Genomic DNA, 66,045 nt, shown 5'->3' with positions numbered 1-66,045 from the left:
AGCACGAAGCGGAGCGACTCAGGCGGCTCCTCAGGAGAACCTGCCCGAGGAGGCGACCGAGCGGCAGGGAGAACGTGTCTTTCCTGTTTGCAGCAGGCGCCCCCTGGTGGCCGGAGGGTGGACTCACATTACTTCAGTCCTCGGCAGCTCTGTCATCGCTCCTGGATTCACGGTGTCCTATCAGTGTTTCACTCATCCTGAAGGGTGTGCATGTGTGTGTGTGTGTGTGTGTGTGTGTGTGTGTGTGTGTGAGCACAAAAAAAGCTTGGCACGACTTTGACCGTCTTAATGGAAGCGATGCACGATCTGCTGTTCCGTGGATTTCAAGCTGGCGTTCTCCGTGCAGGTCTGGGACCTGGACTCCAGCTGCGGTGGTGGACCTTCATCCGTGGACCCTCTACACTCACTCATAATTTGAGGAATCCTGTGGTCAGAGTGAGAAGAACCTGCCTTCTCTCTGCATTTACTGTCGCTATAAAAAACAATCCGAGCGATTGTAAAGTCAGACTTTTATATCGTGGCTGAAATCATTCATAGCAGAGGAACAAAACCACAAATTCAAGAGTCCAAGCACGTTCCCCGCGAGGTTCTTCACCGCTCCGTCCTCGGCCTTCTGTCCATCCGGACCTTCTGCCCTTCGGGCTCCTGTCCGAGGATCACGTGGCGAGCGAGGGGATCAGCAGGCCGGCGATGAGTCCGGTGGCCAGGATGCAGAGCATCCCGGTCAGAACCAGACCCCGGCGCAGCAGCAGGCTCCCGAGAGAAGGCTTCTCCACCACCACCACGCTCGACGCCAGCTCGTCCTCCTCAGAATCCGGGTAGTCGGCGGCTTCGGTGAGGCCCCGGCACGTTTCGGGGTCGTCTGCTTGGAAACAAGACTCTTACGGTCAAAAAGGGCAGCTTTCAACTTCCACGTGCGACGCACGTACGTACATATAGATTGTACAGGACGGGGCGCGTCCGTCATTCCTTAAGGCGGGGCTCCCCGGAGCGCCATTCGGTACCGGTCCGCAAAGAAAACCTTCCTCGGTACAAATGAGTTTTTTTTTCATTCGACCTTTTGGATCTTATTCGGAAAAAACGCCGTTTCCACCTTCGCCTTCCAGCCGTCTTTAACTCTGTCAGGCCATTTCACACAAGCTCGCCCCTGAAAAAAAATGAGCCGGAAACAAAGAGCTTTTCCGGAAACAAAGAGCTTAAGTGTCGCGCGCTGCCGGCGAAAAAATGGGTGCATTTCAAAGTTATTTCAAATATTCCGACTCCTACCCGAGGTTATGGGTTCATGGCAACAGGTGATACAGAAGCGCCCGCTGCACGTTATTTGCAGTAACCGGTCCGCGGGAACATTTTCATGCGTAACACTGGTGTCTGGAACAAGAAAGGCTGGGGGCTGCGGCCCGAGGGTCGGCGCCCGCCGCCGACAGAAATCCATCGGTGGATCCATGTTTCTGCAACACTTCTGGGAAGCGTCGGCGTGGGATCGTTCAAACGCGAGGACCTCCTGCCGCTCGACTGAACGAACGAGCGCGAGGTCCGACCTCTCGGGCCGCCGAAACACTTGAAATTGAAAAGCGAGTCACGTGGCTGCGAGAGATAATGAAAAGAGTCCAGGTCTTCTGCTCTTATAACATCTCAACCCCCCCCAGGCCTGTGTGGGATCAACAGTCATGTACATAACCTGTTGCAAATGTCAACAGGGCGCAAGTGACACCGGCAGGGCGTCGCTTTACAGAAACTTTCGCAAAAGCTGCTAAAAGACCGACGTTTGGGACGGAGGTGGCCGAGGACGGGCGTGTTTCTTAGATGGTGACGTAACTGAATCCCCGGGATACGAGCGCTACGTGAGCTCTCCTTTGGAGGACCAAGCGCTCGGGATTCCACCCGGCCCGCCTTACTTGTGTCTGTGGGGCGTCGGCACACTCCTGCTCTGCTCTGGGCCTGGAGGAGGAGGAGGAAGAGGAGGAGGAGGAGGAAGAGGAGGAGGAGGAGGAGGAGGAGGAGGAAGAGGAGGAGGAGGAGGAGGAGGAGGAGGAAGAGGAGGAAGAGGAGGACAGTGTTGGTGGGTTTGTGAGAAGGTCGGGTCCGAGGCGAGGAGTCAACCGAGACTGGATGAGTGGTTACCTCCGCCGTGGCTTTTTTCCAGTCCATTCTGATCAAGTAGATGATGAAGAACAAGGCCTCCAGCGCCACACAGGAGAACAGGCCCACCCACATACCTGGAACAAAGAGTCGTCGAGGGGGATCTCAAACATGGCTGCTGCGCGTCGGACGCTAACGTGACCCGGACGAGGCGACGGGACCGAACGGCCGAGGTCCGGACGCGCCTCCGCGGCAGATCTTACCCCGGATTCCCAATTTGCTGGCAAACATCAGCGAGATCCCGACAGGAATGCCCACGCCATAGTAACCCAGAAGGTTGCACACAGCTCCCACCCTCTGCTTGCCCGCTCCTCTGATGATCCCCCCGGTGGCACACTGTGAAGAGGCGGTTAGACAAGAGCTCCTACCTTCTGGGCTCCTGAGCGGCCGAGGGGGCGGGACGTCCTTACCGCCAGGGCGTCCAGGAGCACGAACGGGACGAAGAAAGGAACGACTTCCGAGACGCTCTTTCCGATTCGTCTGTCGGCGGAGAAGGCGAAGGTCACCTCGGCGTGCACGGCAAACATGGAGCCCCGGGTCACGCCTGTCAGAGAACCCGGGCGCCGAAGCACAGTGTTCACAGGTCCACGCGCTCGCTATCGCAGGTCCACCGGGGAATACCTACTCGTCGTATGTAAACACGTAGGAGATGTTGTTCCTCAGGGCCCCGATGGGAACCATCAGCACCAAAGAGACCAACCCTGTTTGAGGCAGGAGGCCAGCAGAGTCAGAGGAAGGCCGACGGGTGCCGGACAGGATCTAGAATGCGCGGCGGCTCCGGTTTCTGAGAAGAGACGCCTCGCAAAGCAAATGAAAACGGACGCGCCGGTTCGGGTCGGCGTGTTCGCTAACCTGCGCGGCGCCTTCCTGACGAGAGGAGGCCGAAGCCGAGCGAGCGGGTTGGCTGACCTGCACAGAACACGGAGACCTCGGCTGAGAGCTTGGCCTGCTGAGTGTCGCCGGCTCCCAGGGCGTTTCCCACTCGGACGTTCCCGGCCACGCTGAAGCCCAGAGGAAACTGCGGAGGACACCGCATCCATCTGCTGTTACTGCCGCACCTTTCGGATCGGACCCGTCGGCGTGAGCGAGCCCGTGGAGGACGGCTCGTCCGAGGGGAGCGTATTCACCATGTTCGCAAAATTCGCCATTTCAAATAAGATGGACTGGGCTCCGAGTTCCACTTCATTTATTAGACCTGCCGACAGAATGTACGTTTATCCGCAGACGTTCTGACCGGCATTGACCCGCAACTTGGCCGTGAATCCACGGAGCCACGTGGAACGTCACCTGCGAGAAAGTCCCCGATCTCAAACGTCCACCACTCCACGCACATCATGACCATGCCGGGAATGGCCAGGTTGACGTACGAGCCCCAGTCCTTCAGGCACTCTCTGGACCAGCCTGCGTTCGAGGATGAGCACAGTTCAAAACAACGTTAGCGTCATTCTGGATTCAAGATTCAAAGCGTTTACCGTCCGCGGCGGAGCTAAGTAGGTTTCCACAGCTGACTAATAATGAAGCTGCTGTTGGAAGCGGAGGTAAACAGAAATGCAAACAGTAAACAGAAATGTAGACCGGTGAGAGTTGTGCCAGCTCAAGTCGAGCGCGAGGCGGCGAGCCGTCCTGAGGTGCAAGCCGCTTCCACACTCCTGACAGCCGTTTGGGAGTCTGACGGCCGACGGTCGAGTCGTTCTACATTTCACCGGACCTCCGGCAGAGGGTCGGAGTGCCAGGAGTGCCGGTCTGCGTCGGTGGCGGCTCCTGGTCCACAGCTCTCCTGTGGACCTACGGTGGGAGAAGCTCTGCAGATAAGGCAGCAGGGCTCCGGTGATCTTCTCTGCAGGCGCTGCTGCTGTAGCTATGCAGCTGTCGGAGTTGCTGCGACGCTCAGGCGACATGCCAAAGCTCCTCAGCCTCCTCAGAAGGTACGGCCGCTGCCGAGCCCTCCTGACTGTCTGGTGGTGTTGAGGGACCAGCGGAGGTCCTCGCTGAGGTGGAGACCCTGATATTTAAAACGGCTGGCCGATGAGGTCTCCTCTCCTTCCTCGTGTCCTTCGTCTTGTCCGCGTTGAGGGTGAGGCCGTGGTCCTCGGGACGGCTCGCCTCCACCGGTCCCTTTCATCGACCACCGGTGACGCCTCCAATGGCTGCAGAGTTGTCTGCAAACCGCAAGACGACGTTCTCCTCGCGGGAGGCGGCGGATTCCTGGGTGACCAGGGTGTAGAGGACGGTGCTGAGGACACGTCCTGAGGAGCGCCGTGTCGTGACCGCGCTGGCTGAAGTCCTGCCTATCCCACCAGGCCGGGTCTGCTAGGCAGGGGGTCTAGGAGCCGTCACAGAGTTTGTGGGGGAAGACCGCGCTGAAGGTGGCGCTGCGGTTTTTGTTTTCCGTGTAGGAGAGTGAGCCGTGGAGGGACGGACCTGCGCGCAAACTCCGGACGGTCGAGGTTGTCGGTAATGTTCCTCTGAATGTGGACCGGCAGCACTCTCTCCAAACGCTTCATCGGGATCGAAGGCGTGCTACCGGCCTGACGGCATTCAGGCAGGTGGACGGGCTCTTCTTGGGAAGTGGTCCATGGTCGTGCTCTGAGGGAGAGGTGGAAGATGGAGGTGAGAACATCAGCCGGCTTTGTAACCCACGCTCTGAGAAGAGTGGACTGAACATCCGTGACATCACCCCCGCGTTCACTTGGCCGCAAAGCAGAAGATCTTCTGATCTTCGGGCCAGAATCCGCCAGCGCCGTCGGTCAGACTTTCCATCAAACCACAAGTGTGGCGATGACAGTGTCACGTGTGCAGATCTATGAGGGGAAATCAAGCCATCCAGCTTCCTCTGGGTTCTTCTCAGCACTCCATGCTCCGAACATCTTCTCTGATAACGCTGCCGTGTCCCAACTAAATCCTGCATCTGCTGGACCGAGGCCCAGAGCGAGCTCTAGCTTCGGGTACTACGAGCCAACATGTCACTAGAGGTTGCTCTCCACGGTGTCCGGAGCTTCGTATCTTCTCGGTTCTTCATTCATCATCAAGTTCAAGATACAAATGTGGTCCGAGACGATCGCCAGAAAGCCCCTCTGCCGGACAGCCCCGGCAGTGATTATGGAGCATGATGGTCCTCCATGCGGTCCACCCGCGGACCCCCAGCGGGTGCCGGCGCTATGACAGTATGGTCGCTGCGTTATCGTGCTTGAGGGAGTCAGAGAGGATGCAGATACATCCGCGGCGTGAAGCAGGCCGAGAGCGATGGATGCTGCCGGCCAGAGACGCCCCTCGCAGCTCCGACAAAGTTCAATCTCTTCAGCGGCCTGACGCGAGCTCCCGGCTCGGAGGCGTCCGCGGCCCACGATTGGATCGGAAACCGGATCGGCCCCATCTGGTACACAAAGGGAGGCGTCCACGTGTGCACGGTGTGCCCTCCGGGACCTTCTGATCTATCATGACGTCCCAGAGCAGTTCCAGATCTGGACCGGACAGAACTCTGCGCAGCTCCTACTGATAGCGGCAATGAGGAGTAAGAGCGCGGCGTGGGGACGGACGGGACGGACGTGACGGCGCTTTTCAACGAAATGACCCGAAGGAGGTTCTGAACGCGCCTCAGAGCCAGACTCTGAACGGTGAAGACAGCGTTGCACTCACCCGCCCAGGTGGCTTTGTGAATACCTGTCCACCGGATGTAGGCGAAGAGAATCCCAGCCATGAGAATCTGGGAACCGGCGTTGGCCATCGCGGAGCCTCTGTGAAGGACAAGGCTTGACATCTGTGATCTGAAGGACGGGAGAGAGCGGACCAACCCCGGCACTCACGCCACTCCCAGGTCCAGCGCGAAGAGGACGGTGTAGTTGATGAGGGCGTTGAAGATGTTGACCGCGAATCCCGTGACCACCTGCGGCCAAACGATGCCCTGGAAGAAGCGTCAGCGAGAGACACCATCGAGCCGCCGTCTCAGACGGCGTCCGGCGGTGCGACCAGAGTCCAAAAGCAGATACTTTGGATTCACTCCGTCGCAGGGCTTTCTGCTCATCTCTGCTCGTCTCTGCTCATCTGAGCCTTACCTGGTTTTGGAGATATCTCGCCTCCAAAGAATACATGAATGTGGCCTTCCAAGACAGAAAAGCAAGTCGAATATCAGCGCTCGGTTTTAAAGAATCTCACCGTGCGTTTGGAAAACGGCGGGCGAAAGGTTGCGGTTCGGGCGTTCCTCAGAGGGAACATTTCGATCGAGCGATCGCACGGTTCAAACACTCACGGGAAGAGCCGGCATGAAGATCCTGACATACAACTGCGACACCCTGGGGAGACATCGAAGGCCGGTGAGCGATCGATTCCGGCAAAGGAGAGGAAGAAGAAGAAGAGGAAGGAGCTGCACGAGGGCGGACCTGGCCACCTCCGGGTCCTGTCCGGCCGCCAGCAGGATGGACTCGGTGTTGATGAGGACGGCCCAGCAGGGGAAACACGCCAGCAGCAGAATCAGGATGGCCCTCTGCAGGATCACCCCGACCTTCAGGAGGTTGCGGCTCCCGTATATCTGCGCGGACGACAGAGTCGGTCCTCCGTCCCGTCCGTCACGGAGACGGCGTTCTGCCGGCGAACCTCCGTACCTGAGAGACCAGGGTGTCGCAGGCCGACGACAAGCCGTTGCCGACGGATATGCCGGTGATGTTGATGACCTGAGGAGCGGGAGGAGGATCAGGCTCGCCGGCTCTCACCGACGCGTCGGAGGAGCCGAAGCTTCACTCACCGCGAAGGCGAGAGACACTCCTGCCAGCTCCGTCCCTCCCAGGTGGCCGCAGAAGATGGTGCTGACCAGACTCACCGCGTAAACCATCAGCTGGTTGGTCATCTGTCAACACCACAGAAGGTCATCTGATCGCCGCCGCTCAGCGTGCGGGAGCTTCGCCGGGCAACATGTACGTTCTGATGTTTCCGCAGAAACTCTTTAGGGTCCCGTTGGCTTTCTGGCCGAGGACGTGTTTGGACCGGCGGCGCCGCCTCCACCTTCAGCCGCGGCGGGTGGAGAAACACCTCCATGGCTGGAGGTGGAAGAAAACACCAGCCTGGCTGGAGGTGCATTTAATGCAAATATAGGTTGTTCTTAAGAGAACAGGAGTCACAAATAGACAAATATTTATTTAGCGGGTGATTTGAATTTCAACGGAAGGACGGGGTGAGGGGGGGGGTGGGGGGGGGGGGGGGGGGCAGGAGGACTGGAAGGAGATCTGACAGAAAACCGGAAAGCGAACCGTGACTCTGTAGAATCCGGGACGGAGGAAATCCAAAGACAGAAACATCTTTCTGCTGTTCTTTTCAACTCTTTCAACTCTTTTCCGTTGTTTTTTATTTCATTCTCCTCCAATGAACGCGCGCCCTCATTCACGCGCACCGCCCGAACCGGACCGGAACCGGAAGACGTGGAGCGGGTCGGAGACTCACCACCGGTAGGGCCAGGCAGGTCAACTCCCTGATCTCTGACCGGATCTCCTCCGTGGGCAACATCCGGCCGCGGGACTCAGCGGGGACCTGCGTCCTCGCCACCGATCCACCCGTGGGGCTCCAGGTGGGGCAGCAGGTGGAAGTCCCGGGTGCTCTTCAAGTGGGTCTGCCGTGGGTCTGCCGTGGGTCTCTGGGTGGGTCTGCCGTGGGTCTGGCGTGGGTCTGCCGTGGGTCTGCCGTGGGTCTGCCGTGGGTCCGCCGTGGGTCTGCCGTGAGTGTGCAGGTGTCCTCTCCACTGGGACGCCTCTGACAGTTGTGCGGCGGATGCGCCGCCAGCTGACGTCACGCTGCCGTGACGTAACGGGGCCGTGCCGGTCCCAGCCGGTTGAGCCTGGGGCCGGGAGGTTGTCGGTTCGACCCCCCCCCCCCCCCCACACACACACACACACACACACACACGCACAAATGTGTGTGTGATCTAGTGGGAAGCAGTGGTAGAAGAAGAAGAAGAAGAAGAAGAAGAAGATGAAGAAGATGAAGAAGCTGTGAGCTGAAGGCGGCCTGAGCAGCCCCATGTTTCAGGGTTTTATGGGATGGCAGGAGCTGCTCGGGGCCGCAGGAGTTGTACTTCTCCTTCTTCACCGGCAGAGGGAGCCAAAGCTGATTTCTACGCAGAGTCCAGCGTGATCTTCTGCAAGGTGTCCAACATGGCGCTGCAGGAAAACCCTCGACATCAAACCTCTGGACCACAATTCACAAAGACTTCAGGAGATGGAGAGGATCAGGATGGAATAAAGTCACTTGGACGGAGAAGATCTGGATAGAAGACCAGAGAGGAGGTTTGTGGTTGGAGAGAAAGTTTGTTGGTGTGAGAAGAGAGGGCGAGATGGAGATCGGCTGGGCGGCAGTAGAAAGAGAAGGTAGAGCTGTCGGTAGGTTCGCAGTTTGATTCCAGTTTGATGAATGGAAAAGTCTAGAATGCTGGCTGCACTTTATGATGATCTAAAGTCATATGATATCCATCCATCCATCCAACATCCGTCCATCCATTCTGGCCGGAGGGCCGTAGCCTCAGGCTAAAGGCCGGGCTCACGGTCAGGACATCCTTTGCCGTCACTGCCAGACACCTTGACATTGGAGGCTCCGCAGTGGAGAGGCTGCTGCACTCCAGCTCGCCGCCGTCTTCGGTCGCAGAAGTGTAGAAACACGTTCACCCGGTGGTTCTTCTCCGGCCGGCGCCCGGGTCCGAGCTCACCGGAGGACGGCAAAGTAAGAATGTCTGTCGTCGTGCACGGAGACGTTTGCAGAGCGCACGCACTCCGGAATCCTTCCCCCCGTCGCCCTGACAAACAGCGGCGTGGTCACCGCAGGCTCGCAGCAGACACCCAAACATCTCGCTCCGCTTGTTAATAAACCCGTCACCATGTTTTCCACGACCCGAGCTTCGGGCGTTATATTTTTAGGCTTTGGCTCCTCCGCCGCCAACATCTGCGCGGCTTCGTCTGGCCACGCGGAGGGAACGCATGCGGCCAATCAGCTGATGGGAAATGTCACCGCTCAATCGACCCGGCGCTTCCATCCAAACAGCGCGGTGGGAGCGACACAATAGCAGGGTTGCGGTGCCTCAGCCTCTTATTACACCTAAAAATGCCCTTTTTCTGAGCAAAGCGGCGAAACAAACAGGGACCGCGGAGCTGCCAGCAGATGAGTCACGGCCCTGTTTTCCAGTCGGCGTGCGGGACTCGCCGGGCCAGAGCGTCCGAAGGCGCCGGCCCCCAAGGTGAGGGCTTGCGGGGACGATGGCGGGCGCCAGTAAACAGGACGGGACCGTGGGAAGTGACTCGCCATCTTCCTGTAGACGTCGCACGGCGCCGCGGCTCCGATTTAATTTGCAAGGTGGAATGAAGGGTGTATCTGTTCGGCCCGCTCAAAGAACGCGGATACTTTTCCGCGCCCCCCCCCCTCGGGCCCGGACCCGGCCCGCCGCCCGGCCCGGTGCTCAGATCGCCCACCGAAGCCCCCCTGGTCCGCGGCGAACAGGAGCGCCCTTGTCCTCGCCTGCAACCGATACGGCGGAGGTGAAAGGCCGGCAGCCAAAGGGAAAACCGTCTCCTCCGACCAGAAGCTTTTCATGGGAGAGTTTATTGGGGGTTTTATGTAATAACTGGCGATAAGTAATCTGGGGGGAGTCACTCATTAACCCGCGTCCTCCACCATATTTTTTAATGACGGTTTTATTGTAAGCGGACGATGGTCAGCTCTTTGGGAACGACCCGGTCCGCTCGCTTCTGAAGCGGCGTCCACTCCGGCCCGGCCAATCGCAATCACGTCCCGTACGACCCTGCCCGGAGCGCCGCGGCGCCGGTGCTCCTCAGGCGTCCTGGACCACGCGTCTCCTAGATGAAGTTTTCAAGCGGCATACGTGACAGTATAGTTGTGCTGTGTGTATATATTTATATACAGAGAGAGAGAAGGTCGTGGAGGCTGTGACGGATGAGGAAGTGCTAGAGTTGGATAATGAGTGGGTGGCTGAGAGGCAGTCAGGGCACAGAAAGCCACAGTAATTACACCAGGGTTTCCCCCTGCGAGAACCCACACGGCCGTGAGTCCGGCCGGCCTGAGCACGTGAAGCCCGCCTCCGACCGGCCAACGAACCGCCGTCCGACGGCACCGACCAGCGACTGGCCCCCGTCCTGGCTTCTCGGCTCCTGGCTTTATGGGTCGCGGTGAAGTATCTGAGCGTCCGTCGCTCGTCGGGCCGGCGGCGCTCCTTCTAACCTGCACGGGAGCTTTGACCGGCGGCCCGGCAGCCGCGACACATCCACCGTCTGCAAATGCTAGGCGGGGCCTCCAATTTAGGACGGCTGTGGATTTCTACACTGTGTTTACAGGATTATATTGGCGTTATGCAGAGGACTGGAGGTCAGTGAGCAAGAGGTGTGTGTGTGTGCGTGTGTGCGTGTGTGCGTGTGTGTGTGTGTGTGTGTGAGCGTGCTTAGAAACAGGTAAGAGCCATAGGAAGTTGAGAAAGAGCTGACGGGTGGAAAGCGGGATCATTTTGTTTTTGGTCGTCTCTCTGGTTGAAGCCTCACCCTGTTTGAAAAGCCTCCTTTATTGTGATTATACTTGATGAGTTTATTGTTCTTTACGACACGGCCTCTATTAGCGGTCGTCGCTCATGAGTGCGTCCGACCTTCACGCCGCCCTCCGTCTCGATCGCTCGTCTGCCTTCTCCCTCTCCGGCGGAGGCAGAAGGCGTCAGGATCTCTGCGGCGTCTCTCCAGGCGCTCCTTCCTGGGGGGGGGGCGCGTCGGGTTTGTGAAGTGATTTTATTTTTATTGTTTCTTTTAAATGAAATTTATTTAATGTGCCGTATAGGTTTGTCCGGCGTCGACCAAGGATCCTGAGATGGTCTCATTGTGGTCTTCAAGGGTGCCGTCCGGTCCGGACCGGGAAGCGGTTCCACCGCCGCACCGTCCCATCGACTTCGCAAAGCCCTGAGAAACATCACGCCCAGCGTTCTGAAAATCATCTTTATTGTTTTGAAGACCGGCCGAGCCACCTTCTATAAATTCTTTAAATAAGTATTTGCTCTGCGGAGTCACGGGGTCAAAAGTACACCGGGGTTTTCGTCACCTCTCCGATGGAGTAGAAACGAGCCGACCGTCGAGGCCTCGGTGGGAAACGAAACGTGGACGTACTTAACTCCAGGTGTTAGCACAATAACCATCATATTAAATACATCTTACAGGTTAATAAAAACAACAAATACAAAGACAAACTGGGGGAAACGTCCGGGGCGGTGACTCAACACGGGTCACTGGTATTTTACATGTTACCTCCTAGTCATTTATTACTACCGTATTAGTCTTTAAGAAGCATTTTGGCGTGGAACTGTGTTTTCAGTGTTCGTGATCATTTTATAAGTCCTCGTATTTGACACGTCGCCGCCTGGCGTGAACAAAATAAATATCGGCGTGTGATAAAAGTCCTCTGAGATGCAAAGGAGTGAAAGTTGATATGTCGCACAACGTCGACGGCTCCGCAGAAGTCCTCGGAGTGCCCTTCGCTGAGGAGGCGGGATTTTTTGCGTCTGGCTTATTGCTCTTTGTATGACTTACAGGATGATAATAATAAGACTAAGAATGAGGAAGAAGAAGAAGAAGAATAACTTAAACTTTATAAAAAGCATTTCCTTTGATCAGACTTGACTGGCCTGGGAGGACAACTGGCTCCATCCCAGAAGCGCAGATTGGATTTGCGTCACGAAGCTTCATCGGTATAAAAGACTTGTTCCAAAGTGCAACTTAATTGCGTTTCAACATGAATAGAAAATAAAGTCATTTCAGTCGGACCGCTTCTCGGACTCCTCGCGACTTCCTCGGCTTGTTGTCCGCCGGCGAGCCTCGGGCGACTCGTCCTCGCGCAGCCTTCGCCGGGTGTCCGCCAGGGTTGTTCTTCTGACGTGCGCGCGAGGAGGCCGGGATGCACGGAGGATCTACTGAAGGCGGAAGCGGCTCATATGGCGGTGGCGTTGGCCCAGGGGGGGAAGGAGTCCAGGTGAAACATGGCTTTGCCCCAGCTGTTGATGGCCAGGGTGATGCAAATGATGCCGATGATGTTCATGACGATCCCCGTCTTGGCCTGGAGGGAGAGGACACACGCCGGGGGTCAGACGCCGACCCGGGTAGATCCGTCCGCGACGCTTTCGTATCGGTCGACCGGATGGAGCACTTTCAGCCGATCGGACGGCCGAGAGCGACATCTGTATCTTAATGCCGTCGTCTGCCGAACACGAGCCACGAGCGGCGAAACAGCGATGAGAGGCTGAGCCGACGGCTCGGCGGGCGCCGCCCCGAGTGGCTTCCCGTCGTCGGCTTGATTTATACCTCCAACCTCCTTACGACTTCACTCTGTGACTGCCTGCGACGGCGGTCATAAATCTGTTCGGCCCGCACTTGTCCGGCAGCGGCCCGAAAGCAACGGCTTCTTCTGTCCAACGTATAATTTGCAGAGCAAACAAAGCGAGCGGTACTCACCATGTCAGAAACCCGGAGGTATCCGTAGGAGAAGACGATGGCGTTGGGAGGCGTGGCGACGGGCAGCATGAAGGCGAAGGAGGCGCTCAGGGTGCAGGGCACCATCACGTACAGCGGGTTGATTCTGATGGACTGGGACTGCAGGAGGTCACACGAGGCATCGACAGTCTGTCTGCGGCTCCGCCACAAAACCCTTCCCTCCCTCGGCCGGACGCTTTTCCGCGACTATAATCGCGGAGACGAAACGCGACGCGGATCGAGACGTGCGCGAGACTTTCATTTGGGGGGGCGTAATTAAAACGTCACTTCTGCAAACTGGCATGAGTCACGGTATCCCAAAAGGGAAAAGCCGTTGAAATGCCGGGCTCCGAGGATCCTCCGAAGCGCCGCGCTGCTTCTGAATTACACGCCGCAGCAGCGTGGCCTGCGTGCGCATAGTAATTTATTCTTCTTTAAATAAACATTGGGTGAATAGAGTGGGACCGCGTCGTTAGTCGTACTTCAAAACTCCGTCAGGTCACCGGAGAGTCCGGCTGGAAAGAGAGCCCGGTGATTGTCCGAGAATGTGGCGCTCGCCCGACCGTCACGCGTCCGCTTTCCCGGCGTCCCCTTCCCGCTCGCCAGATGAATGTCCGCGCTCCCCCCCGACCAATATTTCCCCCCCACGCCCCGGCTTGGCACGTCGTCCCGGCCCGGTGTTCTCCTGAATGCCCCGCCAGAGCCCACAGAATGGCCATTCTTCCCCTGCGGCGAGGCGGTCTTCTTTACAAGGCTCTGGGATGAATTGGCGTGTTTGGCAGGTTACTAATGGGAGGAGGGGCCCGGGCCGGGGGAACGGCAGCTCCGGCCTCAGCGCCCGGCGGCCCGACCAGGAGAGTAGGGAGCGCTTCCGGGGTCGCATTTCTATCCGGGAAATCGGATCCAAAAACAAAAGTAAAAACCGGTTGACCCCGTGGAGGAACTCCTCTGAGACGTCTTACCATGGAGGCTAAGATGGGCAGGAACAGCGTCGCTGTGGCAACGTTGCTGGTGCACTCCGTGAAGGTGGCGATCAGCAAGCACAGGACAATGGCAATGGCCCAGGGAGGGATATTTTCCAGGGGCGTCATTTGATCTCCCATCCACTTGGAGAGTCCCGATTTCTGAGGAGACACCGGACAGAAGACGAAGTCGCTCGTGAGCCTTTGCCCACGTCCCCCCGTTAGCGATCGGAGCTGAAACATGGACGGCGACCAAAAGCCGTCCGGCGGAACGGGTTCGACGGGAAAGGGAAAGGGAGAACGGCGGCTCGGAAACAACCAGGTGCCGTCAGGGGTGAAGATCCGGAAGGCGCTCGGCACTGAATAGCCTCTAGTGTCCTTCTTTCACTGCTGCTGAGGAACAGCTTGTTTGAAATGTGCTGCATGAGCTGCCTGACAATTACAGCTTTTGTTGTCCTCTGGTTGTGACCCCCCCCCCCCACCCCACCCCTCCAACTCACCCCATCCCGCCCCCCCTGTTCTGGCCCGCTCTTGCTCTCCTGCCCCAAGCCCCCCCCCCCCCCACATCCATCGTTTGCTTTCAGGGATCTTTTTACTCTCATCCGTTGAGCTGGAGCACGTTTGGATGCAGATACAGCTCCTCCACCACCTCCACCCCCGTGTTGGAGCTCTGTTCTTAGACGTAGGTAGGATCCTCGTCTCCTTGTCCGGGAGAAACGTCCCCGTGTGGCATCAACGTATCACGGCGGCTCGTCCCTTACCTCACTGCCCTTGGCCAGAGCGAAGCCTCCTCCCAGGAGAAGCACGATGGACCACGGTAGCTTCTTTTGGGCGATTTTCCATGTCAGCAAAGCTGAGGACTGGCCAGCGTTCTGATGAGGTACTGGGGAGGTGAAAGGTACGTACCAGAGACGTCATATCAACGCACACGCTCATCAAAACTCCGGAGTCATTGGACTAGAAGTCTTTCGGAGCGATGACTGACCGGCGTCGACACTTTGAGTCCTGCTGCAGAAACGCGGCGGTTTGGACGGGAGAACGAAGAGAAGGATGGCGACGAAGACGGCCACGGTTGCGTCCGTCACATACCTGGGCGACGGACAGAAGAGGAAGCAAACTCAAAGCGCGGAAGCGGACGACGACGAGCGAACCACGAGGAGCGAAAGGAATTGTACTTTTCTTTGAAGAGATGTGTGGCCCAGCCGGCCACAAAGCCTGGATCCCTGGAGAACCACAGCACCACCAGCAGCGTGAAGAGGCCGAGGATGCTGATCTCTCCAAAGGACATGGGTCCCAGCAGACGGTGCTGCTCGCGGATCACGTTGTACGCGGCGATCTCCTTCTCCGTCTTCATGGCCCCGCATCCCCACGTCTTCTTAAAGCTAGAGGCATCGCAGGGGGAGAAGACGCTCAGCGGAGGCTCGGCATCGAGCCGAGGCGCCTCGATAGCCGAAGTCGGGCTCGGAGTCTCCTCGCACTTACTCGAATCCCATGAAGACAAACTGCAGCCAAAGCCAGGCCAGAGCCAGCATGAGGATCATGTTGGGGAACGCAAATCCAAACCAGGAGGCGAAATTGATCACGTCTCCGTTATCGGGAAAGAGTCTGAGGAAAAAGGAGACAGAAGGGGTGACGAGAGCTCGGCGAACGGAGCGGGACGGCGAAAGAAGGGAGATGCTCACTGGCCCATTTGGCCCTTCAGCACCAGGTTGGGGCCGGTGCCCGTCAGCGTGGCCGTGCCTCCGATGCTGGCGGCGTAGCAGACGCACAGGGTCATCCCTTTGCACATCCGCAGCCTCTCGGCCGCCGCCTTCAGCCCGGCCACTTCGGAGGAGGCGTCTATGAACGTCGCCGCCGCCGAACCTTCGGCCGGGAACAAGAACAAGACGCGTGAGTGTCGGAGCTCCGCCGGATCGCCGGGCGCCTCCGGCCGGCGGGTGACCTCGGCCCACCTCGCCCCTCGCTCTGCTTATCGGTCGCCGCCGCCGGCTTGCCGCCCGTCTCCGACATTTGGACCTGCTCCTCCGAGCCGAGAATCTGAGGCATCTCGGCGTCGCTGTCGTTGAGCTGCTCCAGCACGGCCTGGACGATGGGCACCATCATGGCGGTGGTGGCGGTGTTGCTGATCCACATGGACAGGAAGGCCGTCACCGTCATGAAGCCGAGCATCAAACTGTGGGGGGGGGGGGGACACGGAGCCAATTCATTTCCGGTTTTCTCCTCCGCGTGACCAATGGAAAGGCGGCGCGTCTCCGGCGAGCGGTCCACTCACAGCGCCGGACGGACTCCGACCAGCAGCAGCACCCTCAGCGCGATGCGTTTGTGCAGGTTCCAGTGCTCCACGGCCACGGCCACCAGCAGCCCCCCCACGAACAGCATGTTGGTGTCCTTCAGGTACTGCATGCACACCTGCCGGGGAAAAGACGACTGAAGGCGCGTCCGCGGGCGCGGGCGCGGGCTCGGGCCGGGCCGGCGCCGCCGAGCCAGCGGGGTCACTTACTTCTCCGGACTCCATGATGCCCAGCAGGGGGAAAAGCAGGGCCGGGAGCAGAGCGGTCACGGCCAGCGGCAGCACCTCGGAGCACCAGTACACCGCCATCAGGGCGATCACGTACGCGCACTCCGCCTGCTGGGGGGTCAGAGAGCCGAGCGGAGGGTTAGGACGGCCGCGTGTTCCGCTCAGATGGCAAACAGCGCTTACGTAACACGGCCAGGAGGAAGCTTGACGGTTCAAAGGGCGCAGATAAGAGTCGGGGGGGGGGGGGGGGGGGGGGCGAGGCCGGGGTCAGGAGCGTCCCGGGCCTCCGGAGCCCCCGCCAGCTGACGGACCACTCCTCATATTTGCCTTTATTTCCGTGAAATGCTTTGAGCAGGTCTGGACAAACAGTGAACCTGATCTCCGTGCGGGAGGGAGGGGACACCCCCCCCCCCCCCGGGAGCCCCCCCCCCCCCCCCAAGCTTTTCAGCGTCTATCATAACAACACGTCTCCGCGTCACATGTGAGCAGCAGCGGCGCGTTCCCACGCCGACCGCGGCTCTTCATGTGAACTTCGAGGGGTTAAAACAACAGGGACCCCCCCCCCACCACCACCACCACCCCCCCATCCAGCCCCGGGCAACCCGCGGACCCCGCAGCACCCCGCACCCGCCCCCACCCCCACGCCCGCACCCCGCGCCCCGCCCGCACGTTCCCATGCGTGTGCGCCGCGCATCAGCAGGTGCATGAGGTCGGACCCTCGGAGAGACCCCGGACCTGGAACGGGACCGAACCAAGACCGGACCGGGGGCTTCTCGGGACCGGTTTAACACTTTAAAGAGAGGAGCGGGTTCGATTTGGAGTCGGTTGTTCAGAATCCGGAGTTCTGCACGGCTTTGGTCGGACAGAAGGGGAACCCCGGAGGAACCCCGGAGGAACCCCGGAGGAACCCAGGAGGAACCCCGGAGGAACCCAGGAGGAACCCCGAAGGAACCCCGGGGGAACCCCGGAGGAACCCCGGAGGAACCGAGTACGTACCGGCGTCCCGATCACCAGCGGCAGCGGGAGGAGGAGGAGGGGCGTCAGGAAGAGGATCAGCTCGCTCCTCACGGAGCGCAGATACGTGAAGAAGGTCATCCTCGGGGAGAAGAAGAAAGGATCTGCCCGCTCTTTGGGTCGCGCTTTTTGAGGCGCACTGGGGAGGAGGAGGAGGAGGAGGAGGAGGAGGAGGAGGAGGAGGAGGAGGGAGGAGGAGGAGGAGGAGGAGGAAGAGGGGGGAGGGAGGCCGGGCCGACGGCAAATAAAGGAGAAGGGGAGTGAGAAAGGCAGGGAGGGAGCGGGGCTTTGTTTGGGAACTCCAATGCCAGGACAAAACCGGGATCACTCGTGATCCAGGGAAAAGGCTCTTTACAAGCCTCCTATCTTCTGTGTCACGTTATGTAATGACGTGTCATAAACATGCAATTACATGTAAGGTAGTCGATGTTTAATCCGGCCAGACTTTTGCTAAAGTGACAATTATTGACCGTCTGCGCACGACTCTTCTGTCCTCAACCTCTGGAGGACAGAAGTTCTCATCGGAGGAGCTTGGAATCCATTGGAAGAGTCTGCGCCTCCGGCCGAGGACGAACGTCTCACTTCGTCTTGGTGTCACTCTTCCTTTGTATTTGTTTCACTCTTCCCTTGTATTTGTTTCACTCTTCCTTTGTATTTGTTTCACTCGTTTGAAGAATACAGAATAAAAAGAGGTGCTCTTCGATGCCACTTGAGTGAACTGGATCCACGAAGCCGGTTACCCTTTGAGTCCCCGCGGCCGTCCTGGTTTGATGGTCAACCAGCGAGGAGGCCGGACTCCAAGTCCAGAAGAAATGATTAGCCCTCAAGAACAGAGTCGCTCATTAACGTCCCGGGACCTCCGGGACCTCCGGGACTAACGGGACCTCCGGGGCTCCGCGCCTTCTGGCCCGTCCTCTCGGAGCAACGTCATATTATCAGGAGCCGAGGTATCTCCTCTGTCTCTCTCCTCTGTCTCTCTCCTCTGTCTCTCTCCTCTGTCTCTCTCCTCTGTCTCTCTCCGGCGTTCACGTTTTCACCCCGCCTGCTCCCGTCCCGAGGAAAACCCCGGCCTCGTGATGGATTCACACGTCCGAGTCCAGTCGGGTGATATTCGCGAAACTCCAAATCCCGACCCCGGTGTCTGAAGGTCCCGCTCGGAGGGATTCAAAGAGTAACCGGCTTCGCGGGCCAGACGCGGAGCGGGTCCGGACCTCGCTCTTTGAGACGACCCCTTCCCACCGGCAGCGAGCGCTTGGACACAACGGTGGGGAACGACGGCCTTTCACGGCGCAAGAACCTTGGAGAGATCCCAGCTCAGAGCGGCCCGCCTTCTGCCTCCACCCATTGTTTGTGTTTCTCGCCACAGAAGTCAGCACTTCTGACTCACGGCCAGAAGGTCCTCGCTTGGATTGCCTCTCTGTGCGGAGTCTCCTTGATCTCCATGTGTCTATGTGGGGTTCCTTAGGGTTCCTCAGGGTTCCTCCCACAATCCAAAGGCATGCCGGAGGTTCAAGGAGACCCTACATTGGTGAGGAGAAGGTTATCCCGGGTCAGGATAGTGGTAGATGATGACTGGATGAATGGATGGATGTTCACCGAGTGATGCTTCAATGAGGTCCCCGGAGGTGGACTCAATCTTTGAAGGGAATGGACTTGTATGTCCCGACCCCTCACCACCTCGCATCCGCCGCTTTCGGCACGCTTTGTCTTGTCTGGGGTTTGTCTGAGCGGACGGCGGTGAAAACCGTTGTGCCGAACTGGTGCATTCTCCTGGGCGGAAGTGAAAAGGCGTTTCCCCCGAACGTGATGGGTTCGGGTCGATCGCGAACGTTCCGCAGCAAGCATGTGATGCGGGGCTGGATTTCCCGACAGAGGCGGGAGCTCCGCTTGGCTCAGGCGGTCCACCTGTCGGCTCACGACATCGCTTGCGGAGTTGTGTCGTCGGAGCCGCCGATCGTTTCCGGCATCGAGGGAGGTTCGCTCCGACCGTCCCGGGAGGCTCGCCCAATCAGAGGCCAGGATTGGCTTCTCGCGGCCCTTCCATCAAGGCGGTGGCGTGGAGTCACGGTCGGCGATGTCACACGGGAGGAGGACGGCGCCCGAGGAGCCTTATGACATCACATCAGGCGCGGTCAGACACTGGGATAGCGCCCGGGAAGGCGGCGACGCGTGACGGTGTTTATTAAAGCTGCGGGGAGTGCGTCGGCCGTTCCACTGGATGTTTGGTTTTCCAGTGTGTGTGTGTACGCACCGGACTTGTTTGCCGTGCCGATTGCGTCAGAATGGAGTGAATGGTCGGAAGCTGTCCTCGTAAAGCGTAGAGTTCCTTGTCCACATCAACAAGTATTGGGCAACGGGCAGGTTGGAGAGGCATCCGGAGCCCGTCGCCAGATCAGATAAGCGGGTCATCGGGGGAGATGGTCACTGACTCGGACCGTCGCCCTCTCAGGCAACGGCGGATATGCCGGAGTGAGCCAAGAGGCCGAGAAGCTAATGAGAGGAATCCCCATGACAGCAGAGGTTCAGCACAGGAAGCGGCGGTGAAAGTCTAATAAATAACGGCAGGGAGGACCTTTGGCAAAGCGTGCGGGCGCACGGGGCTCGCGGGTGGAGAGCGGGTGATCGCACTCGGCGATCTTGATAGGACGCCGGTCACGACAAGACCATGTGACCGGCCGCTGATACGAGTGAGCCGACGTTGAACCGGCGGCGCGGATTCCCCGAACAAAGCGGAACATTCCTGGGCAAAAGACGCGGCACGTTTGCTCAGCTGCCGGGGCCGCGCAGGTAGAAGAAACATTTCCAAACATCTCAGCGTGTGCGGAACACGCAGACCCAGGAGAGGACAAGGAGGACACAGGCCGAGGGCGGCCAGGCCTGAGGGAGAGCAGCCACGCCAATGCCAAAGGCTATAAACCTCACAGAGGAAGAAGAAGAAGACGAAGCGCGCTGGGTGCCAGCCGCCGCAAAACCTCACCAAAGAGGAACAAGCAGTACACAGATTTCTGGAATTACAGTGAAGTTAAAAGTCATTAACATTGTTGAACGGGGCCTCTCAGGCCACGCAGGATTAGTGAACGCCGCGACTTCAAGGCGGTGCGAGCGCTCGTCGGCAGGAGCGTTCCAGAAGCGCGGCTCCAGGAGGTCTACTCCTACGGTACGTGGAGTGAAACCAGCGGCCGGCGTCCGGGGCGGCTCACCTGGCGCCGCCCTGCGGCTCCGTCACCAGATACGGTGAGGAGTCCGACGGGAAGGGCAACGTCCCGTCTCCTTCACCTTGAACGGACTCCGAGGCCATCCGGGTCGGGGGCGGATGCTGCCCGGACGGGTTTCGGGGAGACCCCGCCGTCGACCCGGAGCCCCGTCATGTGACGACACACTCCCGCCTTCTCCGGGACTCAAGGGAGAGGCTAACGCGCCGCCGCCTAGCTTGGTTCGATGGAATGCATGGATGGAAGGAAGACCGAATCCCAGCAGAGGACGCCTGCAAACCGGCGCCGAGGAGCGACCCGCGGACCATCTATGCGTCTTCTCTGATGGATCGGCGGCACGAACCGCCGGCGATCAGAGGCCGGGAGCGAAGCGAAAGGCCAGCATTTTAAATAGAAACGAGAGGAGGACCGGAAGCCGAAAAGAACGCGGAGAGCTCAACCGTCCGACCGATGAAATCTAAGAAATTTGGGAGCCGATTCCTGCCAGTGGGAGAGAAGCAGCGGGTCAAAACGCTGGGTAAACACAGAGGGAACAAACACTCTGAAAACACATGCACGCCGCTGGAACACACCAGCGTGATGTGGCAGGCGAGGGGAGGAGCCCCATCAACCAGAACACACACCTCGGACGCGGTGCAGGCCGGGGAGCGGGACGGGGCGACGGCGGCGGCGACGCCAGTAGTCGTCGCTGTTGTTGCGGTAATGTGTGTCAAAGGTCGTTTTTGGACTTCACGTGGAAAACAGGAAGGTCCGCCCCCCCCCCGTCGGAGCGGAGACCGGGTCCTACGAGCCGGTTCCGCCGACCCTCCGTCCCCCCGCCGGCTCCTGGACCTTCCCTTCGTCAGGGAAGGTCCAGGAGCCGAGAGACTCGCATTTGTGAAGCTGCAGCTAAATAAAACGGCCAGAAGAAGCGTGAAAGAACACAATGTGCGGAGCCAAGAAATGTCGCGTTCCTCGGCCGAATCTCTCTGTAAAAATTGCTGACAGTAATTATGATGCAATGGTGGTATGTCGACATGAGAGAGGCTTTTAATTTGAGTCCCTGTAATTGCGAGTCTGCAGCCCAGCGCTGCCTCTCAGCGCCCGTGGCTCCTCAGCCGTTTCACCTATTTTTACCTCCAGGGACGACCAGAGAAATGTGTCAAAGCCGTTTCATCCGCGCCCGGCCGGTGGTCGGCCCTCGCCTCACCTTTCAACTGCGCGTCCGTGTGTGTGTGCGTCTGTGTGTGTGTGTGTATGTGCGTGTGGGCATCTGTGTTTGTGTGTGCGTGCATGCGCGTGTGTAAAGATAATGATCTTTTTTGGTATCGGTGCAGTTAACCTCTGAAACGACGGCGTCAGTCGTGGTCAAAAGAAGCAGACGGCCAGTCCTCATTGAGCCGCCTTCATTCGTCGATGTTCTCAGTCCGGGTCGCAGGGGGCGGAGCCTGTCCCACCCGACCTCGGGCGAAAGGTGGGCTTCACCCTGACCGCTCCATCAGCGGGACACCTATGGAGACACGCAACCGCTCACTCGCTCATTCACACGTCTGGACAATGTCGGGGCTCCAATGAAGCGCCGTCTTGTTTGGAGCGCGGGAGGAACCCGGGGAACCCTGAGGAAGAACATGGAGACTCCACGCAGGAAGGAACCCTGTGGGGATCCAACCCAGGACCTCCTGGCTGTGAGGAGGCACCTCCAACCTCTGCAGCCGTCATCAATTCAGGAAATCAGAGCTGTTATGCCACCTTGTGGAGTTTATTTTCACTGCATACATACAAACAAGCGCTAGCACACACGTACTCACACGTACACACACACACACACACACACACACACACACAGACACTGTGAAAAATGTCTTTCGGGTGCTGTAGTTTTAAACAAGTTGATATATAAAAGCAACAGGAAGAACGTTGGCAGGTATTTTTCGTGTCATAATCTGACAAGCGTTCCTCTCTGGATTAGGCTGGATTTTAAACATTCACATTAATCACAGCAGGTCAGGAAAGACTTCAGCACTCTGTGAACAATGTTTGGCTCTGAGTTTCTGTTGAAAAATAAAAGAAATAATAGTAATAACACGTTCTACTTGTGGAGCGGCCGTACGAAGCGCCCGGGACGGGCGTGGAGGCACTTCTAAGTGGAGGAGCAACGTCTTGAAGGTCAAGCCTGGGATCTGCTGCCGGCCCGGGGAGGCGGCTCCTCCAGATCTCTGCCGCAGAGATCTGGAGGAGCCGGAGTTTGCGGGGGAGTCGCTTTCAGGGAAAAAAGGGGCCAAGGGCTCGCGGTGAGCGTGACCTTTGCAGCGCACATTCATTTTGTTCCATTCCCGAGGGAGGCCTGAGGAGGATTCAAACGGCGGCGTCCAGTTCACGCCACCGAGCGAATGACAACACCAGGGGTTTTGTCCTGTGGCGGGACAAAGTTGATCAGAAGAAAACATGATTCTCCATTAGAAACAGAGGATTAAAATACATTCAGCTTGGTCGCTGAATGTATTAACTCCTTTGTTTTGTCACACTTGCGTCCCGACCTTCAGTCGATCTTCTTCTTCCTCTTCTCTTGTCTTTTCCCCTCAGGGGTCGCTACAGCGAGTCAACTTTCTCCATCTAACCCTATTCTCTGGATCCTCCTCTCTCACACCAACTACCTTCATATCTTCTCTCACGACGTCCATAAATCTTCTCTTTGGTCTTCCTCCAGACCTCCTGCCTGGCAGCTCCACCTTCAGCAACCTTCTACCCAGATCTTCACCATGAACACTCCTTTGTTCATGTCCAAACCATCTCAATCATCACTTTGTCTCGGTCATACGTGTCCTGCACCCCTGTGACAAATTTTTCTTTTCCTTTGGTCTTTTCCCTTCAGGTGTCGCCACAGCGAATCCACTTTCTCCATCTAACCCTATTCTCTGGATCCTCCTCTCTCACACCAACTACCTTCATATCTTCTCTCACTACGTCCATAAATCTTCTCTTTGGTCTTCCTCCAGACCTCCAATTCCAGCATCCGTCTACCAATATATTCTCTATCCCTCCTCTGTCCATGACCCAACCATCTCAGTCTGGCTTCTCTGACCTTCTCTCCAAAACATCTAACATGTGCTGTTCCTCTGATAGACTCATTCCTGATCCTCTCCATCCTGGTCACTCCCAAAGAGAACCTCAACATCTTCATCTCTGCAACCTCTAGTTCTGCCTGCTGTCTTTTTGGTCATTGGAACAGTTTCTAGTCCAAGTGACCTTTGCAAAGTCAGCGGAGCTGTCAGTCATAGAAAGGCCCGGAAACACGAGACCGGCGCCGCGAAGGGTGGTTTGACCCCAAAGTTAGCGTGCAGCTCCGGTCACATCTGGTTTGAGTGTGTGGAAGCCTTTATAACCCCAGTGTCTCTCTCTCTCTCTCTCTCTCTCTATCCCTCTATCCCTCCATCCCTCCGTTGTCCTGGGGGAGCAGGACTTGTATCCTTGTGGAAGCGGTCCACGGTGACCATGAATCCTCTCCTCCCGAACCTGTCCTCCTTCCGCACCCTGTCCGAGGCCGGGAGTATAAATAAGTGAACTAATAAGTGAAATAAGTGGACGGGAGTATAAATAAGTGAACGTCTCCACCACTCATCCTTCAAAGTGGAGGTGAAGGGAGTTTCGCCTTGCACCGCATACGGTGCTTTATTTGCGCCTCACGATTTCTGTCGGTGGAGCTCTGCGGGAGCACGCGGGAGGAGAAGGCCGCCGAAGACGCGCCTTTGTTTTCGTGGGCTTAATGTTTCATGAGTGAAAGATTTATGATATATTTGGTTAAAACGGGGTCTTCCAAGAAAGAAGATGCTTTGTTTTCAGTGCCACCATGCCATGGACTCTTGTTCTTCTCTTCTTACTCTGTCTTTTTTAAATCATGACCCGTCTGCAGGAACCTCTCCTGATCTCGCCGAGTATCTTTGGTTATGAAGAGTTGGCGTTTTGCTGTAGGACCCAACGTTCTATCTGTCCAGAGGTGGAGGTGGAATGGATTCCAGAAGGAAGGTGTCTCGCCGTGCGATGAGAGGAAAGGAGGAGAAGACGGAGCAGAGTTTGGTCGGCTGCCACCGAGGAGAAGACGAGGAGTCCGTCACGTGGTACGTGTTCTGGAGATCGAGTCACAGCGAGATGGTTCGGCGTGGACAGAGGAGGGATGGAGAAGATCCGTGGAGCTCCTGGGCGGGAGGTGAGGAGGAAGACCGGAGAGAAGGTTTATGGATGGAGGGCAGGAGGTGGTGGAGGACCTGGAGGCAACAACTCAAAGAAGACAACAAGACACATCTATGGCTTTCAATCTTTCAGTCAAAGTTGCAGCGACGTGGAGGCGGAGCAGCAGCAGCAGTGGCCTCCTCATCTCCTCCTCCTCTCCTCTCCTCTCCTCTTCCTCTTCCTCTTTCTCTCCTCCTCATCTCCTTCTCCTCCCCTCCTCTCCTCTTCCTCTTCCTCTCCTCCTCATCTCCTTCTCCTCTCCTCCTCCTCTCCTCCTATTCCTCCTCCCCTCCTCTTCTCCCCTCCTCTCCTCCTCTCCTCTCCTCTTTTTTCTCCTCCTCTCCTCCTCCTCCTCTCTTCTCCTCCTTCTTCTCCTCTCCTTCTTCTCCTCCTCCTCTTCCTCCTCCTCTCTTCTCCTCCTTCTTCTCCTCTCCTTCTTCTCCTCCTCATCTTCCTGTCCTCCTCTCTTCTCCTCCTTCTTCTCCTCTCCTTCTTGTCCTCTCCTCTCCTCTACTCCTGCTGCTCTCTTATCCTCCTCCTCTCGTCCTCCTTCTCGTCCTTCTTCTCTTCTCCTCCTCTTCCTCTCCTCCTCTTCTTCCTCCTCCTCTTCCTCCTCCTCCTCCTCCTCCTCCTCCTCCTCCTCCACTCCTCCTCCATCTCCTCCATCTCCTCCTTCTTCTCCTCCTCAACTCCATCTCCTCTTCCTCCTCCTCCTCCTCTTCTTCCTCCTCCTCCTCCTCTTCTTCCTCCTCCTCCTCTTCTTTCTCCTCCTCCTCCTCCTCTTCTTCCTCCTCCTCTCCTTCTCTTCCTCCTTCTCCCCTCCTCCTCCTCTCCTTCTTCTCCTCTTCCTCTTCCTGCTCCTCCCCCTCCTCCGGGTCACGTGACGCGAGGCTGGTGTTGTGTCACGTGAGGCGCCGCCGTCCATGATGGCTCCGAGTGTCGGAGAGAAGGAGCGGCGGTGCAAACTAACAGCGCCGTCGCTCGTCCGCTGACAGGCGCCGGTAAAGACGGGTGACATTTCCATCTTTTCGGGATTTCCGAGTCATGAAGTTGTCGCTCCATGTCGAGGCTGACCGTGCCACGTTAGCTCCGGCGTTAGCTCACCAGCGAGCTAGCGAGCTACTTAGCTAGCTAGCTATCTAGCTAGCTGTCAACTGCTGCGCGTTCACAGGTGAGCGGAGGAAACGCGTCGTCTCTCTGCAGACAGTTTGGCCACATGTTTGTGTTTGGAGTTGCAGAGGAGTCACAAGACAACCGCGTGAATGGCGTGAACATTTTCGGGAGCGGCTCTGCCCCTTTTGGTTCGGAGACGTTAGCCTTCCGAGCTAATCGTCGCGTCCAAACTCCTCAGAGAGGTGAATGTTCCACCCACGACTCCGGAGGCACTCGAATACATCCTTGGTTCCCCTTAAAAGTTGATTTTCTACTCTGCTGTCCAACTTTTATCCGGCAACGTTTGTTAGAGGCTGGGTGGCCACATTCTTCTCCTTTTAGGCTGTGTGACACCATGATTTATTTGTTGGTCAACGGGTAAAGAATAGAATGACTGTAGTAGGAAGGACCTGAGGAAGTTAAGATTGAAAACGAGGCGAACTGCGACCGATGAACATCGCAGTCATGTGATGGCAGCCGCCTGGATCCCTGGGAGAAGGAACTAGTCATGTGCCGCGTGTCGTCACAACGGCGACCGGCCGAGCCTTCTGCCTCCCTGAGTCTGTAGAGAATGATGACAAACAGCTCCCAACTACAATAAGATGTTTGTTTTTGTGTGCGCGACGTACCGCCGTCGCCCGTTTGACTGTTTGCGACTGTTTTTTAAAATGTATTTTTCTCAAAGGGACGGGCCGCCGAAGAGATCGAATCTGCCCATCAGGGTCGTCGCCGCCACGGAAATGTGATAAGCCGCCGTAGTGGAGAGGTCGAGGTGGACGCGTCCAGAAAGTGAGCGGCCGTGAACGTGCGCCGGAGAGTCGCCATGGATCGGCTCGTGCAAGCGGTGGAGAAAGACTTTGGGGTGGACAGACGGCAGCAAGGCCCCGGAGCCCGTCCTCGGGAGCTCGTGGCTCTCGTTCCCGTCCGCTGGGTGATGGGACTGAGGGAGAGGAGGGTGACGCGCTGCGCCCATTTCGACAGCGTCGGCGAGGCAGAAATCCGCACGTACCTCCGGTGTCCCCAGGCAAAATTACCTCCTGGCTGGACACGAGTGTGCATACAGGGTTTGAGGAAAAGCAAACTGAGCTACAGGTTGGCCAGAGACCCGTGCCGTCAGCAGAGTGAAGGGGCGTCAAAGGATTCCTATGTGAGAACTATGCAGCGCGTGTCCCGGCAGAACTTCAGGTATGGTGCACGATTCAGTGATTCGCGGCTCCGAACGGTGGCCTTCAGTTGCCCCACAAATATATTCGGATTTTGTCGGTTTTCCAAAATCCTCATGTTTTATTTTTCTCCGATGACATTTACCAGCGCTACTTGAATTGAAAAATGTGTCGTTCGCCGAAGTGAAACGTGGTTCGATCGCATTTTGTCTTCTGGCAGGAACCTGTGGCGCGAAGCTCATCGCAATCTGGTGCAGCCGTACGCCGGCGCAAACGAGCAGATGCAAGTTGGGGCGGTGGACGCGGTGCGGCACGCTTTACAAAAGCTCTTCGGCACGACGTTTATCTCGTCAGAAAGAGTATCGCCGTCCCTTTCTCCGGCCAGGGAGCGGGAGAAAGAAAACCTCCTACCATCCAATTTGTCCAACTTTTCAAAGTCTCACTTTGAGAAATGCTGTCCGAATGTTCTCCCTGCAGAGTGTCTCCTGGAGACTGCGGAGATGCTTTACGTGGTCCTTCCGTATACACAGTACTCGCTCTACGATATCGTCTCCTTCAGTCCAGCCAAGCTGGCCAACAGCCACGCCAAAGTATTGTTCATTCTCTACCAGCTGCTCATCGCCCTGGAGGCGTGCCATTCCTCCGGCCTGTCCTGCGGGAACCTCTCTCTGCTCGACATCGCGGTGGACGACCAGCTCTGCAGTCATCTCAAGCTCAACCTGGCCCATTACGAAGAGCTCGGGGCGGAAGGGGACGCGAGCCGTGACCCCGCTGGTCAACAAGTGCCAAAAAGTCCCCTTTCCACGGTCGGTGCCTGCGTTAGCCAGGAGAAGAAGAAACAAGAGGAGGAGGAAGAGGAAGAGAACCAAACGCTTTGCAAGGACTGCTTTCATGAGCTCAAGACGTTGGTCCTGGATTGGGTGCACGGAAGAATCAGTAACTTTTGTTACCTGATGGAACTGAACAGGCTGGCAGGGCGCCGGGAGGGGGACCCCAACTATCACCCCGTGCTGCCGTGGGTGGTTGACTTCACCATGCCGTTCGGGAAGTTCCGTGACCTCAGAAGGTCAAAGTTCAGGCTGAACAAGGGGGACAAACAGCTGGATTTCACCTACGAGATGACCAAAGAGGCTTTGGCGGCTGCCGTCGGTAACGCTTTGGGCGGAGGCGGCGTCGGCGGAGACCTGGGCGGGTCTGTCGTCGCCGGTAGCGTCGGGCCGTCGGAGCACCTCCACGTGCCGCATCACATATCGGACGTGCTCTCAGACATTACTTACTATGTGTACAAAGCCAGGCAGACACCCAAGTCGGTGTTGTGCAGCCACGTGAGATCCCAGTGGGAGCCCAACGAATACCCCGTCAGTATGGAGCGCATGCAGAGCTGGACTCCCGACGAGTGCATTCCCGAGTTCTACTCGGACCCCTCCATTTTCCGCTCCATCCACCCGGACATGCCGGACCTGGATGTGCCTTCGTGGTGCAAATCTTACGAAGAGTTTATCCAGGTTCACCGGCGGCTCCTGGAAAGCCGAGAGGTGTCCCAGTATCTGCACCATTGGATAGATCTCACCTTCGGGTACAAGTTGTCGGGTAAAGAAGCCGTCAAAGCCAAGAACGTTTGCCTGCACCTCGTCGACAACCACACCAATCTGACCACCTACGGCGTGGTTCAGCTGTTCGATCAGCCGCACCCTCCCCGCCTGTCTCCCTCCCAGTACGCCCCGGCCGAGCCGCCGCTCCTCGGCCTGGCCGCTCTCAACGTGCCTTCTCTGCAAATCCCTCAAATGGACGCGGTGGCCGACGCCGTGGACGGAATGGTGCCGGAGTCCATGGGGTGCGAGTCGAGCGGCTGGACCATGGTAGACCGAGACGAGGATCTCGAGCAAGGAACCGAGGCCCTGGACTCGCTGGCGTCGACGGGGTCCGGTTCTTCGTCCGCGCCGCCGCCGCCGAACGTCGCTTCGGCGGGCGCCGCTGTCGGAGATCTCGCCGCCTCCCAGTCCCCGAGCTCGTTCCCCGGCGATTTCACGGGCAACCTCGGTCCCGGCTTCCGCGGCGCCGTGTTACAAAGAGGAGGCGCCGTGAACAAGAAGCACACGGAGGGGAGCGTGACCGCCACCAACACGGAGGACATCAAGATCGTCCTTCCCGAGGGCTTCAACCCGTTGCAGCCTTTGGAGGAGCTGGAGAAGCTCAACAACTTCCTGGTGAAGAGTCTGCACGCCGAAGCGCGTCGTCCCGCCGGATCCGCCGAGCGGCCGAGAGACCGAGCGGCGTCGGCGCCCCGACTCTCGGTGACGCAGCTGTACCAGAGGGACATGCAGGCTCTGGGGGTTCTCATCGCCGAGATATTCTATTCCTCCAAAGTGAGAGGGCTGAAACCAGGCGCGCCCCTTCGCCAGCGCTTCCAGGCGGTCATGAAGCTTTGCTCTGCCGGGCTCCGTGACGTTCCCCTGTCTTTGCACCACGCGCTACAGAAACTGCTGCTGATAAACAGACACTCTGGACTCGCACCCGGGGAACGGCCCTGCTGCCCGCGTCCGCTCTTGTTCGCGTACGACCCCATCTGCGACGGCCTCCCGCCTCCCAGCCCCTGCCAGCTGTTGAACCCCATCACCAGCCCGCTTCCTTTCCCCGCCTATTTTTCAGCGCTTCATCATTTCATCTTTTCCTACCACACCAAGATGGAGATGTGTAGCCTCCAAGGCAGGGACGTTGTCTTTCACCTCTGGCAGCAGCTGGAGACCCTTCTGCGTGGCAACATCACGGCCGAGGGACTGGAGATCCTCCTGCCCTTCGTCCTCGCCCTCATGGTGGAGGAGTCCACCGCCGTGTACGCCGCCTGGTACCTGTTCGAGCCCATTTCCCGAGTCCTGGGTCCCAGAAACGCCAACAAGTACTTGTTGAAGCCGCTGATCAACGTGTACGAAAACCCCCACTGCCTGCGCTGTCGATTCTACCTGTACACGGACTGCTTCGTCCTGCAGCTGATCGTCAGGCTGGGCTTGCAGTCGTTCCTGTCCAACCTGCTCCCCCACGTCCTTCAGGTCCTCTCCGGGTTTGAAAGCGGCAACTTGGGCTCTGGCGGAGAAGCGAGTAAAGAGCTGCGAGGCGGCGCTTCTCATCTGGGAGAGGAGGAGGATGAGGAAGAAGAAGAGGGCTTTCGGTGCGGCGAGGCGCATTCTTCGGCCGGGTCCGTTGGGAGGAATATGGGCGGCGGCGGCGGCGGCGGAGCGAGCGGAGGCGGCGGGGTCGCGGGAGACGCGGGGCTGGCGGACTACTCCTCCGGCATCAGCCTCAACGATCAGGTGTTCCTCTCTGAGGCGGAGGACTTTCAGAACGGGTTCTACGTCAACGGCGGCGCCGGAGCCGAGACTTCCAAACAGCAGAGCCAGATCTGCGCCGCCAAGGACCAGGACCAGGAGTCTCTGAGCGTGGGGAAGCTCAGCGACAAGAGCAGCGCCAGCGAGCTCTCGCTCGGCGACGGCGACTCGATGCGGGACCGGGCCAGTCTGAAATCGGCCGACAGCAGCCAGGACCTGAAGCAGGCCAGCGAGGGCGAGGAAGGAGGGGAGCTGGAGGAGGAGGAGCCGACCGAGCCCGGCGACGGCGGAGGAGGGCCGGGCGACCCTCCCGTCCGCAGCCCCGAGCCGTCGGTCGCAGGAAGCGCCGAAGCTTCCGCGGCCGCCGTCGCCACGCTGGAGGGCGGCTTCGTCAACGGACTGGCGCCGGAAGACGCCGAGAAATCCATGGTGGGCGACGAGGAGGAAGAGGACGACCGCGATCTGTCCGAGGAATCTGAGGGGAAGGAGAAGAAGATTCTTTTCGGTGAGTGATCCGGCGACACGCGTACGATTGTTCTCCTCGCTCCTTTTAACCCGACGGCGTCTCCACGCAACAGACACGGTCTGCAAAACCGTCCGGTGGCTGTCGGCGAAGCTCGGACCCACGGTGACCTCTCGCTGCGTGGCCAGGAACCTGCTTCGATTGCTCACCAACTGTTACATCGGTGCGTGAAGTACGACACGGAGCCGCGCCCGGCACACCGAGCCGTTCCCATCCCGCCGTCGTGCAACTCCGACGATAATTCTTCGCAATAAAGACGATAAACTCTCCGTTTCTCTCACGTGGTCACGGTTGGTTCTCAGGCCCTGAGAACCACCAGTTTGTGGTGCCTGCGTGCGAGGACAGCGGCCAGGAGAGCGTGGGAATGGGCAGCGTCTATGAGAAGAGGCCGGTCCTGGGTGACCACACGGCGGGACCCGTGCTGGACTGTCTCATCTACATCGCCCAGCTGTACGGGGAGCCTGTGCTCACCTACCAGTATCTGCCGTACATCGGATATCTGGTAAGACCCTCGCTTGTATGATCCTCTTCCACTGATATTTGTATAAGACGGACGGACTGATTTATCCGCGTTTTCTGTTGACGCTTTAAACGTCTGTATCTCCAGGTGTCTCCGCCTTCTTCCCAGCGCCTCAATACCCGCAAGGAGGCGAGTCTCCTGGGAGCCGTCGCCTTGACGCAGAAGATCATCGTGTTTCTCTCCGACACCACTCTGATGGACATGCTGATGAAAATCAACCAGGATGTGCTCCTGCCCCTCCTGGACCTTCTCACCAACCCCCTGATGGGGTAAGTCACGCATCTGGCCGCGGCTCCGACCGCCTGCCGAAGACGCCGTAAGACGGCGTGTGGAACGTCCGCGCTCGCTCCGTCTCTGTCCGGTGAAATTGAATTTGCGTTTCTCTTCGACATAGAAACTATCCCTGTATCTGTTTCCCCGTCTTGTGTGTCGCTCCCACGGCGCTACACCCAGGTTCCCCAGCGGGGTGCAGACTCGCACCGCCGTCTGCCTCAAGACCCTCAGCCTGATGGCCCTGATCTGCCTGCGCATCGGCAGGGAGATGGTGCAGCAGCATATGGCTGACACGCTCTGCCGCTTCTTTGCCGTTTTCTCTCTGCTGCGGTGTCTTCAGCCACAGGTATGTACCCCTGCCACGCGTGGAGACCGGAGGGCGGCTGCCGCCCCAACTTCAGCTCCTGAAGACGGTTCCAGAAAGGACTGAAATGTCAATGAAAGTCGTGTTAGCTTGACAGAACGGTGGCTCACGGTGCTTTTGATTGTCGCTCGGTTCTCGAGGTGGTTATTTAGATGTCTTTTTGAAAGGGCGGTTCTTTCTGCGCAGATTGAGAAAGCCCCTCATAGAGTTGTCGGAGAGGTCACGGTGGTGGACCTTTGCACGCCCGAAGATCTGACCGTGACCTACGAGGTGGCTGTACTGGAGGAGCTGCAGACCGTGTTCAGCCCTGAGATGGCCCACGCTTCCTACATCCCCTTCTACTGCCTCGTAGGTAAGAATTCGCCGCAGGGAAAGGTCTCGGGCCAAGTGGGTCCCAGGGGTGACGCTAACCAGTCGGTTGTCCTGTTTATGAACCGGCCTGAGGAACGCGAGCTGATGTCTCTGCCCGGATTGCCGATGAAATACGCATGTTTTTTATTGTCCGGTGTGGATTCTCCAGTGTTCATTGGCTCTCAGATTGAGATGCTTTGCGCTCAGTGACGGCCTCCGCCACGTTTATTCATGTCTGTGTATCAAAAATACAGACGTCATCAGAGAGCGGCCTGTCTGTCAGCAGCCTCTCGCAGGGCTCGTATTTGATGTATTTGTGCTGGTGCTTCACAGCTTTGTCCAAAACATTGGCTTTCTGGTTTCATTTTTTACCTTTTTTTTTTTTTTTTTTTTAATGCATGTCACCTCCTGACTTTGTTATTAGTAATGGACCCGTAGCATCTTGATCTCTGCAGCCTCACTTGTGTCACTCTCTCACACACCTGACCGACAGAGCATCCGTCGGCTCGGCGATCGGCGACGACAAAAAGTACGTCCGTCTCTGCCGCAAGTGTCTGAAGGAGCCCTACATGCCAGGGTATTTGTGCTCCGCGTGCAGACAGTGACTTCCACAGTCATCGCTGTGATTCTCCTTGGACGGGCCGATGCCGGTTCCTCTCGCCCCGCGTCTGCGTTGCATGTGCGCCGCGAGGCAGCGCCGCGGCGCCTCGCTCATGGTTTTCACAAAGGCGCCGTCTGAGCCGCAGCACCGCCGGCCTTTTGACCAGAGCCGTCATTTGGATTGGATGTCTGAAAGTTTGGCTGCAGCGCACGGCCTCCCAATACCAGCCAGGGGCTACGCCTTCCTCAGCACAGCCGCGCTAATATCCGGCAGCACGGCGGCATGGTTCTTCGGACAGACGTGCTCGGGCTTCGCAGATGATGCTCACTTTGGGCTCGCGCTTCAAGTGGCTGATATCCAAGTGAGATGACTTTAGATCACAGGTAGCCCCGGCTCGTGGTCCGTGTTTCAGAGGTCACGGGCGGACCGTCTGAGCAGCCGACATGGACCCCAAAGTGGAAACAAGAGGTTCACTGCAGGCAGGAGATACGCGCTAAATATGAGCGTCTCTTCGGGAGTTTATTTCTTGTTGCTCGGCCGATTTAAGCCTTGGAATTCTGCAGCCGGGTGGATTTTATTTTTACTGCTGCAGCTGGTGATGCCGCTCTCATAGCTCTCATCAGAGAAACACAAGATGCGGTCGAAACCAGGCTTAGCCTTTTTCTTGAAGTTGCTCCGACACGATTCGGTTTGGTCCTCTGAAAATTGGGCGGCTATAATTGTAGCTTGTTCCAGTCTTTCCCGTTTGTTTGGATTTCTGTCGTCCGTTTCCTCTTTTATGTGTTGTCCCATTTATGAAATGTGCTTTTGACAATGCGGATCTGTCGTGAATCATCGCGGCGTACCGACGTATCACACCTCCCGAGTCGGTCTCCTCACCTGATGCACTGTGTTGTTGTTTGCAGGGGACGGGGCCATTCGCAAGCTGGTGCCCAATCATGCGCTGGTCTGGCAGCTGGCCTCGTCCTACCATCAGAGTGTCAGCCAAGGCTTCCCGGAGCCAAAGGCTCCGCTCGCGTCCAAGAAGGAGCTGCCTCCATCTTGCATGGGAGTCTCTGCTGAATTAGCCAGGCGTGTAGGTTGCGGTCCCTTCCCAGCGCCTTCGCCGAGCTCCGCGGACGCTCTGCCCGAGTCCGGTACCTTTGGCAGCCACCTGGTCGGAAACCGCATCCAAGTGTCCCGGGATAATGAGTACGGCGGCGGCGGCGGCGGCGGCCCCGGTCTGGCCACGGCAAACTCTTGGAGCCGCTCCACCCACGCCGCTCCTATCATCAGCGCCGCTCCCGCTTTTACCGCCGCCTCCGCCGGCACGGTCGCGTCGTCTCCCGCCTGGGTGACGGGCCCCACGCCCGAGGACAGCGCTCTGAAGCAGGAGCTTCCTCGGAGCGGCCGATCCCTGCAAGGCAACTGGCTGGCTTACTGGCAGTACGAGATCGGTCTCAGTCAGCAGGACCCCCACTTTCACTTCCATCAGATCCGTCTGCAGAGCTTCCCGGGCCACTCGGGCACGACAAAGTGTCTGGCGCCGCTGGCAGGGGAAGATTACTTCCTTTCCGGCGGTAAAGACAAGACCGTCAAGCTCTGGCCGCTCTATAACCACGGAGACGGAACCCAGGAGGCGGAGCCCAGGCTTACGTACACCGACCATCGCAAGTCGGTGTTCTACGTGGGACAGCTGGAGGCTTCTCAGGAGATCGTCAGCTGCGACGGCACCGTGCACCTGTGGGACCAGTTTACAGGTGAGGCGTGAGGCGTGCGGCGCCCGCCCCGTTTCCGCTCGGCGGCGCCGGGCACGTGAGGCGACGGCCCGGAGAGCTCATCCGTGTCTGTGGTCGCAGGGAAACAGATCCGCTCCTACGAGGCCGTGGACGGAAAGAATCCCATCACGGCGGTCACCACCATGCCGGCTCCACACGCCAGCGTGGTCTTTGGAAGCGCGGACTCGGTTCTTCGCTTCATCGATCCTCGCAAGCCGGGACTGCAGGTAGGTCCTTCCCTTTGCAGGAGCGACACCGCTAAGCGTCGTGGCGCCGCCACCGCTGTGCGTTACGAACCCATTCCGCTCCGGCCTGTTTCATGTGAGGAGTTGGACTCAGCGCGGTGGCCGCTCGGTCGGACCTGCTGTTCAGAGTCAGTGTTTTTAACCGGAGACCGAATAGCAAATCAGCAGCTGATGTTACACTTTGCTCCGGACGGCAGGAGCAGACGCACACGGTTACTTTGGGGGGGGTCGATATGTAGTATGTTGTGGATGAAGACTGGATTCCGGCCCGTCACGCACCTTGTGTTTGTCCGCACCCAGCACGAGTTTCGTCTGGCGTACAACAACGTCGGCGCCGGGCTCATCCGCTACCTGGCCGTGAGCCCCACCGGACGCACCGTCGCCGCGGGATTCTCCTCCGGCTTCATCGTTCTGCTGGAAGCACGAACGGGCCTTGTTCTGAAGGGCTGGCCCGCTCACGAGGGAGATATACTCCAGATGAAGGTAAGCGTGTGTCTGAGAACACGCCCGGGGTTCGGTCATGTCAGCGGTATCATCTGTGCGAGCTGGACGGCGGCGAGGATGTCACCGCCTCCACAACATCCTGAGAGGAGAACAAATAAAGTACCGCTTTGCTGAGTCCAAGAATGTATAAATAGCAATAAAGGCCACGGCCGGGCTTCTGCCAGGTGTCGTGGGACGGCTGTCCGTCGCTGGCCAGATGATGATATTTGGATGTTTGTCAAATGTTTACAATCCATAACTGACGGAGTGAGAGACGCGTACGGGAGTGTTTGAAATGCACCGACAGAAACAGGCCTCCTCTCTGTTTGCATTTTGAATTAGCCGTTGTTGAGAGGAGATCCCAGAGTGCCCAAGCGGCGAGTCCCTTCCCTCCCGCTCCGTTCAGAAAGAAGTGGAGTAGAATAGTGCTGCACGCCCGATCCCCGAGTGTCGGACCGGTGAAATGGTCCAAGCGGAGCTCAACCCGCTAGTCCGGTCCAGCATACCGGACCCGATGACATCGCGCTCGCCGCTGGACCCGGGTCACGGTTGCCTAACGCAGCATCCTGTCAACACAGAACGCCTTCCCCAGAGTCGCCTCCCGACATCCTGGGCTCTTGTATCGAGCTGCCATTTCTCAAGAGAAGTTAGAAACAGTAAACTGTGTCACCGGACGGCCCGTCGGTCGCTCAGGGAACTCTGGCCCTTTGAGAAAAGGGAACATCTTTGATTCGTTTTTCAGATCTTTGACGGAGCCGTCGATCGATTTACCGCTTCGAACGCGAAGGACGGCCGAGGCGACCGTCTCAGTTTGACTGAACCCGTTCACGCCGTTCTCACGCCGAAGGCACGGCCGTACTTTTCAGGCGTCGCGCCACAAAAGACCGGAGGATGATCCGCCGAGTGCCTTTGGCTCTGGCGCTTCAGAGAGGCCCTGGTGCCGGAGCTGCAGTAGATGGTGAAAGTTGTACCCGGCTCATCCGTTGTCCACAAACAACAAGGATTAGCAAACTTTATTTAACCCCAAATTAGGTCAAGGATTGTATCTCTAGTTTTAAAGCCACAGGTTTAGGCAAATATGGACACAAGTTACTCATTAGAAAGCCCGCGGTGGCTCTCATCGACACACTCGGGCCGAGCCGGTCGAGCGGATCTCCGGGGCCGGATCTCGTGGCGGAGCGATCCGTGCGACGGAGGCCGGGAGCCGGGTGTTCCCACGCATTCGCTCCCCGCCGTCTGTCTTTGACGCTCCAGGATGGCGCTCGGAAGGGAAAGGGGGCCGTCCGGGTCCCAATCATTTTGTATTTTTTTTTACCTTTCAGGCTGCGGAAGGGAACCTGGTGATCAGCTCTTCCACGGACTACACGTTGGCCGTGTGGAAAGATCTGGAACACAAGCCTCTTCGCCAGTACAAGTCTCAGTCCGAACCGATTCACGCCTTTGACCTGTACGGCTCGGAGATCGTGACCGGAACGGTGGCCAACAAGATCGGGGTGTACTCCATGGCGGACATCTCCCTGAGTCCGACCAGCAGCACCAAGCTGAGCTCGGAGAACTTCCGCGGCACGCTGACCAGCCTGGCGGTCCTGCCCAACAAACGGCTGCTGCTGCTCGGCTCCGAGAACGGCGCCGTTCGCTTGTTAGCTTGATTCTGAGGTGACCGGCTCCTCTCGCCGCTCCTGCCGTTGATCTTTGAAGTGTCTTATCGTTGTAGACGCCCCGGGACCAGTGCCTAAAGCTGTGTGAACACGACAACATCCCCCCTACCCCCACACACACACACACACACACACACACTCAGTGTAGCCGTCAACACGCCGTGTGCACAGTGTCTTTCCATCCCATCGGGTCTAGAAAGCAGCGGCGCTCACTCAAGTGTGGCTTGTGTGGTATCAGTCCTCACAACTTTAATACCCGCTCCATAACTCTTCACAAACAGCAGCCTCTGCGCCGCCGGTTCCACGAAAGAGCGCTCGTAGCAACGAGCCAGTCACCGGGCCGGAGCCTCGGCCGCGTGAGGCGTCCCGCCGTCCCGCCGTCCGCCCGTCGGAGATCTTCTCTCCTGGCGCCGGCGGACGAGCTCGGCAGTCGCATCGCAGAGTCAGCGTGAGGTGGGGATGTCAGGGACAGTCGATACCCCGAGCATAATATTGGTGGATCTCAGCTTCCATATCTGTTTTCCTCCCTTTCCGTCGGCGCGAGGCTAAAAACAAGCGAGCGGAGAGCCGCCGGGTTCCTGCCCGTACGCGGCGTTTATGTGGCCGAACGTGAGCGGACGTCGGGCGGGGAGTCGGCTCCTCTCCGAACCCCAAAGTCAAACGTAGAACGTGAAGCAGAAGCCTCTATTCAAGAGGGCAGGTTGGAGCTGCGGAGGCGGCCTCGCCGCTCTGCGCTGACCTGGTCACTTAGTGGGCGGGAGGACGTGCTCAGGACGCCGGCGCCGTGTTTGCAGTGTTTGCTCTTCCCAAGTAGATGATTCTCAGCACCAAATGTACATCTTCATCGCCTCGTTTCCCTCCGCCTTGGTCTCCACGCGCCTCCGATGCACTGATAAACTATGCAGTATTTGTAGACGGGACCACGTGTTCGCTTGGGTCGTGAACGGAGTCGCTTCGTCCCGAACAAAAACGCGCGTGTGGTCGGCTCGACGGCCGCGGCACATCTTCCTCGGGGAGGTGCGTCGCCTGCAGCCGGTGCTCAGCCTTCACTCCTTCGCACAACCACGGCCTGAACACACAGGACTGAATGTTTTTATCCACTGACAAATGACTTGAAGTTTCCTCGGTGTTTTTCTAAAAATAATGATATACAAATATATATATATATATATGTGTGTGTGTGTGTGTGTGTGTGCGCGTGTAGCAGCGTTTCACTGGGCGCGTCCACATCGGCCATCCAAGATAAACACTTTTGTATTATCACAACTGCACATGGATCTGCAGTGAAGAGACAGGACGGGTGAAGGTGACGGCGTGGTGTTCCTCCGACAGCAGATGTTTGCAGGCCCGTCTTCTTAGGACAGAACCCTCACATCCCAGATGCATCAACAATCAAAGCTCTGACCTTTGTATGCTTTTACCTCCGCTCTTGTTGTCAAACACACTTGGAATACTTTTCTAATTATTTTCTCTAAATGCTCTGACAGTAATCTGATGCACATTTTGATATGTTTCGTCGGGCCCGAAGCTCAGTAATCACAAAATGACCAACTATGTTTTGAAATGAAAATTCCTGTGTGTGTGTTTGTGTGTGTGTGTGTGTGCGTGTGTGAGTGTGCGAGCGCGCACTTATAAAATTAGCGACGATTGTCCGTACAAATGCTTATTTATCAGTTGTATTAATAAAAAAAGCTTCCGTGTTCTTGGTGTCCCGGCTGTTTTCCCCCGCAGGTTTGCCTCCCACACTTTGAGTCACCGGAGCTCATTGGACAAAGTCCCTCTGCTGTTTGCAGAAGCCTTTGTCAGATGCCGTCATGTGATCTATAAGGTCCTACTTTTGTGAGCCAAGTTATGTTTTTTTTTTCCCCTCGTTTCTCCCGTTCTCTTGTGCAATTGTGAGTCAGAAAAGTCGCGGGCCTTCCGTTCATTTGACAGCAAAACGGGCTTTTTCTGGGAAACGCTTTCTGATCCGCCGTCGGACGTGTCGTTTCGCCCGTCGGCCCGTGTTTGTTTACTGACGTGCCGCAGAATTCGCCACGCTTTTGCAATTAAGCCGTCATGTTTCCCGCCGAGAGAGACTACTAGTGTCGTGACGCGGCGATACGCCTCTTTGCGTGCAAAGCAGCCGTCTGGCAGACTTCGATATTTAACCTTGGATGAATCGGAGTAGCTGAATTTACAAACAAATAGTGGCTTAAATGAGGCCCCAATCAATGTAAGTTGATCTTTGACTGTTTGCATAACAATTGGCAATCGCACTCAGGAATTCTGCCATCCGCAGTCACTCGGTTGCTCCTTTTTTGGACAAGACACGGGCTTTTTTCTAAGTTAAATTGCAGGTAAGACAAAATCCTTTTCGTTCGACTCGCGGGGACGCGATCGGAACACGGGCCGGGCGCCGAACGTCGTTTCCAGCCGATGGTTTTCTCCGTGCGTTTCCCCGTGCGTACGTTGGGCCGTAGCCTCGGACCTCGGACGCACGCGCAACCTCCCGTTTTCCTCGGAACTCCACACTTTTGTGTGTCGCTTTTAACGGGATTGGACGGACGTGCGGGGAAAGTTCTCCGTTTAAGATAAATATCTCTGAGGGGGTTGGATTGCGTAATGTGACGGTGACGGTGAAAGGGACGCGGCCGGGCGAGGGGGGGCTGAGCGACCGAGCGCCGGAGCCGCTTCAGGGTTAAGATCCTCCGACGTTTCAGGCAAATTGTCGAACGACCGTCGGACAAAAAGGGAAGCCGGATACTCGGGGAGAAGGTCGGAAGGTCGGCTTCGGTTGTTTGTCGGAAAACGAGGGCCGGTACTAAAAAGCAATTTCACTCCTTTCCAGCAACGCGGTTCAAAGATGGACCTTCGTCTGACACTCCTGTTGATCGTTCTCTGCAACCGAGGAGCGACCGTAAACCGCCCGGCTTCTCCTCCGTTACCAAATCATGCCCGGGCCGCGCTTTGCCTGTCGCTGACTGTCCTGTCTCGTCTCTGCTCCTGACAGAATGCCGAGGTGGAAGATGTGACGAATCCGCCCATGCCTCTTGTTCCTCTGCTGCCCGCCCGACCCGCAGAGGTTAGATGGACGCATGAAATGTTCCACTCACATCTCTGGCAATCACGGCTTCTCGGCGGGAGGGAACTTTATTCGTCGGGGACGTGTCGTGGAAGAGCCTCTGTCGAGCCGGGATTCGGCCGGGGGGGGGCTTTCTCCCGTTCACCTTCTTTCTCCGGGATCGTGACGTCCTCCGGTGTCCGAGTGTGTTTATATAACGGTGCTTTTCGAGCGCCTTCGGTGTCCTTGAAGCCTCCGTCTCGTCCCCTCCAGAGAGCGGAAAACGAAAGCACGTCACAAGTGGAAATCGATCTTCTGCCGACCACGGCGAGCAGGATCAGCGGGGCCTCGTCGGAGGAGGAGCAAGAGGACGGGTGCGCGCAGGACGCCCGGAGCGCCCGGGCGGCGGAAACGGTCGCGGCTCACGTCCAGAGACTGGGTTTGCAACTGCTGCAGAACCTGGAGGCCACGCAGGAGCAGCCCAACATCATCGTGTCTCCCCTCAGCATATCCTTGGCTCTGTCTCAGCTCGCTCTCGGTACGGCACGGCGACCCGGCGTCTCTTCGGACGCCCGACGATGCCGAGCGCCGCCGCCATCACCGCGTCCGTCTGCCTTTCAGGTGCGGCCAATGAGACGGAGGAGCTCCTCGTGCGTCATCTCCATGGAAACACTCTGGCCTGCTACCACCAGTCTCTGCGTCACATCTTAGGGCAGCTCAAAAACGAACACCTGCAAATCGCCACTCGCATCTTCCTGGCACAAGGTCTCGTGCCGCCGAGCGGTGGAACGCAGCCGCCGCCGCCGCCGCCGCCGCCGCCGCCGAGCTCCCTCCGGTCTGAACGTCGGCCTTGTGTTTCAGGGTTCGAACCCAAGCAGGACTTCATCCGTGAATCCCGGCGGATGTACGACTCGGAGCCCGCCGTGTTGGAGAGCCTTCAGCAGGTCAACGACTGGGTGGAGAAGGCCACCGGCGGAAAGATGACCAACTTCATGTCTAACTTGCCCGCCGACGTCCTCCTGATGCTCATCAACGCCGTCCATTTCAAAGGTGGAGACGTGAAGGCCTCTGGTCGTCTCGATCTGAGCGAGCGTCTTCTCAGCGCTGCTCGAAATGAGCCTGGAACCCCTGGCGTGGCTCGGTGTGCCGCCGGCCCGCCGCGGGAACGGGACGTCTTCTTCAAAGCCAGACCTCCTGACCCTCACTCTTCTTTTCGTCCGCAGGGAAATGGAAAACTCAGTTTGACCCGCGCTTCACCTCCAAAGGCGTGTTTTACCTGGATGACAATCACATGGTCGATGTGGAGGTGATGGAAGACGCCAAGTATCCCTTAAGTTTATTTATTGACAATGACCTGGAGGCCCAGGTAAGTAAGGAGGCTGCGGGGAGCCCAGGTCGGACCTTCTCCTGGAGCGGCGTCTCCTCCGTGACGACGCCTCGCCTTCTCTCGGTGCAGGTGGCGCGGTTTCCCTTCCAGAATTCCATGAGCCTGCTGGCGGTCATGCCCGTTTCCGGCCAGATGAACGTGTCCTCGCTGGCGTCCAAGCTGAACATCTCGGGCCTTTACGGCCGCCTGCCGCCGGAACGGGCCGTCCAGGTCAAAGTCCCCAAGTTCAAGCTGGAATATTGTCAGGAGCTGGAGGACGCGCTCGGCAAACTGGGTAGGACCTGAGGTTCCCTCCACGCGGGCCGTCGGAAGACGTTTTCCGCTCGCTGACCGTGCGCCGTCTTCTGTCGCAGGCCTCGGGGAGATGTTCGCGAGCCCCGATCTGTCCGGCGTCGCCGACGGCGCCCTGCTGGTGTCCGGCGTGCTGCACAAATCCGTCATGGAGCTCAACGAGGAGGGCGCCGAGGCCGTCGCCACCACCTCGCTCGTCATCTCGCGGGCGTCCAACCCCGGCTTCCACCTCAACCAGCCCTTCTTCTTCGCCATCATGGATGATGTGACCCGAGTGCCGATCTTCATGGGCGTCGTCAACAACCCCGACCCCGGGGCTCCGGTGACGGAGAAAGGGGAGTTTGGAAACAAGGATAAAACGGGACTGTCCTTTGACAAGAATCACGCCAGGCCTTTTGGAGGTCCGCCCAAATAGGACTCTGACATGCTTGCGCGTTTGGACAACCCAGACCACGGTCCTCGCGGTTGTACAGAGAAGTGCATGTGGTCCCCCACAACGTAGATCAGTCAAATTGCCCCCCCCCCCCCCCCGACCCCCATGTTGCTGTAGAAGATGCGGCCGCAGGAACCCAAGGAGGAGCTCAGCGCTGCTGCAGAAGGAACAGAAAAGCCACAAGAAAAGCAGAGATGTGACGCCGCGTTCTCCAAAAGACGGTCAGAGATGTTCGTCACGGCCGGTCCACGTCCCCGGGAGCTCCGCGCTCGCATTCCATCACGTCCAATCCAATCGCTCACATTCCTGCACAAGCGTTCATTGTAATCGTGGATGTTTGATCAATAAATCTGATTTAAATTACCGCGCGTGTCCGTTCTTCTCGTGAACACCAGAACAAACAGACCGGACAAACATCTCGCTGGTGTGTAGGTGTGAGGCATCAGCACAGGTTCAACCCTCCGCCACGACACAGACGGTCAGTTTGCACCGACGTCTTCTCCTCCAGGGACATCTGGACAACCTGAAGAGCGGCTTCGGCGGCAGCAGAAACGGTGTCCGCGCACATTCATCTGCCAGCAGATGGCGGCGCCGACTCGCCTCCAACATCTCCGACTGACCAACTGCACCGAGGAGCCGCCGACATCTCCAACATCTCCAACTTCTCCACATCTCCAACATCTCCGATTGCACCGAGCAGTGAGATGCACTGAGCTTCATGGCTGCTGAGGCACTGACGTCATCACGGTCACATTTACAATCATATGAACCTACAGAGCAGCTTAGTCACCATTTTATTAGCGGCAGTTGACATGTTTTGTTTAAAATATGATATCGGCATTCTTTACATACAAACTGTAGCATAAAAAAAAACCATTATCATCTCTTACCTTTACTTATAAATGAAGTCCATGCGCTGAAGCATCGGTAAATTGCTTGTAGAAGTCTTCCGTTTCTTTCTTCACTTTTAAAAGTCTCTCCTTCTTAATGGAAATCACCTCTAGTGAAGACGGTCGTCCTCGATCGCTCCTGTTCCGACCGTATGTTTTGAGTCTTTTCGGAGCCGAGAACAAGCGCCCCGCCGATGCTGTCGTAGCCTGAACGGTGACCGCCGGCCGGAGCAACTTTGATGCCTCAGGAACAGTTTGAATGAGATCCTTCTGGGCCAAAAAGTGGAGAAGCTGCCCAGGAGATTTACATTCATCCCTCTGCATTTGTGAGCTGTACAGACCCATGAGATCGGGAAAAAACAACTGGATGGCTGCACTTGACCTGCTAACTGTTTACAGTAGCTTGCTATTGCTAATTGTATTATTCTGTAGCCGAGTAGTAAGAAGGATCCCTGGAATCAGCGGCGCCCCCTAACATGAGGCACCGTCACTGCGTGCCTCACCTCATGTCTCTTCGCAGTTGCTTCATGATTATGAGAAACAGTTACATTAACTATGGAAATTGAGTTCAAATATCAAAAGTGTTTTTTAATAGTGACATCCAGATTCAGCACTATGGTCTCAGCACATAGCATGCTAGCACGGTTAGCAGAATCCTTGTGCAATCCATAGTGGGCTCAGCTGTTTGCGGCATCTCCTCACGTCTCTTCTTCATATCTGAACGGTAAATGTGACTTGTTTTTTCAGCGATTTTGAGAAAAATAAATAAAAACGGTGAAGGTCAGCAGAAAATACAAATATACCAATTTATTTTCTCATTTTGCATTTCTTTCTTCCCGTGCAGTCAGGTGAGGCGCGGCGTGTCCTGCCTCTCCTGAGAAACCTGCAACATCACCCACATCAACTGCAACGGACAGATACCGCAGCGCTTCGTTCAGAGGGAATCACTCTGATGGATGAGCAGCAGCTGCTGGACGGACGGCCTGCAACATAACTCGCTGTTCCCGCTCCCTTCCGGGTAAAACACCCCAGAATTCATTGCACCCCAAAACACACGTCACTCCGTGCACGCGCAATGTCAGCAGCGACATAAACCCCACCGTTGGTGGCTCGCTACTCTCTATATACATACATATATAAATATATACCGTATGTGTTTCTATGTCTCGTTTTCCATTTTTCTTCACATGTTTGTGAAAACACGGAAAAATGGATAAATACACGCACGCACGCACGCACGCCGTGTTCGCCGCCCTGTCGTCGCTGCGCGCGCCACCTTTGCTGTCACGTGTCCGTGTCCGATCTTGTGATTGGTCGAGCCGGCGGGGCTTCCGGTCAGCGGCTGCGCCGTCAGGCGGGAAACATCCGGGATCGGCGGGAAGGGGGCGGGGCAGGAACCGGAAGAAAGAAATTAAACCGGAAACACGTCACTTGGCGGGTTCGTCCGAGCCGTTGGCGCCAAAGCGGACGGAGTTTCCGAGCTTGTGAGCGGCGAGAGGACAAGTGACGATGATGAAGCTGACGGAAGGAGCCATCGAGGTGCGGCCGACGGCTACCTTCTCTACCTTCTCTACCTTCTCTACCTTCTCCCGGAGCTCCTCTCGCCTTCTCCAGGGGCTCCGGCCGCAGCCCGGTCGCCCGGTAGCCCCGCTGCCCGGCAGCCCCGAAGCTAACGCTAGCTTATTGTCTTCCGCTGTCCGCCGCTGTCCCGCGGTGTCACCGGGCTGCAGCGGCTTTTTCTTCTTTTATTCTCCACGTTTGTGTGACATGAAGGCTGTCCGTGTGTCCGCAGGCTCTGTCCAGCGGGGAGGGAGGCAACGAGGCGGTGCTGCAGCTGGTGGTGAGCAGAGCTACGTTAGCATCCCCACAAACACGATTCAAACACAAAATCATAAACGAGAAGCAGCCTGGCAGGTTTTACCTTGATCCGGGAAAGAGGGAAATAAAAACACGCCGCTGACATCAGGTGGATTCATTACATTACATTACATCACATTACATTTGGCAGACGCTCTTATCCAAAGCGACTTACAATAGAGGACATAGGGACTGCAAATACACTTGTAAATACACGATGCACAGGAAATATACAGAACAGTAAGCTTGGGTTAGGGAGGTTTTTTTTTTTTTTTTGGACAGAGACACACAAACGTACACACACACTGCATAGCCTAACTTGCTGCCTAACCTGATCTGGGCCATCAGCGCAGTAAAAAGTCCTGAAAGAGAACAGTTTTTACCTGTTTCTTGAAGGTTGAGAGAGATGATGCTAGTCTTGTTGCTCCCGGAAGTTTGTTCCACCACTGAGGTAGTAGAACTGAGCACAGTTTTGCCTGAGATCGATTCGAGCGAGCAGAAGGTACTGCTAGTAGGTTTGTATTAGAGGAACGCAGCTCTCTGCCGGGAACATAAGGTCTTATCACTTGGTTCAGATATGCTGGACCTGTTCCTGAGGTGGTTTTGAGGGCCAGGTCAGGGCCTTGTGCTTGATCCTGGCAGCTACTGGATGAACAGAGGTGTAACATGAGTCCTTTTGGGTTGAGTGAATACCAACCGTGCTGCAGCATTTTGAACCATCTGCAGTGATTTTATCACACAAGCAGGTCATCCAGCTAGGAGGGAATTGCAGTAGTCCAGGCGGGAGATGACCATGGGAGATTCCCTGATCCTCCTCAGAACACAGGAGAGGACGCAGGAGGTCCATGTTTTGGACCCGTTCATTAGTCATCCAGACTAGAATTCTCCCGAAGGGCCGATGACAGGGGGGGGGGAGCTTTGACTCGTGTGTTTACATCTTCTAAACCACCCACGGAGCCACTGGTCCTGACCTTCTGCTCCGGGATTGTCTTCCAGAACATCCGCAAGATCGACGGCGGCAACGGGCCGGCTCGCTTCCGGGTGATGATGAGCGACGGGCGCCACACGCTGTCCTGTGAGTCGCCACGCAGCCGCGTTCCACGCGGGGAGGGTCCCCGCGGGACCTCCCGGGTGTTACGGGCGTTTTCCCCGATGGAAGAAGGACCTCCGCTGTGATCCAGCTTTAAAACGTGTCTTCTGGGTTGCAGCCTTCATGCTGTCCACCCAGCTCAACGGCCTGGCCGAGGACAACCGCCTGGCGCCCAACTGCATCTGCGTCCTCAAGAGGCATCTGACCAACACGCTCAAAGATGGACGGTACGTGTTAGTCCACCGGTCAGAAGGTGTCCGCTGCCGTCCGCGGGCCTCGGCCGACACGTCCGACCCCCCGGGGAGCATCTTCTCTGGTCAATGTCGCTGTTTTCCCTGGTCCCAGGCGCGTGGTGGTCATCTTGGAGATTGACGTTCTCAAGTCAGCGGAGGAGGTCAACGGGCGGATCGGCGACCCCGTGCCTTACACCGACGGTAGGAGCTCCTCTGTGAAACATCTGGTGGCGTTGAATGAGCGTCGAGCTGTGGGACGGACGTCCAGATCACACCGTGACTCCCCGCCTTCCACTTGTGTTGCAGGCCAGGCCAAAGGAGCGCCGTCGGCCCCGGCCCCGGCCTCGGCCCCGGCTCCGGCCCCGGCCCCTGCCGGCCGCCCTCCTCTGCAGAATCACAACAGCAGTGAAGGTGACTGAGGGGTTTCTGCGTTGCTCTGAGCGACAGGGCGGGCGGGGGCGCTTCGGCGGCGGGCGGATGTTGTCGGCCGGCGTGAGGAAGCAGCAGATGGCAGCATTTCCCTTCTTTTGGTCTCGTCGACACACAGACTTTTCCCTTTTCAGCTTTCACCAGAAGACTCGAGTATTCATGAGTCCTAGAATTATGTGTCGTGAAATGGCGAATTTCTCCACCTCGGAACAACAGCTGGTATCACCAGAGGAGGGAGGGAGAAGGTCTGGCTGGAAGGATGCTGAGGTCGGAGCTGCCAGGCAGGAGGTTCAGAGGAAGACCAGAGAGGAGGTTCATGGATGGATGGATGGGGGAGGAGGAGGAGGAGGAGGAGGAGGACAGGAAGGTAGATGGTATGAGAGGAGAGGGTTTGATGGAGGCAGATGATTGGCTGTGGAGACCCCTGGAGGAAGCAGCCTGAAGAGCAGCCATTCCAGCTGTCGTGTGTGCGTGTGCGTGTGCGTGTGCGTGTGCGTGTGTGTGTGTCCTCATCTGGGCCTTCATTAGCAGAGGTGGGTAAAGTGGGAGGACTTAAGCGGACACTTTGAAGCGTAATCCTCGCCATGATTCGCACACGAATCAAAAACGCGCAGCTTCAAAGTCCGAGGAGGAGCGGCCGTTTGGCCGCCGGCTGTCGATCCTGTGAAACGTGAATCCCGGCTCTGGCGCTCAGTCCCGACGGCGGTTTGGCGAGAATCTCTTCCTGTTGGTGTTCCCTGCGTCGAAGTCCTTAAAGGCCACTCCTTTGGACGGAGGCTCTCTCCCGAAGTGAGATGATCCTGCCGTCCGGGGCAGCAGGACTTGTGCGAAGCGTCTGAGGAGCTGCTGCGCCGAGCTCACCTTCTCCCTGTCCTCCATCTCCCGCAGCCAACAGAGGATTCAGCAAGGACTTTGGGAAGAAGGCGGCGCAGAAGATGCCCGGCACCCCGGGGGGCGGCTCCAAGGTGGTGCCCATCGCCAGCCTCAACCCGTACCAGTCCAAGTGGGTGACGTGTGTGTGTGTGTGTGTGTGTTAATGTGTGACTGGCCGGGGAGATGTTCACCTCAGCCAGCCGTGTGTTCTTCACCGCATTCGGAGATCTGTCCACCTCCGTGGCGCCAGAAGAGCCCTAGAATCATCTCGGGAAGTTGAGCTGCTTTTCTTGTCGGAGCAGGAACATCTCAGCTTCTCTGTCGGACCCGAGTCACTATTTCTGCTTTTTGCCGCCTCTCAACCTGCTCAGACGCCCGTCTTAAAACATGCGCGTCACAATTACATTCTGACGGTCATCGATTATCGACCCAACTCATCATCATTGGCACGTCAGACGCACAAAAAGCCGTTCGCACGTCACATCTGGCCAAGCGGACGTTCGCCCTCGTTCACGCGCTCCAGAGACGTTCAAGCGTTCGCTTTCCCTCGGATCGACGTGCAACCGTTCAGCGTCCTTCACTTGCAACCGAAACATGAGCGTTCGCCCTGTCGTCACATCCTGACCCCGGTCGGTCGGTCGGTCAAACATGTAGCTTCTGTTGCATGTAGCTGCGTCTGGAACCCTCACCGGCCAGAATGTTCATCATGTCCTCCGCCTCCAACCCGGTCGTGATGAGGAGCTCAGAAAGCGTGCCGGAGCTTCTCTCAGAGTAACCGGAAGCCTCGTCTTTGCCAGGTGGACCATCCGCGCCCGGGTCACCAACAAGAACAGCATCCGCACCTGGAGCAACTCCCGAGGTGACGGGAAGCTGTTCTCCATGGAGATCATGGACGAGAGCGTGAGTTCGTAAGATCCAACCGTCTTCCTGCTGAGCCCGAGTCCAACCGTCTCTGACCCCAAGGTCCTCCTTCTTTCCCCAAAGGGCGAGATAAGAGTGACCGGTTTCAACCAGGAAGTGGACAAGTTCTTCAGTCTGATTGAGGTTGGAAAGGTGAGGTTTGTTCTCCAGGCTGTGGTTCCTTCCCAGCCCGAGCCCGTCTTCTCTGGCGGCCGCTGCCGGCGCTTTGTACGTCAGAACTTCAGAGGTGATCGGGGCGTCCGGGCGCTGCAAGCCGCTCGCGACCATCTCCTGTGGAACACCGTCGCCCCGTCCTTCTGAGGTCGGTCCCTCCGTCCGCTCCAGGTCTACTACATCTCCAAGTGCGCGCTGAAGATCGCCAACAAGCAGTACACGTCCGTGAAGAACGACTACGAGATGACGCTCAACGGGGAGACCTCCATCATCCCCTGCGAGGACAGCGGCGACATTCCCATGGTGCAGTGGGACTTTGTCTCCATCGGCGACCTGGAGAGCAGGGAGAAGGACGCCATCGTAGGTAAGCGTCGGAGGTCGTGGTCCTCTGGGACGTAGGAGTCTTTGAGAAGGTCTCCTCGGCACCTCCCTCCCGAACGGTCCGAAATCCGACCTCACATGAATGAAACATAAAGAGCTTCAGAGTGTGAAGTTTGCGCTTCTCTTTTCTTTTTTTTTCCTTCAAAAACGGACCTAAATGAGGTCGTACATAAAACATCAGGCCTTAACGTTTAATCACAGGCGTAACCTTCCGCTCGGATCAGGCCGGATGTCTTTATGAGGTGAGGGATCTCCAGACGTCTGGAGTCGTGATCGTCTCTCCGGCAGCTGTACATTTAAATATCTCCCGCTTGGTGAAGTTGTCCGTTTGCATTTACGGCGCAAAATGGACGGCGTGTCAGTGACTTGTTTTTCTCGGTGAATAATAAGCACGGGCGCATTCGGTCCTCGGCCCCGGAGGAGCGGAGCTTGGAGGCCGCAGAAGGTCCCGCGTGGTCCCGCCAGCACTTTGCACCTTCGTAACTTGACCGAGGAGAAGAATCCGTTCGGAGGCCGAGCTCGTAGCTCAGGTGCTCGTGAATCAAAACTCATAAAATCAATAGAAACTCATCCGTTCCACCCCTGGTTTTCTTCCATGTCTGTAAATAAGATTAATGCACTCTAGAGTGAACAAATAATGTTTAGAATAACATAAGAGAACCTCAACTAACAGTGTTTGTCACGCATGTTTACCTCAAAGATGGAACAGAGATTCCGGCGGCGGCAGGAGGCTGGAGCTTTTTCATTTAGATCTGTTTTCTTAACGTCGCTGACCGGACAGGCGCTCAGTGCCACCACATGCTGCTCGACCCATTGACTAAAAGTCCATGTATGGACGGAGTGAAGCCGCTCCTCTTAAAAACCATCAAATCTTCCCTGACCGGCTTTGAACGCCTCGTCCGTCCACGTTCCCGCCGCACCAAATCCCCATAAATGTCTCCTGCCTTCTCACAGACGATGCTCTCCGTCCTGGTATCTCACCCAGGACGACTTCTCCATCTCCTCACGGACGAACCCGCCTCATGCACACCTCGCTTGTGTTTTTCCACGACCCGCTCTGAGCTCGCGGCGAGCGGCGCGTCCCGCTGCCTTTAAACGCCACTTCGGGGGCGGCGGTGGCGCCGGACTCTCGTCCCGCTCGCTCCTAACTCAGACCTGGACTCCGATCATTCATGCAAAAAATGGACTGATCGGAGTCTGGAAGGTCGGGAAACTCCTGCCTTGATGCTCTTGGAAGTCCGTGTTCCAGTGAACACTTATTCTCTCAGAATGTGGCGTTTTGCCGTTTCCTCTGCTGAGACCGCGGCGTGGATGGCGCTCAACCCGGGGCCTCATTTGTCGGCTGCGCGTCGAAAAGGCCGCGCTGCGCAATGAAGAATGGCGTCGGGCCGAACGGGGTATTTATCAAAGATGCGGACACCGGGTCCACACACACCGGTAAGGAACGGGTTGACAAATCCCGTTGCACGTGATAAATTTAGCGCACATGTTCCTACGTGCAAATAGAAGTTGATAAATCCCATAGTTTGTGTGGAAGTGTCGGCGTTGCCTGGTTTTCTGCGCGTCGGCGCGGTTGATCGATGAGGCCCCTGGACGCCACGCCGCAGAGGTGTGTCTGCTGGCGGGAGAAAGCCTCTGGTCTGCACCTGGTCTTTGTGAAAGCTCCTCAGATAACTCTTGCCGTGACGGGCAGGAAACAAGATAAAATTGTCAGACTTTCCAAAAGTCGAAGCTACGCCAGGCTCTTATTGCGGCGCGCTTCTTGTCAGCTGATGATTGCATCCCCGGGGCTGTGAGAGCAGGCAGGAGCTGTTGGGATGCGGAGATGGTGCCAGTTTTTCTTGTTACCATCAAGACGTCCTGCCGGTTCTCCTTGTTAACCTCGTCCTCTTGATGCGCAGTACTGGGAAAACTCATTGCGCAATGTTTATTTGTGGGCGAATTCGTGTAGAATCCGTCTCCCCGCTCCGTTACCCCCGTCTCCGGCTGCCCGTCGGACCGTAAACGGTCTCGAGTGTTGCGGCGGACGTCCTAGAAATGCCCATCTTCGCCGTCTGCGAGGCGGAGAAGCCGGCAGACGGTTTCGGGAACCGCACACCCGAAACCCCGCCTCTTCGAATTGCGCCAAAACAGGACTGTCCTCCCGTTGCAGATGTGATCGGAGTGTGCAGGAGCGTGGACGAGTTGACCCGGCTCACCACCAAGTCCAACCGCGAGGTGTCCAAGAGGACGCTCAGTCTGATGGACATGTCGGCGAAGGTCGTGACCGTCACCCTGTGGGGAGAGGAGGTAAGTGTGGACGGCGGTCCGATCAGACTCCTGGAGGCAGCGGATCTGTTCCACGAGGTGCTCCTCCGCAGGCTTCCTGCCACAATAGTGATTGGGAAATATATTTCAAGGTCACTTTTCGTTGATCCGTACGATTCCACGCCCACCGATCACCTTTTGGCTCTCCCAATCAAAATATTACAGCTAAAGACAAACTGTTCCTTGAACAACTTTACTTACAAATAAACCTCGTCGCCAAAGGCAGGACATGTGAAACCTTCAAGCTGTGTTTGCAGGATGCTCTGGTCACCCGACGCCGACAGGCTGCTTCGAGGGACACGGGTGCCTTCGCCTCACATTTATCAGTTCATATTGAGGCTTTATGGGATGATACTTTGAGTAGCCAGGGAAGGGATGGCCCGTCACTCAGCTCCTGTGGTTTGGGTACGTCAGGGTTCTCCGGGGATGAGACGGAGCGCTGCCGGGTCGGTTGTCCGTGAGTTCTTGGCCGTGTCCTCTGTGGGTTTGGCTCTGGGCTCGTCGGAGGAAACGCCGCGTTCCCTCTCTGTTTGCGTGACAGATCCTGGTCAGGCCTGGTCCTGTGGGACCTGCCGTGGACGCAGGATGGATGGTAGAGGAGGAAAGGCGGAACGCCCGGAGATGAATACTCGCGGTTTTGAAGGCGGATAAATACTCCTTTTTTTTCCCCAAGACTTCGAGTTAACAACAAAATCAGGATTCTGGGAGTTAGTGAAGACGTGTTTTGTGGAATCCATCATACTAGACATGCGATCTTTGTTGTCCGAGCCGTCCCTCCACCGCCATGAGCTACTCTCCTGCGCTTTCACGCTTGCACATTTACGGCAGGATGCTAATGGAGCAACACAAACGGCAGGATGCTAATGGAGACCCGGTAATGTTGTCAGGCATCAGAACGTGTGACCGGCTGCCCAGAGAGCTGCCGTCCATAGATTATATTCAGATTTTGAAGCTATTCACACACAGACCTGACTAAAAATTAAATAACTATATATATATATATATGTGTGTGTGTATATTTGGTTAACAAGGTTGCCGGTTAATACTGAACCCTCTAACGGAGCTCCTCGAAGTTCTGATCCTGGACTTGGATTCCAGATGCATCTGATATTGGAACAGCGTCTTGATATTTTGAAAGCTGTAGTGATTGGCGATGACGCTCGTGTTTTGCTGTGATGAGGACATGAGTGAAGTATTCTGCACCGAAGGGAGGAGGAAAAAAGATGAGATTTAAATAAGTTGGCGCTGAGTGCTGTTGATGGTACTTAGTAATATTCGAGAAAATTGTGAGATAACTCTACATTTAAATGGCGTTCTTCTGGGAAGAGTTTTTAATTTAAAATTTCTCCGGAGTAATTCTGAACCGTGAACTGTGCTGGAATCTGATCGTTGCCGGAAGTCCGAGCACCTTCTGTAGGAAAATACCGAGGCCCGACGGGACGGCCTGTCAAATCTGCGTTCCCGTCATTAGATCGGATCTGAATCCGTCTCTTGTCTGCAGGCGGAGAAGTTTGACGCCGGCGGCCAGCCCGTCCTCGCCATCAAGGGGGCCAAGCTGTCGGACTACGGAGGCCGCTCCCTCTCCGCCTCCTTCAGCAGCACCCTGATGGTCAACCCCGACATCCCGGAGGCCTACAAGCTCCGCGGCTGGTAGGTGGCGGCTTCGGTCCGAGTCTGGACCCCTGCGTCCCGGAGGCGGTCCGTCAGCGCTCCGTCAGCGCTCCCACGCGTCCCGGGAGACCCGGGAAGGGATTTCCAGCAGAGTGGGATCCCGGTCTCTGCCAGAGGCGCTTCACCTCCTTCTGAAGGTGGTCGTTTTTCGGACGCATCTGCTGACTTTATTTATCCCTCGCTCCGCTTTGGGCGTGGAGCCGGCTGGTCCTGCATCCCTGACGGTCGGGTCGGGGGATCCGGCCACCCGAGCCTCACGCGCAACGCTCTTTTTCAGCTAAACCGGTCCCGCTGCTTTTTGGGATCAATGGAATTCCATACAGTTGGGGATTTGATTCGTTTTTAATGCATAAATGTGTGCATGCGGCAGGCGCAGGCTCCGCCTCTCCTGAAGGCAGGATGTGGCTCTTAAACAACAGAAGAGTCGGGACGCCCGAGAAGTAGCGCCGCGTTGCTTTTGTCTTGCATGCCAGAAGGGAAAGCACGATATGGAGTTCTTTCGGAAGTCTGCGCCCGAATCCCGCAGGTGAGAAGGGCGGGTCGAGCGTTTATAGTCCTCAGAAGTTTTTGCAGCCAGGTGTCGGGGGGGCAATTCTTCTTCAGCCAAACACATGTAGGTCATGGATGGGGGGGAAGTAGACGCCCCACTCCTTCCCCGCCCACGATGCGGCAGTCAGGGCGCCGTGATGTTTTCTTGCAGCTGGGCACAGGACGTTTTCAAAACATTCTGCGATTTCTTGTTGGTGCGCACGTCATGAGAGAAGACATGCACGTGAGAGACTCACGAACAATTCGGCAGTCCGTCAGCAAATAATAGTCCGCCACATACGTCATGAGAAGATGTACGAATTGTTCAACGGTCCATCGGCAAGTGATTGTTCGTCACGCACATCGTAAGGAAGACATTTGAGTGAGAAATGCAAATAATTTAGCAGTAAATGATTTCCCATGGCAGAGGCTCAGTCAGGACTTTGGGCCGTCGGCAGCGAGGCATCGGAGGGTTTGTTTCTCCCTGAAGGAGGAGCGTGAAGGAACGGATCTGATCGTCTCACCGTAGCCTTTCTGCGATGGCTGTGTTTATTATTTACTCCCGGCAGATTCCACCAATAGCTTTTACAATCTGCACTCATCCATCGAGTGCTTTATTTTCCGCCGAAGAGCGTCCGGCCCCCCGGCGGTCCTCTTCGATGTTCTGCTCTGGAAGAGTCGCAGGTGTCTGCAGATGGACCGGAGGGAAGACGCCAGGCTCGTGTCTTTATATCCTACTGAAGATGGTGAGCTTCCTGTGGGCCGGCTGCAGGTCTGGAGGACGACAAGGAGACACGGCTCAGTTCTTCGTTCTAAACGTCCAACTCCTATACATTCACCGGTCCAGTAATGACAGGTGTTTGGTAAAGACCTCGTGAAGGTCAGGACCCTCTGCCCAGGATCTTGGCCCAGGACTTCTGATTTTCTTTGAGACAAGTCGGCGATGCAGAGAAGGAATAGAGCCGTTGGATTATCTTTTCACAAACACTCATTCACTCTTCATCTGTACATGGAGACGTCCGACCGGCCACCTTGTTCACGCGTCACACGGAGACACCAACCATCCACTCACCTGGACAGTGTAGGGTCTCCGCTGAACCTCCTGCTTGTGTTTGGGCTGCGGGAGGAACCCTGAGGAACCCCAAGCCGGCATGAGGGGGCCCCCTGTGGGAATCCAACCAGGGACCTTCTGGCTGCGAGGCAGAAGCTCCAACCGCTGCTCCACTGCGTCCTTTGGTGAACATTATAATGATTGTTTTTTCCAAAGTAGCTGAGAAGAGCCCAGGGCTCTATCCTCTGACCGTCTTGCTAAGGACGCGGGGATGGATTTTCCCCAGATGTCCCCGTTGGATGGTGCGGTGTTGCAGACCTAGGGTCTCCTCCAGTGGACGGTAGGTCCCTGGTGAAGCAGGATCCGGACGCTCCACTTTGGTGTTGCACAGATCTATCAGAGCACTAGAAAGCTGGGTTTCAGCGTGTTGAGACGGATGCGCCGACCTGCCGGCAGGCGGCTTGCAGGTTCTTCTGTCCAGGAACCAGGTCTCACCCTCTGCTGCAGCAGCACCAGCCCTCTTCAGAAAGTTAGCGGCGCTCGCTCTTCTACCTTCACCTCCATCGAAGTGTAAAGTGGTCTGAGTGTGGAGGAGGTTCGGGTCACTTTTGCAGCTTGGCCACGCGCAGGAGAGGACGGTCACCCGGCGGCGGCTCGGTGTCTCCTCGGAGTCCATGTTTCAGTCCCTTCCCGGCGCTCTTTGAAGCGCTCGGGTAATCGCTCGTCATTATGTTGAGAGCGGTGTGTGTTTTCAGAGTGTGCCGTGCATCTGTCCGCACCGGACACCTTTATTCCTTATTACAGTTTATTGCCGGGAAATCGGCCGACCGGTTTTCCTCTCCATTTGAATTTTGTCTAAACCTCCGTCCCGAGGCCGGACAGAGGACGGCCCCCGATCCATCTGTCAGGCTCTCCTCGCTCTGCGGCAATTAAAGCAAAGCCGTGGCGTCTGGCTGCAGAGGAAATTGGTGCCAGCGTAAAAGAATGGCTCACATTTGTCAGTCCGGTGTGTGTGTGGGTGTGTTTGTCTGTGGGTGTGTTTGTGGGGGGGCGTCTGCGTCCTCTCAGGTCGCAGCCTGAACTGTTAATGGGAATATTTTCAATGAGTGTGTGTGTGTGTGTGGCGGGAGCAAAGCGTGTTAACCTCGCTGTGTGTCCTCTTGCCTCGTGGCCAGTAGATTAGTCAGCTCTATTGATCCCTTTGAACCTTTCTAATGGTTACCTCTTCCACCATCCATTACTCCTTCATCGCCCCCTTCTTCCTCTCGGTCTGGCGTGGAGAGGCTGAGAGGGTTTTTCTCCTGCGATGGCGGCGGCCCCGAGCCTTTCCAGCCCCTCTGCCGTCCATTCATCCGCTTTAACCGTCGCAAGGCGTCATTCTGCCCGGAACAAGATTATTTTGTTAAATCTGGTTAAATGGCGTGCCCGCAGCGTGGCGGCGGCGGCGTCTCCTGCTTTTACTGGTGATGCATTAGACGTATAAACACACGGGCTGCTCGCAGGCGGGGTGTTGTGGAGGTTAATGAGCAAACTGCACATTTACAGCGGGTTCGCCGGAGCGGGCGGCGCTGACAATTTACTGAACGCTATTTTTCCACAGGTACGACAAGGAGGGCCATTCCATGGCTGGACAGTCCCTGACGGAGATGAAGGGAGGCCAGGGAGGAGCCGTCACCAACTGGAAAACTCTGTCTGATATCAAGACCGAGCACCTGGGACACGGAGACAAGGTACGCTGGGAGAGCGTCCGGACGCCCCGGCTGTGAGCTCGTGCTCTCACAAGCTGTGTGATCCTTCCTCACCGCCGCCCCTGCCGGACTGAGCGTCGTCTTACGTCGTCTTACGTCGCCTCAGGCCGCCTCAGGCCGCCTCACGTCTTCAGCTGTGGTCAGAAGGCTCTCCGCCAGCCTCTTCCCCGCCGTGGGACCTCCTGCAGCTCCTCGAACCCGTTCGGGATCGTGGCCGTTTCTCGGTGCTTTTGGAACCAGGAGCCATCTGAGCTCCTCCTCCGAGGCGGGTCTCCTTCCAGGAGCCGGTCCGACGTGAGCGGCCGGTGGAAGTCATGAGTCGCGCCCGTCGGCGGATCCTTCTTGTTGACCGCCATCTTTAAAAACTCTTGTGGTCACCGGTCTGGAAAAACGGAGTTCCAAAGATGTTCAAGGTCTTCCGGGCTGCTCCTCCTCAGATGGATCTGGCTCGCGCTCCGTGCGCGGTCTTGGGCCGAGCCCGTCGCCGCGCAGCCCCTCAGCCGTCTGATGTGGACGACCCTCTGACCCGCGGCGAATCTCAAACGTTGTGTTAACCCACAACTGATGAGCTGCCTTTTTCTATTTTTTTTTTTTCGCTCAACCCTCCGAACGGCGCCGGCGTATGTCGACCCGCTACGGCGTAACCTTGTCATCCCGGAGGCCGCGCCGCAAAGCTTCTCCGCTGACAGGCGGAATGATGAATTTTCATAATCATCGACTCGTAAAATGACTGCGACAGCAGTTGAGGAGCTAAAACTGGGATCCCACCAAGGTTCCCGATCTCCTCCTGCAGCTCATTAATCCTTTGTGCTCCTCCACGCTGGGTGTGCGTTCGCGGTGAAAGTCACATCTATCTCCTGGACTGATTGCACAGATTACACAGCCTCATTCCCTCCCCTTCGCAACCAAATGATAAGTTATACGTTTTCTTGATTTCCCGCTCTTTAGTGAAGCCGCGGAAGGGGACGTAGCTCACGGAGGTGTGTGAATCAACCCGAGCAGAAAATGGTGACCTATGCTAAGATATTAGCCGCTGTAATTTAACACCCGTGATTTAGCCTCCGCTCAACGTTAGCGCTCTCCGGTACGTGATGGACGACTCCGAAGGGGAAATCACATACGGGCGCAGACGCAACGGGAGGAAAGGCCAGAGTTTGGCCTGATGTGATCCTTCTCCTCAAATGTTCCTGCGTGATTCAGGATCATGTCTGGATGGCTAGAATTCACCACGAAGAACATTATTGGAAACCTCTCCGGCTGTGCAGCTGCAGCCTGATGGTTCCCCTCCAGAGCCGCCACAGGGCGTGAACGTCGTCCGTTCAGCTCGGGCTTCTTCTGACGCAGCCGCCGGCCCTCTGTCACCTGGAGGACACCCCCCCCCCACCCCCCCCCCCCCCCCCCCCCCACGACCCTTTGCTCTTCACGAGCGTCGTTTGAGACGAGGGATGGTTCTGACAAAGGCGTCCGTCCTCCGCCCTGCTCGGGCCGCGGGGTCAGGCCTCCGCAGACCTTCGGCTAATTGTCCCTGTCAGCCGGTCTTTGTGCCTCGGGACGTTCCCTCGCCCTCGCTGACAGGAAGCGTCTCCGCCCTCCTGTTTCCCTGCCGCTGCTTCGTGTCTTCCTGTCTCCTCCCCGGCGCTGCAGCCGCGATGACACCCAATGTTGGCGCGATTAGCCGAGCCGCCGGTCCGCGGCGGGACGGCTTTTTTGTTCCTAAAAGCCCTGAAACGGACACGGCTGCAGGAAACGCCAGACTTGCGATGAGGACCCACGTGTCCCTTCGACCTCCAGCCTCGGCAGCAGAGGTCTGGGTCTCCTCTCAGTGGGCGTCCAAGTGTGGGAGGCAGATGAGAGGAATCCTCTCCTGTCTTGCACCGACCACTTTGTGGTTGAAGGACGTCCTGGTCCTCCTCTTCCGTCTGTGGCAGTGAGCCTCGTGTCACTGGTGGATATTTTCCAGGTTGGCCTTCACACATCGGCTCCTCCTCCGAGTGCCGTCTCTACTCAGGGTGTGTGTTTTTGTTCATCCCCGTTGCCTCCGGTCTCGTTCCAGGCGGACTACTTCACCTGCATCGCCACCATCGTCTACCTGCGCAAGGAGAACTGCCTCTACCAGGCCTGCCCGAGCCAGGACTGCAACAAGAAGGTCATCGACCAGCAGAACGGCATGTTCCGCTGCGAGAAGTGTGACAAGGAGTTCCCCAACTTCAAGTACCGCCTGATCCTGTCGGTGAGTGATCCTCAGGGTTCGGGTCTCCATCGCCTCCGTCTTCTCCGTCTTCTCCGTCTCGGACGGTCGGTTTTGAAGCTCCTCTGCGTGCGGCCGGCGTCCGCTTTCATCTGGCACCATCTGAGCTCAAGGTCAAGCTGAAAGGTCCAGGGATGGAGGAACATGTTCTTGGTGAGCGCCTGAGGGAGACCGTCTCATGTTTGAAGCACCTCTTGCTGCGCCGAACACCTGCTGTCCTTTGGACCTCCTGGGCTTTCATTCATCCGTGACGTCGTCGTCTGAGACCTTTGGCGACGCAGCCGATCCAACCTGGACTTAGAAGAAACCCATAACCGTCTGCTCCTCGCCGCCTCCGGCGAAACCTTCCTCCAACCCCGGCCTGGCCACGAAATGGGCCTCACATCTTCACATCTGAGCTGGCATTCCTCCGCCGCATCTCCAGCCCCTGCTCTCCTGCTCTCCTGCTCTCCTGCTCTCCTGATCTCCTGCTCTCTGACCGTGTTTTCTGAGCCGACGCTCGCCCATCTCCGGCGGCTCTGAGGTTCTGGAGGAGGTTCAGACTCCTCCCAGCGGAGCAGAGAGGACAGCCTGGGACTGTTTCTGCTCTTGAAGAGAAAGTGCTGAGCTTTGCTGCTTCGCTGCTGGATCTGAGAAGGATGGGCTCATTACGGCTCATGTCAGGAGCGACCCGAGACCCGCCTTCTTCTTCTGCAAGCCAAATACAACAAACCAGAGCGTGAAGCACAGACCTTCTCACACACCTGCGTCTGGTCTTCAACCCTCAGCGTTTGACACCGTCTTTATCTGAGCTCCAACAAACTGGAGATCTGCTGCTTGTCAGCAGGAGGAGGACTAATTAGGTGTGTGTGTGTGTGTGTGTGTGTGTGTGTGTGTGTGTGTGTGTGTGTGTGTGTGTGTGTGTGTGTGTGTGTGTGTGTGTGTGTGTGTGTGTGTGTGTGTGTGTGTGTGTGTGTGTGTGTGTGTGTGTCCTTCAGCATGGTTATTAGTGATTCAGCAACAACAGTCATCTAGATGCGTGGAGTTCCTCCGGGTTCCTCCCACAATCCAAACCCATGCAGGAGGTCCATCGGAGTGTGTGTGTGTTGAATGTGTGTGTCGGTGTTGTACGGTCCCTAAATAAAGCAGTGTGTGACGTGTCCTTTCTGTTTCTGCTCCTCAGGCCAACATATCTGATTTTGGGGACAACCAGTGGGTGACCTGTTTCCAGGAGAGCGCCGAGGCCATCCTGGGCCAGAACGCCGCCTACCTGGGCCAGCTGAAGGAGTCGGTAAGCCGCAGCTCCGGGCTCGTGGTCCGCCAGACGTGCACGCTCTTCCCACGCCCTCCCTCTGTTCCTGAAAGAAATGAAACGAGAAGCTTCTTTTGCATCCCAATGAAACCGAACGGTGTCTTTCAGAACGAGTCGGCCTTCGACGAGGTCTTCCAGCAGGCCAACTTCAACACCTTCGTGTTCCGCAGCAGAGTCAAGCTGGAGACGTACAACGTGAGTAAACCTCTGAACCCCCGTTTCGCTCACAGACGTGAAATTAGAGGTTCGGCAGAAGGCGGCGTCCTCGCGGCGAGCGTCCCGCCGCAGACGTCCGCCGCGTTTGAAACCGCCTCGCTTTGGCGGCGGCGGCTCCGTCCGCGGACGCTGGTAGCGCTCGCCTTCGGGGCCGCGAAGCGCTCGCCGTCCCTCCTTCCTGCCGGCGGCGAGCACAGAGGCTCCGTGTGTCCGAGGCTCATGAAGGGCCGGATTGTCGCGGTTCCTCGGAGCAGGAAGCCGGAGCCGAGCACAGAGGCGTCCACTGTGTCCGCGGAGCCGAGGAGCCCGGGTTCCTCCGGCGGAGACACCTGCCGCCGCTCCACAGGCGGGCCTCTGTGGAGCCACCACAACATAGCTTCAGCGGCTAACGGCACCTCCGCGGGAGACGTCGCCCTTTTTAATTTGTCTCCGTGCGCCGACCGCACAGAGGAGCTTCGCGGGGCGTCACCTGGGACCTGGGCTGCACGCTCAGGAGAAGATCCTGTGTTTTGGTGACGGACCTGCTGGAAAGCAGAGCTGAGGTATGGTGACCACAGAAAACCCCCCATTAGCGTGGTTTCCTGTGGAGTCTGTTTAGAGCGGCGTCCTCCCGAGGCCGCTGTGACATCAGCGCGGCGGCCATGTTTGCATCCTTATCTCACCTGGAGCCAGACCCTGAGAACCCCCACCGTGTGTGTGCGCTTGTGTGTGTGTGTGCGCGTGTGTGTGTGTGTGTGTGTGTTCACCTCAGCCGGTTCCCAGGTGGTCCCAAGTCAAAGTTGTATCAGACCGGACGGCTCTGCTCTTCCTGGTTCCCCTCCAGGTCCTGGTCTGTGACCTGGTCTGTGACCTGGTCTGTGACCTGGTCTGTGTCCCTGAGGAGCCGCCGAGCGCTGCAGAACAAGCTCAGGAAAACATCTGACTCATGTTGTGTCTTAGAAGCTCCAAGGCCGTGGAGCAGACGTTCATTATGGGATGTGTTTGAGAGCGGCCGTCAAACCGCAGTTTCTTTCTTACCCGGTAGCTGATTAACAGCGGTAACCTGCTTAAATGCTGCCCATAATAGCCGCGCTGGAGACGACCTTTCTGTCTAGACGGCGGCGAAGACGCTTGCGTCTTTAAAAGCCGCCTTTTTGTTTGTTTATATATTTGCTTTCCACATGAAGTTGAGCCACGGTGGCGCTCGGACGCGATCCCTGTGCTGAGGTGTGACGGGAACGCTCTTTTTCCCGGAGAACGTTGAGCTGCGAGCGCCGCCGTTCCGACGGGTGGCGATTGGAAGCTGATGAAGTGTCATCGGCGAGGTCTCGGTGGACCGGAGGGTCGGGACGGACCGGAAAGACTCCGGGCGGGCGGGCGGGCGGGGGCTGAGCTTCACGCCGTTCCGACGCTGTTTGACAGCGGCTGAACTTCTTCTGTCTGACAGGACGAGTCCAGGATCAAGGCCACGGTGATGGACGTGAAGCCGGTGGACCACAAGGACTACAGCAAGAGGTTGATCATGAACATACGGAAGATGGCCGCCCAGTAGGAGGCCCCGCCCCTTGCACGGGGTTTCTTTCTTTGGTTAAACAAAAAATAATTTTGTCTGTTTTTTTTCTTTGTACGTTTTCGCTGTGAGCGGATAATCCTTAAAGAACCCGCCGAGTAGCAGCCGGCCTGAAACTGCTTTTTTTTTTTTTTTTTGGTTATAACTACAAACGGCGGGCGAGGAGGTTCTCCTCTGTAGTTTGGGTGGTGAGGAGGAGGTGGAGGTGGAGGAGGTGATGGAGGAGGAGGTGATGGAGGGTCCATCTTCACCTCCCGTGGTCACGTGGAGTCAAAGCACGAGGACCAACCGGCGCTCTTCACCCTCGGCCGAGCACCGAGGAGGGCCGGTCTGGAGCTGCGCGTCCCAGATAACACTGTTTACCCTGCTCTCCTTCAACCTCCTGCTGCCTCTGCACTCACACACACTCTCACACACACTCACACACACCCTCACACATGGACGTGCCGGCTGGGTTCTGCATTGTATTTAATAAAGAACTGTTTGGTGAATCCTGTGCTTTTCTTCTATGTTGGATAATCAGGTCCTGGTTCAGACGCTTCCCGTTGTGAAGCAGCTCCTCGTCCATGGAGATAAAAACCGTCGGTGGGAAACGGCTGCCCTTCTTTAATGCGCTCCTTCTGCTGGAAGTGAAACCTGCTGAGATGGCTGGAGATGCTGGGTGTGATGGTTCGGTCCATGTGCGTGGAGGGCGCTCCAGATGCGGGAGATGTTTGGAGTTCTGCTCGGGCTTCAGTGTGTCGCTCCTGGAGAGCCATGAGAAGTTCTCCAGAGCGAAGGTGTCCCCGAAGCCACGGAAGAAGAGCCTTGGAAAAAATGTGAAGATGGTTGACGACATTGTGAGGTCACGGCAGGATCCGTCTCCATCCAACCTTCATGGTGGACTCCGACTCCAACGACCTGCACCTGTGGAGAACGGGCAGGTCGGGCGCTTTGTGGCTCCTCCTCCGGGGAACCCGACTGGACGAAGGTCCCGGCCGTCGCTGAGACCCGGATCTCAGCCGGAACCGTCGTGACCGACCGACGGGTCCACGTGACTTTGCAGGAGCCAGATGTTTCTCCTCAGCAGGACCTGTGTCACTTGTACTTGGAGCTGCCATGTGGTTGTCCTCTGGGGCGCCGTGTCCTCAGATCCTCCTTGCCGTGGAACAGGAGCAGGACATCGGACATTTAAATCCGGACCCGTCCTGGACTCAGAAGGTGAAGGCGGTCTGGAGATGAAACATCAGACCAAACCTTCTGTGGCCCAGAGTGGAGGTGGTTCTGAGCCAGGTGCTGACCCTCCTCACGCTGTCTCAGCATCAAGCGCTCGCAATCCCAGAGGTCCTCACCTCTGGAGAAGCTCAGGACCCGACAAAGTCTGTGAAGGGGTTTTCAAAGAACTTCCGCCCAGTGATCCTGACATCGCCTGACCTTCTCAAAACTTCTGCTTCTGATAATCAGCAGGCCCGAGGGCTTCGTGGGCTTTGGACCAGGATCTCTCACATCAGGGGTCACGGAGAGCTTCCAGCCTCGGGTGAAGAAGAGCTCGGACTCACGCGTGGCCCCGATCCCGTGCGGTCGTCTCATGGACCTCCTGCCTGGTTGGAGACGATCCAGACTCTCCTCCAGGAAACAGGCTGTCGCTGAGATCTTTACCTGAATCGCTGAACTTTGCTTCCGCTTCCGATGCCTTCAACCTTTGGTTTCGGCAAACGTGGACGGCCTGAGAGCTTCGGCGGGCGGAAGCCGGTGTGTCACCGACAGAAGGACGACGTCCACGAGCTGCCTCTGGAAGGTGTCTCATCACCTGCTCCGGTTGTCAGGGCAACATCTCAGGAGCTGCTGGATGTCCTCACAGAGTCCACGAGGAATCCAGAGTCCACATGCACTCTGGTGCAGGTCTCTTCGCGGTGAGCGCCGCAGGACATGTGGTGCGTCGAGGAGAAGGCCTGATCTCGACGACTTCACGGAGCAGATGCGGCTCCAGAATGCAGCCGCGACTCGTTCAGTGATTCAAGGGAAGTCATCAGGGCTTAAATGATGTCGGACTCTTTCTTTTATTTTACTTTCTTCTACCGAAGCTAAGCTAAACTCCTCTTCTGCATGCAGATCCTCCGAAGGAACGTTGATTGAATGTTTTTTTTTTTTCAATCGCCGAAAGGTCGGCGGCCCCTTCTGGAGCTGACGGCCGTGAAGGAGAGGATTGAGATCTGGACCATCACGTCTCCCCTGGCTATCATCCCGCTAACACGCCATCTGACCGCCTTCGGCTTCAAGCGACCCCTGGGGGTCGGACCTGACACCCGTCCGAAGGGTCTGCGCTGGGAGGAAACCTTCTCCAAACACAGAGATACCTCAGCATCAGCCCGGCAAATGGAGCGACTTGGATCCGGCTCGGGCCCGTCCTGGACCCGTCCTGGACCCGTCCTGGACCCGTCCTGGACCGGTCTTCAGCCCGTCCTGGGCCCGTCCTGGGCCCGCCCGACTCCAGCGCACGTTCACGCCAACGCAGCTGCCTTATCTGGCTGTGCAGACGTGCACGCAGGCCCTGGAGCTCCTCAGAAGACACGGAGCTGGCACGTCTTCATCCTCCGTAATTGTATCTTTTCAGAGTCGCTGTGCACATCGGCTCCATTTTACCTCATTAAACGTTGTCATGACAACGGCCCAACGTACCCAATGGTACTTAAGTCCAGATGCGTGGACCGGTATCAGACCCCCCCGAGCCTCTCCGAGCCCCTCTTTGAGTTTCCGTCGAGTCCTCCGTCGTCCGTGCGCGGCGTTGAGCGTCGAGCCGTGTGGAGCCTCAGGATGAAGGCCGCCATCTGGCCGGCGGGTTCGGCGCCGCTCGCCGCCGGCTGAGAATCCATGGGGATTGAGATCTCATGACGGCGGTTTGGTGGCGTTACCTTTGCCGCTCTCCTTCAGCTGCAGGTTCTCACCGCGGCGGTTTCCTCTTCCTGCGGCGTGCGGGGGCCGCTCCGCCCGGGACGCCGCGGAGCCTCCGAGGACCGGCGGCTGCACGGCGGACAAATAAAGGAAGCCTCCGACTGGCGTCCCCATGCTTTGTTTGCGGTCACACTTAACCGAGCGAAGAATGTGTTTTCTTACATTTCCATTCCAAATCCCAACCCTTTCCTCGGAAATATAAAAAAGTTAATCCTTCTATTTTTGATGTCACGAGTCCTAGCGAGCGGCGGAGGATGGGTGGGCGCGTCTGAAGCCGGCGCAGACTGTCATCACGCTGATAGTGTTTTTGTGAAAGGGCCGGGAGGAGCCCCGGAGGAGCCGGAATGTGCCGGGAATACAGACCGGCTCTTCAGCCGCCGTTCGCTCGCCGCGCCGCCATCTTTGCGGCGGCTCGCCGACGAACGGGCCCGTCTCTGACCTCGTCCCGTCGTTCCTGCGTCCGATTCAAATTAGTCGTGGCGAGTTTGCCCGCTGACCCCGGGCGGCGAGGCGGAGACGATGAGTGGCAGCGCCGGCCCGACCGACCTCCGGGTCGCGGTCCTCTGTCATGTCCAATGTATGTATTTGTGACTCGCGCTGACAAATGCTCGGCGGCGTGAGGGGACGCCGACAGACGCCCGACCCGCTTCCTGTCAGCGGGCGGGCCGGAGTCGCTCCCGGCCCCCCGCAGGACCTTCGTCCTGGCAGATATCGCAGATATCTCCGACGCTCTCCCTGATACCCGGGTTCCTCTGGACCTCCTCCTTCATTCGCCGCTGACGCAAACATAAGCGTTCTTCTAATGCGCGGCCTGTCGGTGGCGGAGCAGGTGCCCGCCGTGCGAGGGCGCCCTGCGGCACGGCGCGGCCGTCCGGTGAAGAATAAGTGACGCATCTGAGCCGGCGTCCGGGCTCTGCGCCGCAGCAGAGGCCGTGAGGATTCTGGAATGAACCGAGTTCAGAGCGACGTTACCCCGAGCCGTTCTGGCGGGCGGCGAAGGCATCGGGACAAAAACAGCCCCCGGGCTTGCAGTTAATGCTTCCACGTGGGGAGGGAAGACTCGGGATATCATGGAGGGAAGAAGAAGGAGAAGAAGAAGAAGAAGAAGAAGGGAGGAAACAAACCGCTGAACAAAAGTGGACGGAAACATTTCGGCCTTCAGGGGCGGCGGGGGGGGGGATTCCCTGCGTCTGACTTCACCGCTCCCCAACCGCTCTGCTGCGGCATGTTAGCATGCAGGACAGATTGTCGGGCGTGCACGGGAAAAATGCCCACTTTCACCCGGTCGGTCCAAATATGCTTTATTTAACGCAAATAATGTGCTATGGTGCGTCTGTCTGCGTGCATGTGGGCAGCGTGCAGCAGCGAAACCGTCCAACGCTCTGCTGCTGGATGGCAACAGGTGGCGAACCAAGCCGTGTGTCTTCCTGCTGAAACAGCAGAGGAATGAGCCGCGGCGATGCAGAAATGTTTTATTTCAATCAGTCAGAACATTCTGAGCAGATGAAGGCCCAGGGCTGAGGAGCGAAGGGTCAGAGGAAAGTAAAGGTGAGAGCAAGACAATACAATGAAA

The 66,045-nt window shown here is 57.3% G+C and overlaps 5 protein-coding genes across 8 annotated transcripts; 3 read left to right on the top strand and 2 right to left on the bottom strand.

The window, feature by feature from the left end:
- Window positions 1-580: 580 nt before the first annotated feature.
- Window positions 581-7,632, bottom strand: slc47a3 (solute carrier family 47 member 3). Its single transcript, XM_086164288.1, has 17 exons — window positions 7,570-7,632; window positions 6,878-6,979; window positions 6,738-6,806; window positions 6,516-6,664; window positions 6,386-6,428; window positions 6,192-6,236; window positions 5,943-6,040; window positions 5,776-5,873; window positions 3,427-3,540; window positions 3,267-3,334; window positions 3,049-3,157; window positions 2,765-2,840; window positions 2,550-2,619; window positions 2,343-2,475; window positions 2,122-2,216; window positions 1,896-1,938; window positions 581-862 (listed from the first exon to the last, which is right to left on the bottom strand). The coding sequence occupies exons 1-17, from the start codon at window positions 7,630-7,632 to the stop codon at window positions 657-659; spliced, it is 1,581 nt and encodes a 526-aa protein (XP_086020414.1). The 3' UTR covers window positions 581-656.
- Window positions 7,633-11,088: 3,456 nt separating this feature from the next.
- On the bottom strand, window positions 11,089-17,260 carry slc13a5b (solute carrier family 13 member 5b). The gene is made up of 12 exons (XM_086164859.1): window positions 17,103-17,260; window positions 16,089-16,217; window positions 15,861-15,997; window positions 15,541-15,761; window positions 15,271-15,451; window positions 15,071-15,193; window positions 14,764-14,970; window positions 14,574-14,677; window positions 14,350-14,471; window positions 13,589-13,750; window positions 12,609-12,746; window positions 11,089-12,213 (listed from the first exon to the last, which is right to left on the bottom strand). Exons 1-12 carry the CDS (start codon window positions 17,199-17,201, stop codon window positions 12,088-12,090), a joined length of 1,749 nt encoding a protein of 582 aa, XP_086020985.1. The 5' UTR covers window positions 17,202-17,260; the 3' UTR covers window positions 11,089-12,087.
- Window positions 17,261-25,444: 8,184 nt separating this feature from the next.
- Window positions 25,445-38,653, top strand: wdr81 (WD repeat domain 81). Its single transcript, XM_086164383.1, has 12 exons — window positions 25,445-25,709; window positions 26,376-26,875; window positions 27,074-30,681; window positions 30,755-30,862; window positions 31,002-31,201; window positions 31,307-31,488; window positions 31,673-31,838; window positions 32,043-32,208; window positions 33,714-34,547; window positions 34,647-34,792; window positions 35,111-35,293; window positions 36,616-38,653. The coding sequence occupies exons 2-12, from the start codon at window positions 26,514-26,516 to the stop codon at window positions 36,940-36,942; spliced, it is 6,282 nt and encodes a 2,093-aa protein (XP_086020509.1). The 5' UTR covers window positions 25,445-25,709; window positions 26,376-26,513; the 3' UTR covers window positions 36,943-38,653.
- A 151-nt stretch (window positions 38,654-38,804) lies between these two features.
- On the top strand, window positions 38,805-42,469 carry serpinf2b (serpin peptidase inhibitor, clade F (alpha-2 antiplasmin, pigment epithelium derived factor), member 2b). Of its 4 annotated transcripts, XM_086164856.1 has the most exons (10): window positions 39,039-39,166; window positions 39,233-39,290; window positions 39,782-39,850; window positions 39,944-40,015; window positions 40,268-40,532; window positions 40,616-40,759; window positions 40,856-41,044; window positions 41,218-41,360; window positions 41,451-41,655; window positions 41,735-42,469. In XM_086164856.1, exons 3-10 carry the CDS (start codon window positions 39,797-39,799, stop codon window positions 42,085-42,087), a joined length of 1,425 nt encoding a protein of 474 aa, XP_086020982.1. In that variant the 5' UTR covers window positions 39,039-39,166; window positions 39,233-39,290; window positions 39,782-39,796; the 3' UTR covers window positions 42,088-42,469. The 4 variants fall into 4 exon arrangements, with proteins under 4 accessions (XP_086020984.1, XP_086020982.1, XP_086020981.1 ...); XM_086164858.1 differs by lacking the exons at window positions 39,039-39,166; window positions 39,233-39,290 and adding an exon at window positions 38,805-38,846; XM_086164855.1 differs by having other exon boundaries at window positions 39,150-39,290.
- A 1,932-nt stretch (window positions 42,470-44,401) lies between these two features.
- Window positions 44,402-62,032, top strand: rpa1 (replication protein A1). The gene is made up of 17 exons (XM_086164854.1): window positions 44,402-44,534; window positions 44,788-44,835; window positions 45,849-45,927; window positions 46,061-46,169; window positions 46,288-46,376; window positions 46,482-46,586; window positions 47,493-47,607; window positions 48,275-48,377; window positions 48,462-48,530; window positions 48,723-48,915; window positions 51,085-51,221; window positions 52,741-52,889; window positions 56,090-56,219; window positions 58,291-58,467; window positions 59,648-59,755; window positions 59,885-59,971; window positions 61,419-62,032. The coding sequence occupies exons 1-17, from the start codon at window positions 44,505-44,507 to the stop codon at window positions 61,521-61,523; spliced, it is 1,833 nt and encodes a 610-aa protein (XP_086020980.1). The 5' UTR covers window positions 44,402-44,504; the 3' UTR covers window positions 61,524-62,032.
- Window positions 62,033-66,045: the final 4,013 nt, after the last annotated feature.

This window comes from Fistularia commersonii, chromosome 18 (genome assembly GCF_037954325.1).
Source record: "Fistularia commersonii isolate RoL2024-O1a breed Wild chromosome 18, RoL_Fcom_v1.0, whole genome shotgun sequence".
Lineage (NCBI taxonomy): Eukaryota > Metazoa > Chordata > Actinopteri > Syngnathiformes > Fistulariidae > Fistularia > Fistularia commersonii.
This window is presented reverse-complemented; position numbering and strand designations above follow the sequence as displayed.

Excerpts from the sequence above, each read along its gene's own strand:
- serpinf2b (XM_086164858.1), top strand. The coding sequence starts at position 39,797 with ATGGACCTTCGTCTGACACTCCTGTTGATCGTTCTCTGCAACCGAGGA. Across the intron at positions 40,533-40,615 it reads TCTGTCTCAGCTCGCTCTCG|GTGCGGCCAATGAGACGGAG; the intron begins GTACGGCACGGC and ends TCTGCCTTTCAG. Across the intron at positions 40,760-40,855 it reads TCGCATCTTCCTGGCACAAG|GGTTCGAACCCAAGCAGGAC; the intron begins GTCTCGTGCCGC and ends CTTGTGTTTCAG.
- wdr81 (XM_086164383.1), top strand. The coding sequence starts at position 26,514 with ATGGATCGGCTCGTGCAAGCGGTGGAGAAAGACTTTGGGGTGGACAGA. Across the intron at positions 26,876-27,073 it reads GTGTCCCGGCAGAACTTCAG|GAACCTGTGGCGCGAAGCTC; the intron begins GTATGGTGCACG and ends GTCTTCTGGCAG. Across the intron at positions 34,548-34,646 it reads CCTGTGGGACCAGTTTACAG|GGAAACAGATCCGCTCCTAC; the intron begins GTGAGGCGTGAG and ends CTGTGGTCGCAG.
- rpa1 (XM_086164854.1), top strand. The coding sequence starts at position 44,505 with ATGATGAAGCTGACGGAAGGAGCCATCGAG. Across the intron at positions 45,928-46,060 it reads CGGGCGCCACACGCTGTCCT|CCTTCATGCTGTCCACCCAG; the intron begins GTGAGTCGCCAC and ends TCTGGGTTGCAG. Across the intron at positions 46,170-46,287 it reads AACACGCTCAAAGATGGACG|GCGCGTGGTGGTCATCTTGG; the intron begins GTACGTGTTAGT and ends CCCTGGTCCCAG.
- slc47a3 (XM_086164288.1), bottom strand. The coding sequence starts at position 7,632 with ATGTTGCCCACGGAGGAGATCCGGTCAGAGATCAGGGAGTTGACCTGC. Across the intron at positions 5,874-5,942 it reads GCGCTGGACCTGGGAGTGGC|AGGCTCCGCGATGGCCAACG; the intron begins GTGAGTGCCGGG and ends TGTCCTTCACAG. Across the intron at positions 3,541-5,775 it reads TCACAAAGCCACCTGGGCGG|GCTGGTCCAGAGAGTGCCTG; the intron begins GTGAGTGCAACG and ends CCTCGAACGCAG.
- slc13a5b (XM_086164859.1), bottom strand. The coding sequence starts at position 17,201 with ATGACCTTCTTCACGTATCTGCGCTCCGTGAGGAGCGAGCTGATCCTC. Across the intron at positions 15,452-15,540 it reads TAAGCAGAGCGAGGGGCGAG|GTTCGGCGGCGGCGACGTTC; the intron begins GTGGGCCGAGGT and ends TCCCGGCCGAAG. Across the intron at positions 14,472-14,573 it reads GACTCAAAGTGTCGACGCCG|TACCTCATCAGAACGCTGGC; the intron begins GTCAGTCATCGC and ends TCACCTCCCCAG.